Source organism: Pholis gunnellus, assembly GCF_910591455.1.
Source record: "Pholis gunnellus genome assembly, chromosome: 23".
Classification (NCBI taxonomy): Eukaryota; Metazoa; Chordata; class Actinopteri; order Perciformes; family Pholidae; genus Pholis; species Pholis gunnellus.
In genome coordinates, this window is record NC_136550.1 from 8931795 (window position 1) to 9003883 (window position 72089).

Here is a 72089-nt window from a genome sequence, read left to right on the forward strand (position 1 = left end):
GCTATCCGTTTTTTCTTATCCCTGATTGAGCAACTGATCCACCCCAACATCACAGGCAGAACAGTGGAAATCCCTTTCAACAGATCATAATCCTGTAAAAACACACAAAAAAAAGTACTTCTAGCGTTATTCATATAACCCGATTACGAATTTATCAGATTAACTTAAACACTGGCCTGAAATGTTAATGTTGGGGAAGGGGGCCTAGTGAAAAGAGAGTTGAGACAAGAAAAAAGGAAACCTGGTTATTTGCTGTGCTACCAAGACACTGCAGTTGACACTTCCAGAGTGCTTTAACATCCTTGTGTGCAGCAACAGTCAGATAGCGATCAAACGGCTTCACAAGAAAGCCTCACGCAAACGACTTGACAACAGCTGGGTCAGAAAGTTTGGCACAGGAGTGGAGATTGAAAAATACATCTGCTGTTGAAAGTTGCAAGCAGAGTAAAAAAAATCTCCCAACATAATCACACTGCAAAGTAAAGTGTCTCTGACAGCGCACGAGCCGCCTTTCACAGGCATTATTCTGAGCCTAAGGGTTTTATATTCTGCGAGACAAGCTCAACCTTGCATTATGAGATGTAAAAAGCTGTGTGTGCACGAGTGAAGGGGAGCCAGATATAGTGATTGTAGCTATACGCGCACACTCTGGCAGCGGAATCACCTCGACAGCAGGGCAATATAACCATGGAGCCCTAAGGGCATTCAATACCATCAATGGTCTATTTGTGTATACATATCGGAGCAGAATGGGAATGATCTCTCATATTGATCCTTCCTAGTCTAAATATTTTTAGAAAGCCATCGATTATATCGGCCAGTATGTTCTGGGAAGCATTAGCAGAGAGAAATGCGACGGTGGCGGAGTGTTTATGCATTGGTGAAAATATACAATAAATGCCTGTGTATGTAGGGGTGAAGAGTGATGTTTGAGTGAATTAGTTATCGCCCCGTCAGATGCTCTAAAAAAAATGCATTATTATAGTAACCCTGTAATGATCTGCCTCCTCTACGCACATTCTAATCAAATCTCTCAAAACATACGCGTCCCTGTGTAATTTGCACGGTTAAATGGTCACAAGTTCCTCCGATTGGTGCTCAGTGTTTTCTCCCAAGTGCTGTTTGTTTCAATGGAAGCAGCCCACTGGTCCTGCAAGTAGTGTCACAGCAGCAAGCCGAATCAAAAAGCCAGCACACACTGCGTCCATATTTCTACGCACCGCAACAAAACGAGAGAGAAGACACACAGACTAGGTCGAAAACAAATCCTTCTCGCACTGTACACATAAAAGCATGCGGACAAATGTGATAAACACAACAACACCCTCGAGTTTTTCTAAATGCTGCAAATGGATGCTCGGAAATTGATCTCTCTGTGCGGTTAATCTATTGTTGCCTTTTTAATGAAACTATTGCAAATTAGCAGTACCCGACATTAAAATGCATAAGTAATGGATTCACTTCTAGAATCTACCGAAGAGGCAAATGCACAGGTCCTAATTGCACAGATTTAACTGATAGCACAGCATGTGCTGTGTATAATCTTTCTGGAAAATTGCGGGGTGCCGATTTAGCAGATATCCTCGGAGATATGCATTGCCACGGCTAATCGTACTGCAGGCGAGTTTTGAACAAAGTGGTTCTTATTCAATGAGTTTTAAAACATCAAAGTATTTACTTTTAAGAAAAAAAACCCACAAGATAGTTATTTTTAACACAGGGCCTGTGCAACTCTTATATGAAGTGAATGCACCACATGTTAATAAAAAAGGTCTATATCTCCAAATTGAGGATGTATAACTGTCATAACAGCCACAGCTATGCACTTATAAGCTACACGGTAAAACCCAGGCATATAGTATAATGCAATACAGAACAATGGCTCCAACACATAAATATTACATTGTTTTGTCCTGGCTTTAAACTGTTTATGGTGGCAACTGCAATTCATTGTTTGATTATGCCTCGATGACCAGAAGCCATTTGTGTGACAAAATACTATTAATATGCTTATGAAGGGCCAAAAGGGATCAACAAATTTGAATAACACCCCCTAAAACTAATGTATTCAGCATCTTTGAAGTGCACTAGCTACAAAGCTGGTTAGATAAGGTCCAGAACGCAGTATTTCCAATGCCTGCTTTGTTGCTTCTTCTCCCGCGTCTACTTACTTCGTTTATATACCAGAGACAATGCTGCCCTTGCAGTTCTGTCCTTATACATTTAAAAAAAAAAAATGGAGACAGTATAAAAATGGTATGTTTGACAGTACACGCAGACAACTTAGCCTCATCTTAGTGAAACAAGCCCACGGCTTCAGCCTTTCTGGAACAAGAACTGAATGTGAATATGGTGACTTGATGAGGAGACGCATGTTTCCATTGACTATTCACAACAAAAACAAGATTCAATTCAATTCTATTTTGTATAGCCCAAAATCACAAATTAGCCTCAGAGGGCTTCACAATATGTACACATGACATCATCTTGTCCCGGAACCCTCACATCAGAAACCCAAAAAACCCTTTAACGGGGAGAAAAGAGGAAGAGACCTGAAGGAGAGCATCAGACATACTGGTTCTGAACTACCTGTGGGAAGAATGAAGATTTAAGAGTCTGTCCATTCTTGGTTAAAGGCTCTGGTTTCGCGTCAGCTTCTCTCTTTTTGCAGAACACCATGTGAAATAACTTCTCAGGCTCACTTACTATTCTGACTGTCGGGTCTCTCTCTCCGTTTCTCCCGTCTCGCACTCGAGCCGCAATGCTTATTGGACCACACATATTTGATTGGCTGAGTAGCATCAAGTGACGTGATTTACAACGCATGTAATTGGTCGGTGTGTTTCCTGGACCGATGGATGAGTGCCTTAAAGGCTGCGCGGGTTCAAATAGAAGCGCTCCGTCAACATTTTATAATTCTTAATTATCTATCGGTTTTAGTTAGGTCCAGGGTCCATATACTATGGCGTCTGGGTTTGGACCCAGACCATGGTCTGCCTACTAGTAACCCCTGCTCTAAAGTGTAGTATTGTTGAGTATAAGAGACGCACAGGCATTTGGGCCGTAGCCATCTTGGTTTTGGGGATCTAAAAGTGACACGAAAGGGTGGAGCTAAGTACAAGCAAATGCTGAATAAAGTATTTTTAGGCGAACGAAATGTGGGAACATAATTTACTATATAAACATCATGCTGTATTGAAGATTTAAAAGTAGCAATTGAGATTGCAAACATGTTACTGAGATCATAAATAGAGTGAGATGTAGATACTTAAATTTGAATTCATTTTGCAACTAGCCTACTAAAAACTACATTGTCACCGACTATGAACCTTTCAAGTTAAACAAATATATATTAACCATACCATTCAGTATTATATAACCTTGCTCTGTTTAAATTAGAGGTAAAGCTTTCTTCTTCATATCCATTTTGCTACAAGCAAATCCAACCAAAATCAACAGTAGCCACCGCAGGACCCACAAGTAGACACTATCACCAAGCTTCCAGCAACTGATCCTGTTTCACAAGGACGCACGAGTGAAATTGGCTTTGCCATTTGAAGGACCCCTTTGAAAACTAGACGGATAATCTCAAGGGTTTTTTTTCCTTTCTCATAAATGTCCACACTTTCTGGTGGGACCTGGCAAACATATTCCTCTGTCACTCACCACACATTGCACTCTAACAAACACGGATGATGTTATCAAAACATTAATATAAAGTGGTCTGACTCTTTGATTTCATGTCGGTTCAGTCTACAAATAAACCCAACATTCTGAGCCGCACACCTCGGCAGAGATGTGAAAATAAATAGCCGTAAAATCTGGAATCTGAGCACTACGTACAGAGATGCAGCACAAGATACAGCCCAAGCATATGCCGATCACTTTGAATTAGCTCCTACAGCGCCGCCTGGTTATGGCCGCAAACCTCATCTCAGATCTGTGTCGGAGAAATCACTTCGCTACCTTTTCCCGGCACTTGCGTCAGTTCTCCCTCGTTTGTTTGCTGATGGACTGCACCCTCACCATGCCAGGCACGCACACTTGTGCAGACACAGCTACACACACCCACAACAAAATGTCATGCGATGCTCTGATGTGTCACAATTAAGGTGCACAGTCACACCGAACCTCACACACACACACACACACAACTGCAAGACATCTTACATTTCAAGACAATTTGAGTGAGGAGGTAATGATTGCATCACGCCATCGTAGCAGCTCATTGGAATGTCTGTCAGATCCCAATCCATTTGCGGTGATGAACCCCAAAATGCATGCACACAAAAATACACTTTAATGTATCAAGCATATCATTTGTGAGGAGTATCATGTGAGAGGAAGTCTGGCAGCCTGATTCATGGCCAGATATTCATGGGGAATCGTTTTACTAGACATCTATGGGTCTGACCCCCCCCCCCTGACACACCCAACCCTCACACACACACACATCCAAGAGAAGCACAATGTACATCTCTGAGCAGACCATCACTGGTTGTAAAACTGTAGAGTCGTAATGTTCCCCAGCCTTGGGGGCTTATTAGGACGCATAAAAGCTGCATGCTACCTTCATTCATATTCTCCATAAACACCCTGCCACATCACAGCTTTTATATATTTTTATTTTATATATTTTTATTTTCTTTAGCTGTTTTCCCGACTCTGGGCAGTCGGAAAATATAAGTCTCTGCGCCACTACTTTGTGCTGCATGATTGATTTGCAGAATAGGCCTGTACTGGAAATGTATCTGAATAAGGCTAGGATTTGCCTCTGTGTGTAAGTGCAAATTGCAGTGTCAGATCTCCGCGTGGATGTTGTTTGTCAGGCGTAAACTCAGCATGGCAGCAATTTGTATTCCTCTCTTTACACCGATGTCTGTATAATCTGCAGAAATGGGAGCTGCCGCTGATTATAGTCGAGGAGAGAGAAAAGGACTGGGCAAATGACATTCCCAACCCAGAAATTCTGGTGAATAAAAACAACCACAGCGCGCCAGAGATAGTTTACAGTTAGAATAGAATTATGCATCTCCCTACAGCTTGCCAAAGTTCAGCATGGGACAATACCACTGCGGCTCAAGTACAGTCAATTACAGGGACTAGTGTGCTTTTGTGGGAATCTAATTTTAAGAGAGTATTATCTGGGTTTGGAAACATGGCCCAGCCACTGAGATCATACCTCTTATCTCCCGCGTGCGGTGCGGCAGTATTGAAGACCGATTTAAATCAAACGGTTGGTTCAACTTAGAACTAGGTCGCTCGCATTACGTGGCAGGCAGAGGTGAGGAAGAGGAAGTCGGTTTGTGTATGTGGGTGTGTTGTGAGTTTATAATGCGAGCGAGATCCTGGGAAAGAAATCGAGGTAGAAATGGAGGATATTAAACACGGAGTTAAAAATAGGGAGAAGAGTTGGAGAGAAAGTGAGTTTTCTCCCCCCCCCCCCCCCTCCCCCCCCACCCCCACCCGTCTCCCTCCTCGCAGCACAGGAACATCTGGTTTTAAAGCAGCCCAACAAAAAGGCCACTGGGAGACAAGGAGTGAGCGAGAGAAAAGGTGTGAGAGAATGTGTGAAGGATAGATAAGATAGCGCAGAGATGCAGCGATACAGAGGCAGCGGAAAAGACAGTTCGACTGTAAGAGAGTGCTCGGGGGCTGTCATAACTGCCGAACCGGACCCCTTCAAATGACATCCTTCACCAAATCATATTTCACACGTGGCGACAAAGGCCACACCACATTTAGAGCACTCCATCCCCTGCAGGGATGGCAATGGCACTCTGGGTTCTGATTCTCCTTCTTCCCCTCCCCAAAAAAAATGACCACTGGCTTCACCGTGTGTCTACATTTACAGTGTGTAATAAAAGATTGTGACAGCACCGACATGGAAAAGCACTTGTAGCTTGACACTATTTCAAAAAAGAACGGCATTTGCATGTATATAAAAAAGGTGATAGAAACGGTAAGTCAAAAGAGTTTGTGTTATACATACTGTGGGAATGAACCCACTTGAACTTTACCTACTTTTTCCTGTGCAGAACACTGTGCACTTTAGTGTAAATTCATGAAATGCACCACAGTTGACCTGAACATATTTTAGAGTCTTTAAAAAGAAGAATAGATAGCTTTTCTCCAGCATTACACGATGGCACTTGCTCATCAAAATTACAATTTTAAGAGAAATAGTATTCTTGTTTTCTTCACTGCGGTACAACTGTGTGCAAGACCAACACGCCTTGTAAAAAACACGAGTCGATGGTAGTGGCTAGGTTCTGCGGCTGTCAGAGTGACAGGTATTTTTGACAGCTACCCTTCAAGCAGGTGGAGTGTCGCACTCAAGTCACAGTGTGATCACTGTCATTTGCAATGCTGAGCAGGTTTACGCAAGGTTTTGTAGGCAAACTAGGCAGGCTGCTGTCAGGAATTCAAACTGATCCACTGATTCAATCATTTCTCAGAGAAAACAACCAGCACAGAATATAATGATGAGTCCAGATAAGTTTCCAAATAGCAGATAAAAAGACGACTGCAGTAAGTATATGACATCTAGTCAAATTTGTTTCCCCAAATTGCATCATGTGCTCGGAAATCCAACAGGCAGGAAGCAACAGATTCCATTTGCATTGGTGATCTGTGCCTCAGCAATCCCTGCCTCCAAAGTAGGTCAGCACGAATCGGCGCCTCCGAAAATAATAACAAAAGGTGAGCCCCCTCGCTCTCTCAGGGGCGAACGCTCCGCTTTGGTGCGACTCAGATGCTTCCACTGCGAAATGTGCCGTATCAGCACTTTGCAAATCTGTCGGCATTATACCAGGGCATATTAAGGCACAATATTGCATTCAGTATGCGAAGGTGCTGAGCAGCTATTGTAACATTTTAACGAGACAATAGTGGATACACACACACACACATTGTAAATATGCAGAGTTTTGTTAGAAGGCACTGGAGTTGAAATTGTAATGATGTTAGTGTGTGACGGGGGGGGTCTGCCGCGAAGACCGAGTGTGCCGCTATAGCCTCATCCTTTTTCATCAGTGTGGTTTCCCAACCTGAAAAGTGAGTTGGAAAACACAGTCTATTCCTTTGGGGAGGGGGGGGGGGGGGGGCTGTGGCTTTGAGCAAAGTGCACTTCATCTACAAGAATGAGTCAGGGCACTATCACCTCAGCAAATGCATTACACACAAACAACTACACTACAGTATGTCCTCTCTTACTCCCAGATTCACACAGAAATACAAAATGCCCTTCCTCTCTTTGCTTGTGATTCTCTCTCTCTCCCTCTCTCTCACACACATACACACACACACACACACACACACACACACACACACACTCACTCATGCCCTCTGTCAGTATTTCAACAGCACATGCAATGTCCAGAGACCGAGCTTCATGCACAGTTAATGTCTCTGCTGTCCAGATGATTAACGTTACCCGATTCACATTCCCAAACGTTGCCCCGAGTTCCCCTCTCCTCCCGCCTCACCTTCTGCGTTGAGCTCACTCCTGGGCTTCAGGTAAAAATAGCCGCTCCATCCTGTTCCTCTCTGCCGTCACACAACCTGCTGTGCGTCCACTGGGATATCGGACCAGGACGAAATTTATTTTATTGAGAGAAAGGCTTACATTTGTCATAAAATACAATTGCACCAGATCATTTTAGATTTTAGGAACTGTCATATGTTTAGGAATATGTCATAAATATCAATTGTAGTTCAAGTTCAACATAAATATTACATTTCAAATTCAAAACAGCGTTTACGCAGAACAGGACGTGCCTCACTCCAGCTACAAGGCTGTTGCTCTTTTTGCCGACACGAAATTGAGAAAGCAAGTTGCAAATTGTACCCGAGCTTGTTCTCAACCTATTCACAACCCAATTATGTTCCGACCACAAAACACATATTGTAATGGTGGATTTCTACTCTAAATGCACTCATAAATAAATAGCAATAAAACCTCTTGAAATCCTGAGTAAAAGCTAGAGGCTTAATCTTATTTAGATCTATTTTGAGTAAATTCCATCTTGTGTTCAAAGTACATTTTTTGAGCTTCAAGACAATTTAAACACACATTATGTACTTTAATAGATTCATATGGGCCTACACTTCCTCACAGGCAGCCATGCCTGTGAGGCAAGGAGGAAGTGGATCACGTCAAAGAGGGTGTGGATCAATGTGATTGGCTTATAGACATCCAATCAAATATGTTTGTGAATTTGCTCAGAGTCAAATGACAGTAAACAGATCTAGATATCCCAACAACCCCCGTCTCCAAAGTAGGTTCGACAGACAGAAGGTATGTCCACTGGAATGGACAGAGGATCTCAACGGGTTTAAGTTTAGGTTCACATTTTCTCTAATTCAGGCCGACTCATCTTCTGTAGATTGTGTCCTTCATCTCTTAGATTGAAAACACTTTAGGAAGGCATCTCTTCACGTCTATATTGTGAGGAGGTTATCTTACAGCTACCAGTACCTCTTTCAATGTACATATACGCAAGTGAGTATTGTCATAAAAAAAGACATCTTTTAACACAGGCATGTTGTACACAATTCGAAACATCAACCTTGTTCTTATATTCACTAATTCAAAAAACAGACCCCGGTTTTGGCCCACCAACTTTTTTTTGGATGTTGTTGGCAACAACAACACAATCACACCAATGAGCTGAAAGCTTGCAAAGCTGCATTGAGCTGCAGACGGGTGGGTTGACTGTCAGATTGCCAGTGGGTACTGCAGTACAAGCATGCATAATGGATATCAGGAGCTTTAACTTAGAATAGAAACTTTCAAAAGCTTTGACATGTAAAAAAGAACATTCAAGCCATCGTCTTAACATGCTAGCCTGAAGCACCCGATTAGGTGATGTTTTAAAGCTCGTTTCTTTCTGTTTGCGAGTGTTTCTGCCCCCAGTTGTCGCCGACCGCTTAATACAACTTTAAGTAACTCAGTCAGAACTTACCTCTGACAAGTGATGCAACGCAGCTTTTGGAACGCTCCCACAATCCTTGGTTGCCGTGTCAGTGATTGGACGGGATGTGAAGTCATTGCCCGTGGCCAGAATGCACACATTGGGAGTGAGTGGAAGCTCTCCAGCATGGCATCTCTCTTTATGTAATGCAATAGCATCTGCTGAAGGCGTTGACATAATCCCAAAACTGAGCCATGCGGTCGGCATGCCAACAAGTAAGCAGGAAAGGGATCTAAACAACCAGGCAAACTGGGAAAGAGAGAGAGAGACACATGTTGGGTAAAAGGTCTTAGTCCAGATAGAAAGTGTGCAAAAGACCTTTAAATGTTCTTCCATTTGGTCCAGAGCGCTCCAAATACTATCATTAATTATTTTATTATGACATACATCTTGATTATTGTTTACCAGACAGGCTTGAAACCAACACTGCCACACGAATGTTTGTCCTTACTCTTTTTTACTGCTCAGCATCTACAGACTGGTGGGTATAATAATGCAAGAGCAAATACATGGAGGATTAAAAAAAACAATAAAAGGAATCAAAAATTGAACCCCTCGATGAAATCAGGGAAAGCAGTAATTCAGGACCAAACAAACAACAGGGGACTTGAATAACTGACACAGGATTTCCAATTAAGCCACACAAATCTGCAAAACAGTACCTAGCCCTCTGTGAGGCTACCCACTGTGGGAAAATCACATAAATGCACAACTTACTAAAAAGGTCTTGATCATGTAAGGCTTCCTGCCCAGCTCTCAGCTTATGTGTGAGATAAGTCACATCAGGCTTCTTGATATTTGCAAGTTAAATATGAAATTATAAAAGGAAACAGTAGCTATAAGTCCGGAAGAGCTACGTTTGAATATTAACTTCTTGTGTGCAGTTCTGGGTAGTTCTGTTCATCAGCTGTGTTGTGTGCAACGTGGGCCTGTTGCCACTCTCCAATCAGCGTTGATTGAGTCCAGGTGCAAGTTTGTCCTTCCAAGTGTTAGGGAGCTGAATCAATACCAATCCACCAACCAAATGTGTTCACGCTCGCAACAAAACTATTGAATTACAGTATGTCGCCTTCTATACCCAAACCGTGTCAAATTCACAGTGCAGACAGAGTGTGCTGTTCTGTACAGCACACTGTGTGTCCTGTGTTGTCCTTTAGCGGCGAATGTATCCTGTCGTCCTTGTATCGTGTGTCAGCATTCTATACACCGTGTGCCTGGCTACAGCAGTGTCACCCCAGACAAATCCCTGCACACGATTTAGACTTTTTTGGAACAAATGATTCCGATGATTCGCTGTGAAATTGTCCTCAAAGTAAATGTCAGCAAACCTGGAAACTTGTGAAAAAAACCCCAAAAACAACACACTTCTTGAAGTGTGTTGTGTGTGAGCAGAATTGAACAGGCAAAGCTTTCTTTACGTATTCACAAGACAAATGACTCACAGCTATAAGAATATTGCCTATGTATTGCTGCTTTCCACAAACTGACATACATTATGTCCATAGACAGCTCCCATTCTAGTCAGTGTAATACAATTGCTTCTAATCTAACATGGCGAAGCGGCTTGTCACATTTACCAAAAATAAGCATTCACGAAATGTGAAGACTTCCCACAAACTTCCCTTTGTCCTACAACTTATTGCCCTGTCTCTCTTTAACAAGAAGCAGGCGTGCTTGAATGGAAGAACAGTTCTGTCCTTCACACTGTCTGATTTGCTTAGGAAAGGCGCTCACGTCTAATACTAATCTGAACGACAGCAGTGGAAATCTTGGCTCAGTTTCAGAGGCTAGATTGGGCCTGGCCCAATGACCTTCTCTGAGAGAACATGGAAAGTTTGCCGGCTCAATATGACACAGCCAGCATGAGCTTAGAGAGAGAACAAGAAAGGAGTGATTAAATGGGTTGGATCCGTGGCTGGCTTTGGTAGATGTCAGGAGGAGTGCAGCTCGAGTTGTATTCTGTGATTATCGGAAATTGTATCAGGTTGAAACTCTCTCGTCATGGATGCATCGCACTTTACAGTGCAGAGAATCAGAGAGAAAAAGAACAAGAGACTATTTCGAATGTTTTCGTTTTAGAGGTGATTGGGCAATGTTTTCCATATTCAGCTGTGGAGAAGCTCAGTTCATTTAGTATAAGTGCAACAAGTCCAACACATCACCGTCGATCACTAAAGCAAGCCCTACATTATAAAGAATGACAAGGCTATCATTCTATGGGAGCCAAAGTCCCTCCCAGGCGTCCCGCTAATAGAGCGGATCCCATCCACTGGAAATCAGCGTTTCAACGTCATAAACAACGGATAATTCAGAAATTGGACATTTCTTAAGGCATAATTATAGCAACTGAAGTAAGTTTAAAGCAAATTAGCCTCACAGGAAGTTGAAACAAAGTGTTAAAACGGGGTTAATTGAATTGTAAGCCTTGTCACAGAAGATTACCAAGTCCAAGAAACACCACTTTAATTGCGTTATTACCATGTGGATTAAGGCATGGGGTATTTTTGCCCAGTAATTATAGCTCGACTGTCCCTGCATTTTAATGCACTTTAGTCAGGACGATTATGGCTGAAATGTTTGACAGTCCAAACAGAGGAAAGTTCCATTACAGAATGATCAGCACTGCTTTGGGATAACTCGTGGCATTTCAGCTGTAATGGTGCACACAAAATCAGGATTATAACAATGCATGGTGATAATGAGTAACTCATTTGACAGGACATCGCCTTGACTTGATGCTGTTAATGTATCAGAGTAGAGAATCAGAGGGGCCCAAATCAAAGAGACTCAACACACTGTAGTCAGTTTTTCCCCCCATTTCCAGGCTGCAGCCATGGAAACATCGGAAAACAACTATTGGACGGATTGCCATGAAATTGCATATAAATATCCATGGTGCCTAGATGATGAATTCAAACAACTTTGATGATCCTCTACAATGTTCATTCATCTTGTGAAAGGCTTTGGTGATCACCTGATTTGGTTTATCACCAAATACCTGCAAAACTAATGCCATGCCCATCAGCCTCATCTCTACTTTGTGTTTAGTGCTAATTAGCTAACACACTAAACTAAAACGTTGCATATGGTGAACGTTAGACCCGATAAACATCAGCATGTTAAAGGCACAACCTTTCCTATGTGCAGCCTAAACTCTTAGTCTGGCAAAAACATCTCTGTGCCCTATTTTCTGTTGCACTGCAGTTGAACCTTGTGTTGCTGCTGTTGTGACTGCTGATTGTCATTTTTCAGATGGGCTGTTTTCGGAGAAGGTCTTTAAATGGAGAGTTAATGTCACTGAAGGTGCGTCTGAGCTTTGAAACTATAAGGAGCACAGACGGCATCAAACCTTTTTGTTTTTTATCCTTTATTGATCTCATGTTGCTGTCCACTTTTTACTCTCAATACGTTAGTCAGATCACAAAAGCTGGACATTTTGACTGTTGCTCAAGGGCACTACAGGCCAGATGCTACCAGACACTGGAATTTGATCATGGCCCTCCAATTAAGCAGTGGTCTCCCTGCTTTCTCCTACTTCTCACATTCATGATTTCAACAGCCAGGGAACCCAGGACGGTTACAGAATATCATTAGCCTAATGGACGGGAGCGCGGGATGGCAAGAATGAATGATTGCATTACGGTGCCATTTGCCGCAGTCTGTACATTGACATAAATAGTGCAAACAAACAATAACTGTCCATGTGCCCATTCTGCTGTATTGTGATGGCTTGCTGTGTGATACATGGGTTCAAGCAGGGGTCTGAGAGAGAGAGGGAGAGATGCTCTCTTGCGCCCTTGTGTCGGAGTGAGTGGGCTGGGTGGGGGCTAAGTAGCTGGGAACTGGATTTAGACACAACTCCGCGATCCTCCAGGACCACTCTGCGAAAAAAAAAATAATACAAGGAGCAGATAAGAGAGAGAGGGAGAGAGACAGTGAGAGGAGATACATAGAGGGGGAGAGAGCACTCAGCTTTTCTTTTTCCAAGCCATCTTGTCAAGAATGCTCGAATGGAGCCATTATGAAGCCTGAACCAACGAGTATGGGACAGTTTAAACAACACGAAAAAAAATAGATAGCTGGCTAATACTTTCCAAAGACCACCTAACCCACCAGAGTGTCCATGAGCTGAATTTCAGATGTCGCGAAATAATTATTTTCTCACTAATCCTTTGGTTTTCTTTACGTAAACTAGTAACAACCAATTTCAACTGATAATATCATGACATCATCCATCACATCATCTCTCCGTGGTGTGGAAGAGGGCTGTAGCTCCTCGCCCACCCACTTTTTCGCAGTCCAATTAATGAGTATTTGATTTAAATCCCTCTTGTGACTGTGTGCGCTCAAATATTCTGTTTCATTGGGGAATACTCACAGTACAGAAGCTAAACACGCTCTAACTTTTGTTCCACTCTTACTTTGAAGAGGTCACAAGCAAAAAAAAAAAGATGACTGATGATGAACATTAAAAAATTCAGGTCTCGTGCTACTTTTTATTTGCGGTTCTTGAAGTTCTGAATCCAGTCTGTAACAGACTGTAAATGACCTATTTGTGTGAAGGAAATAAGCATATTTGATTTGTCAGTATTTTGAATGGAGTCATTAAGTACTGAAGTCATGGAAATTATGCTAATTGTTATTGATGCTACTCCCGTGATTACCAAATAATAACCGATGATATGCTGCTCACATCGTCACATTTACATGTCGCTCTCCACATTGGCTCGTTAGCGACGCCGCAGCGCCACCCCGGCCTAATGGGATCCACTCTCACCACCTGCACAGTCGGGGAGTCTGGGAGCGAGGGGACGGAGTGTCTGCAGGGTGCCATCACAGCTTTGGTCCGTTGCCGTTGCAGCCTTGTCTCGTCGAGTCAGTCCCGCTCCGTCTCTTTCCCCTCTCTCCGTCTTCCTTTTTTCGGTCAGGTGAAAAAGCCCAGCAGTCTGCATCCGGAGCCCTAACGCTCTCTGTCAGCTGGCTGTCCCTGCGGTCACAGTGGAGATTCATCTTTCTGCTGATGTCCCTTCTGTGTGGCAGGGAGTTGCCAGCCCCAGCATTCTTAAAGGCCTTCTATGGCCTCGAGGCAGAGCAAGCAGGTAAACGTAAGCACGTCGAGGCAACACTGATCTGCCAGTAAATGATCAAAAGGCCAAATCACCAAATGATTGCCTTCCTGTGCTAATCCATCAAGAAAATCTATATGAACACACACACACACACACACACACACACACACACACACACACACATCATTACTGACACTAAAACACTGGAATCTTTTAGGTCTCTGTTTTTTGTTGTTCTAATTAATACGATACGTCTTGGGCACACTTGAGGTAATTAACATTGTTTTTTGCCAGCAACACACAGCAGATGGTGATTGAAAATAGAGGGATGAGTCGCTCAATCAACCACCATTTGTCTGTAGCCATTAATTATCGAGCGAAGAATACATTCAGTCCCCAAAGTTGATAGTTTGGGGGGAAGAAGAATACTGTCCTTCTGTTCCTCATTACTCTTTAACAGCAGAAAGTGCTGAAACTAGAATGCCGGATAGGGAGATTGCGATTTTAATAGCACTGTCATTATCTTCTCCCATAAGGTGGCATATGATAAAAGGCTTTGAAGGAAAAAGAAAAATGGCGCTAACAAAGAAGCGTTTAAATAAATGGAAGCCAAGCAATATCTACTGGTTCTTTCTGTTCGGATTCATCAAAGACCACTTTGAGAGATGATGGGGACAAAATGCAGTTTCATTCAAGATTATGGGTCCAGGCACCGCTGCAGGAAATGTTTATTTATTTTTTTTTTTGATCAAATGAGAGCCAATGGGTCACATGACCACCACACGCCACAGGCCAGCTGACTTAACCAATCAGCCCTAGTTTGTACGTGCAATCTGATTGGAATGGAAATATAACAGCATCTTGCCTGCAGCCGACACAGTCATGATATGAGGATGTTTCATGTTTTCGCTTCTTCCTGCAGTTCTAACAAGTCTTGTTTGGTTTTGCTTCACTTGAGCGCGTAATTCTGCCTGGCAACACATTGATATAAAACACTCACGTTTGTATGAAATCCTACAGGAGGGACGGAGAGAAAGAGACACAAAGCGAAGAGGAGTTTGGGGGATCTAGGAAAGAGAAACCTTGAAGGGACACTAGGGGCAAGAACTCAGCGACACATCCTCGCTTTACTTCTTGAATAAAATCTTGTTTTTATTCTCTCTGCCAGCCTTGTAGTCAGAGATAATCAATGTCACCTAACTGTAATTGTTGCGATAGATCCGGAGATGAATGTTGTTGCTTCAATGGCAGTTGTTCTCTATTGGTACAGGAAGGAAGTTTGTACTCTTGACGAATCTTGTGCTCGGAAAAAAAGAGAGAGTTCTTGATTGTAAATTACTGGTAGGATTGCTCATGTTCCACCCCACAGGCTTTAATTAACTAGTCTCAGGTAGTCTAATCTTATTATCGAAGACTGCTTTTTCCACAGCCTAACCTGCTTACTGAGAGGCAGTAGAAGGGCGATATCCTACATAAAAGAGCTGCCAGACTAGTGCACCGTTTTCATTCTCAAGTTGCTCTCTACTGCTCGGCCACTAAAATACTAACCATTTACACATTCACGTCACATAGCTGGAGACAAAGGCTGAATAGCCGGGTGCCATTTTCAGGATTTCAACAGCATCAGACACAGCAGCCACAGCTAGATGCCAAATAAAATACAGAGCAACACAACTCAGCGGCAACATCTCAGTGTTTGTCCCACAGAGAGCCCAGCCCCATCAAACCCCATTATCTCCAAGGCCACTACTTACTTCCAACTGGAGTAGAGATAGCTGCTTATCTACTGGTTAATAATAAAAAAGACACATAACAGATAAAAAAGCCATCCTATCGTGATGGAAAGAGAGAGGTGGGAGAGAAGAAGCCGACAGGGAGCAGAGAGCTTTCCAGGGACTGTTTCATTCTGTGGAAAGGGCAAGCAGAAGGAGACCTCCCGCTGTAATGCGGCAGCCAAGCCGAAATGAAAGCCAGCCGCTCTCTTCTCCGGGGCTAAACAGCCGCCTTAATAAAAAACACAATCAGACCCCCAACCTTAAAGTTTAATGCACATTCTTCCCATATTTCTCTTTGCGCCAGTAAAGAAAAAAAGAAAAAAAAAGAAGACACGGTGGAAGCTCCCGGTGTGATCCCGGCTCCCAGGCGAAGATTGTGTGTGTGTTAAAGGGGGGGAGGGGGGAAGGGGGGGGGGGGGGTTGTTATAGTCATTTAGAAGCCCCATTGAATATCAAGCACACCATCAACTCACTATAGCTCTCCATCGTGTTAATGAAATTGTTCCCCCCCCCAACTTTTTAATTAACTCGCAGACTCGTGGTGTGGAGTCAAGTTGTGGACACAGACAAAGACTACAGTGCTCTCTCCCAGGTGATATGAATATCAAAGAGGGAAGTTACTCTGAATTAGGCTGAGTTTCTTTATTAGGCGAGAAACTTCAGAGAGAGACAGATGTGCTGAGGTCGGGCTCGTGTCACTTCTCCTTCGTCACTCAGCCGTCATTCAACACTTTGATATATAAGCACAAGGAGGGAGGGATGGAGCATTTAATGTGAATCCACATTTACAGCATGCATTGTTTTCGTAACTTTTAAATCTTCTCCTTTGACTTCCAAGGATGTCTCGTTGATAGTAATCAGAGGGAGCACAAATCATAATCATTCCACGGCGCTGACGGAACAGCGCTTGATGAAGGGACATTCATCACAGGGAAAAGGAGATAATAGGGAAGCCACTAAAAGAAAGAATGGTATTTTTTTTTTCAAACACATTTCCCTTTATTGGCATGGTGAGGCTGATGAGAATTGCACATAAAAAAATGAAATTCACAAGAAAGTCGTACAATAGGTAGAACCACAAAGGCATTGGTAAGGACTTGGCAGAAGGCAACGTGGATAGGACACAAACAGGTAACAACCCATAGCGACCCCCCCCCCCCCCAGCACCCACACACACACACACACACACACACACACTCCCAGAAACACACACATACCTGCCTAAAATCACAGACTCACACACATACATTTGCTCATACACATATTGTCCTTCCAAAGAAAACATGATTACCCAACAAACGTTTAAGCAGTGGCAAAGTCCTCAGTAGGTCACATTATTAAAAAGTCCGCCACATTTGAAATTTGAACCATAAGGTGTTATAATATATTGCTACTCTAGGCAATTTACAAAGCATTTTTTATTACAATGATTAAAGCCACATCTATCAAATGGGACACGACACCATTACCCAAACGCTATACAGACAGCAAAAAAGTAAAACAATGTCTTCAAACACAGGTAAAGTTTTTTTCTTTTTTTTTTAAATCCTTCCTTCGACCAATTTTTGCCTCTTTGCATCATAAAAATTAGCCGTTTCTTGTCTCCACAGTCAAACTCCATGAGAGGAAGCCTGTGATCAGCGAAGCTTTCACACGAAAGATTTCTCCTCCCCGTGATGGAACCTGGTTCTCTCATTACTTGGCTCGAGCTAGGAACGGGATATTAATTGAACCAGAAACCGCAAGGTTACCTTTTATGTCATGTCGACGGCGCTGTGATATCTGGACTGTGAGTGTGGGGGGGGGGGGGTGGTGTGAGGAGGGGGCCCGGGTGGTGATGGAAAGTGGTGTGGCATGCGATACATTGTTGAGTAGTTTTCTCCAGGCTTATAGAATGTCATTTAAAATCTGCCAGTTAAGACAGCTGAGAGGCAGATATCCAAAGTGGTTTATACGGTACCGACTGTCATCCTGTAATAGCCATGCACTACACAACAAACAGTTTCAACTCGACACGTTTTACACACAGGGTGGAGTTAAGAGTCAGTCACGTTTGCACAGATGTCACAAGGTAATGCGTGCATTACAATTACATAGACTCAATTACATCTTAAAGGGAAGAGCGGGAGGTGGGAGCGGGGACATTCAAGTGTTTACCGCACGGTGATGAAATGCCAAGATACTGGAATGGAGTCATCCTAGCTACCAGCGACTGGGTAATGGGTCAAGTCCAAAAATCACACAACAATAGGAGCTAAAATACAACTCTGAAAAATAATTTATTGCTTTTTATATAGTTTTTTCTTTCATTTATATTATTATCAGTTATTATTATTAATCATCTTGTAATTATTGTGAATATTAGTAGTATTTTCTATATATATATGTATATGTATATATACATATATATATATATATATTGTACATCAAATACAAGATCTTAAAAAAATTCAGGAAAAAGAAATTGTAAACTTTTGTTTGGCATTCACATAATCAAGCGTGAGTGGAGCGATGACAACAAGTGTTTACAGTGGTATAACAAAATTCCTGCAAAATCATTTTATTGCTTCATGTTCTGCTTCTGTGTGGAAAGAAAAAAACAGCGACGTGCTGCAGATGTGACTGATAGTGGAGACAGAAATCACTAAAACGATGAGGGTCTGACTGCTGGAGTGATTAGCTGAATGTTTTTGATTGTTTTGGAAAGGCATAGAAGGTAATATTATCCCCACCAAACCATTTATTGTACACCCTGTCTAGTGATTGTAAGTTAAATAACACAAATCATAGGACAACAAAAACAGTAAATACATCTTGTGAGGTACGCCATGTACATGGAGCCCATAAATATTCTTGATTCAAATATTAAAATAAATAGATAAATATGTGTATGCACTGATTTAAAAGATTTGAATGCAGTATTCTCTTTCACTGAAGGTAAAAGGAGAATGATACAAAGCAATGAAATTCAACAGATATATGTATATCTATATATATATCTATATATATATATAGATATATATATATATATATATACATATATATATATTGTTTCAGAAATAATTAATAAAAAATGGGGTACCTTTTTTACAATCATGAAAAACATGTTAAAAATGCATTTTACACGGGTTGTATAAGCAAAAACACTGATTGAGAAACTTTATAAACAGAGAAAACTATACATGGTTGACTGTTTTTTTCCCCAACAAAATAACTTAAAAAAGGACGTTTGTTCACATGCTCCCTCAAAATGAGCAGTCGGACACATCTTTTTTTCTTTTTTACAATCATATCATGTCTTCTAAACATCATGTAGGTGTACAATATGTTTTACAGTATTGTAATTACCACAGATCGACATTCTGAATTAAGAAATTTTCTCCTCATTTTAAAAAAAGGCTGCGTTTTACAGTGCATAGCTGTAACAAATAAAGAACTTTATCCGATATGTACATAAAATAAAAATATTCCTTTTTATAATATTTGTAAATACATGGCTACATTTCTTCTTCAAATGTAGACAACAATGTTACCTTGAGAATTTTACCTCCAAGATACAATTCCCTATACTCTTGTTTGTAACACTATATCCAAACACCAGATTTAAAAATAAAGAAAAATCAACAGCAAAAGAAAACAAATCTGGCTGAACAAGCTGCATGTTTTTACCCTCAAAGAATTGTGGGCCTTGTAGTGCTTGGAGAAAAAAAATCATGAAAGTTTTTTTCTTCTTCCTTCACTGATGGTTGTACAGCAGTAGAGTGCACCAAACACGTGCATCAGGTTCTGAGGGTTCACTGGCTTTCCCAGAATGCAATGTCTCTTCCCAGCTCTTCAGCAGCTATGTTCATGTAAACTTTATTTTTGATATATTCATTTATATTGATATAGGTCTATAGACTTAATCTTAAATACTCTATGACATAGAGTGTAAAACTTCTGGTAGTCTCGTCGTCAAAGGAGCGAGAAACAACAGTGAGGTATCAGAAGTCCCTCTTTGTGACAGACAGCAGGTGCCACTGAACTGGTTACCTTCTCAGGCTGCGCTGGGCCTCCCGCAGCAAGCTGTCAAAATCTATGGAGTCATACTTGCTTTTTGTGGAGGCTGGATCAAAGTCGTCCGAATGAGAGTCTGAAAAGTGGCAAGAAGGATTGTGGTCAGTGCTGAGCAGGAGGGGGGGGGTTCACATTTATGTTCAGAGAAAACTCACAAGAGTATTTTGCCTCATCATCAGTATTGCTCAGTCATGTGGAGGACAGTGTTTATCTCGTAGCTACTTTACTATTGAGTTTGAGAGTTCTGTATCCTCCTGACAAAAAGAAAACTGTTTGGCTACATGAAGTGTGGCGTTGTCAAATTTCCACAAAATCACGAGTAACATGTCAATTTGATTAACTTGAGAAATAAAGGATGATGCACAGCCTAATGTGTGCCCAGACTTAACACACGTAAAGAGGAAACACACTTGTATTTTGGGATCTTTCTCATACGGACTGTCTGAAACGGTCCATTTTAGCATCTGTCTTTTTAAGCCCTCCTGCCAAAAAAAGCCCAGTCTGTTTTGATTGGCTTGTGAGAATGATATGGTGCACCTATGCAAAGGTAGCTCTCAAGCCGTGGATGGAGGATGGGAGGCGGTATATTCTAATGAGCCTACATGTGACAGAGGAAGGGGAGCTAAACCAATATGGCTTGTTAAAGCCCATGTTTTAGGCAGACCACAACAACGGACTGGTTTGTCTTATTTCACAGGTCGTGGGGGTTGGTAGGCACCCCAGATACCCAAATGTATTTATGGGAAACATCTCAAACCACAACTGGATATTTACACAGCAACCTATTAACAACCACCGAAGAATTGATTTCGTGCTGGAAGAAAATAGTGCCTTATTTTACGCAGAGGCAACAGATGTGAAAGCTTATCCTTCTGTCTGTCCATTTCTCACATGTCCTATTTCTCCTGATCAGCCTGATAATACATAAAGAGTAGCTTATCTCTGCCAACAGACAGCTTCAAAAATGGGGGCCCCCAAAGGGCCCAGCAGCACACTCCAAGAGCTTTGAGAAATGGGAAGGACCATGGCAGCTAGAAGGCGCCAGTCGTGATCTAATGCAATGGCCAAGGGCTGGATTATGTCACACTGCGCACCTTGAGGGATGAAAAACACCTCGGTGCTCTACTTAAAACTAATGGACAGTGTCTCAGAACACACAAAAAAAGATGCGAGAGCCGACAAGACGGAGAAGATGGGGAACGGTTTGGATACCACGCTATAATAAGATCCTCCCTTCCTCTCAATCTCTTTATCCTGCGCTATCAGTATGGGGACGACCAAAATAGCCTGTTCCTGACAAAGAGGCGGTCGAATGAAGGCCTTTCCATTTCAGTAGACTGATTAGTCAATCTCGGCATAATGTCTTTCCTCAAGGCTTTCGGATTAGCAACTGTTTCTCTGTGTGTCAATTTCTCATCATGTCCTCTCTTTTAAAAGCTGATAGCTTCAAGCATGTGCTTTGAAACTGTACAGCAACCTCTTCATTTATTGAAGAAAGCGCTCTGTTTCTTTCCAGTGACCCGTTGACCCTCTTGTAGGAGTGCATTATGCATTCTTCACCTCCCTGTTTGCCGGTAAATAAACATCGGGAGGAAAACTGGCTGCAGATGCACGAGTCAATACCTGTCTTGTATGTCATCATCAAATGATCTTGTGTGTGTGTGCAACTCTTGACCTATTGGGGCATCTCTTTACGTTTCAATATGGCTGCTCAATTATCACAACCAATATAGTTGTGCGACAAACAGAAGAGAAGAAAGTACTATTTTCATCATGTGGGGCATGCCAGAAAACCCCCCCCCCCATTGATTTCATCCATTTGAGCACATATTTCCAACTGAGATTTATGCATTAGATCAATACAGATGCTGTGTACATACATCAGCAACATACATGCATGTTTACGCAAAGTAATCACTTAGGTTTGATGAATTCTGCTGTACCGCAGTCTGCCGTGACGCCCCGACTCCCAACAAAGGCAGTAGGTGTGCATAAGTAGGTATGCTCCCACAGTGGCCCCTCCCTCGAGAGTAAATGACCGGCCCCTACCTGCCACATCAAGGCTCTGCCTCCTTTCAGCGCTGCAACAGCTGGCAACAGATGGAAGCTCACTCTAGAGGAGGGAGGGGTTGCTGGGACGGACTTAACCTTGCTCCCACCTTCCTCTTCCTCGCCTCATCTCTTTTCTTTCTCCTAACGCACCTTTCTCCTTGTAATGTCATCTCTACTCCTCCCTCCTGTTTGCCATTCTGTTAAAGTGATTCCCTAACACACACACACACACACACACACACACACACACATACATACATACATATATATATATATATATACATATATATATATATATATATATATATATATATATATATATATGTGTATGTATACACATTGCTTTTAAGTGCTATTTCTCTTGCATTTTATATCAACAAGCATCTCTAGTCCACATGAGTAATGGAGTCTGCCTTGTTTTCTTTATGATACTACAGCTACTAACGGGGACGAAATGGAGCTCTATTCTTGGTATGTTCACAGATTGACCTCTCAACTCTTTTTGCCCTTTGAGCCACGAATGCCTGGTGGACACATTCAGCACTGTCGGAATTGTTAACAGCACAGAGGTGAGTCTCTTAGGATCTGGCAGCATCACTCAAGCCTTTCTTGCTGTCTTATTTTCCTCTTCTCCCCCCCTCTCTCTTTTCTCTGACAGTCCTCCCAGCTACGCAAATATACTGCATGACTGCAGGGGGGCCGAGGGAGAGAACAACAAAGCTGCACTTACCCAAGTCTGTGTAATGTGATTTGCAGAACTGCTTTTGTCCGCCAAAGCACAGCTCGAACTGAGGCTCGCTTGACCTGCGTAAGGTGTGTCCGTTCTCAAGGGCGGCAAAGGCGTCACAAGTGTAGCGGTACGTGATGAAGCCAAAATTGTCCCTGGTCGAGAATAGAAGATGATACGTCAGAGTGGTGCTGTGGGGCAACAATAACTGTCTTAGATGACGATCACGCTATTTATATGCAAAAGAGAATCAATAAAAGTGTATCTTTGGGGCTCCATAGGCTAAGAACTATTTTGGATCAGGAGACGGTGAGAGGCTGCAAAAGCTCCGTCTTTGTCTTACACTTTGCCTTTTAAAGTTAAAAAGTTACAGCAGAATTTGTGTGTTACATGACTTGCAGAGGTGAGGAATAAATGTTCCCTACCCCCCCTACACGAATACCAGACTACAATATAGATGCACACACACACACACACACACACACATGCACAGAACATCCTGGGGCCTTACCCATCGTCCCTCAGGTTCACTGCACATTCTTCAATTTCGCCAAAGACTTCAAAGCGGCGCTTCAACTCTGTCCGGGTGCAGTCGGACCTCAGTCGGCCCACGTACACCACCCGTCTCTCCTCCTGCTCGTTAAGGGGAAAGACAGAGAGGAGGAAGGAGATTAAAAGGGGGAGTCTGTTTTTTCTTTCCCCCTCTCTTTCTTCACTGAGCCCCTAATGAATTGGTCTTGATCACTCCTGTGGATACTGCAGCTGACTTTCGCCCCCCGTTTTTTGTCCCTCTTCTCCGTCTGTCTGTTGTGTTTCCCTGTGATTGGTTCAGCCTGCTTCCTGTTATCTGATAGAGTTGCAGCTTGGAAGCGCCCTCAGTCTGCCTTGGCACTACAATTCCTCTTTCTCTCTGCAACTCATCAACCAGAGGCAGAGTGATTTTTATCAAATGATGCCATGTCGTAAGTTTGGGGCTGCTTCTTCTTTTGCAAAGTCTAAAAATAAAGCGGTGAGGTGACTCAGCTACATATCAGAAAAGCCTCTTTCCATCTTTCCAACTTGGGAGTCAAACTCACGACGCCCAGTGAACTAGGCATGGTCAGTTAATATTGTAAAGATATTCAAATCCAAGTGAGAGGGAGCATTAAGAGCAGCAGCAGTGAGCCACGGGGGAAAAAACATGGATTTCCTTCAACCTCAGAGGACGTAAGGTCATAGCGGAATAATTTAGGAACAAACTGCACAAGGCTGCAATTATGGTGTTTGAGTACTTTAATTGCATATGCTAATCATATAATGCAGCTCAAGCTTGGGGCTATAGTGTTTCACTAGTATTATTTATTTATTCATTCATTTGCCTGCCATTACTGGGGCAAGTCCACTGAGGCCCGTTGAAATTTTGAATGCTGTCTTGAGGGTAGTAGTAGATCCAAGACGTAGTAAATCAGTTGCCTGGTGCTAAACTCAAAGTTGACCTTTGCCCCTGTCCGACTTCTATAAAGTCGCTGAGAAGGATACAAATTAACTACAGATTACTGTTTTCATGCTTTTTTTTTCCACTCCCTTTAAGCCGTACGTACTGTTTGAAACAAAAATAAGTATTTGCTGAATTAGGGGTTTAGCTGCTGACAACTGATAAATAGGCGGCCTTCTCGTGACGGCACCCTGAGGGCTGCCTGTGTGTGTGTGTGTGTGTGAGTGTGGGTGAGTGAGAGAATGAGGCAAAAACAGAGTGAGGGAGAGACAGACAGCAGGAGACGTTTTCACATCCCTGGCCGCCCAAACCTCGCCTGACAGCTTGAGCTGTGCTGTTCGTAATTGTTTGTCTTTCCATCTCTGAAAATGTATGCATGTCAAGCCACGATGCATTACTGCGTCATTTAATCTTCGCTTTATCAACAAGTGGTGGTCGCGCTACTCCGCTGAGTAATTTCACACTGAGACGTGGAGAGCGGAGCTATGGGAGAAATGTGATATTTCCTGCATCAGGCAGAATTTTGATACAGAAGGGAAAGAGCTCAACAGAATCAGTGTCCGTTTCATTCTTTTTTTTGTCCTTTCCTCTGTCCTGCTCTCCTAGTTTCTGTTTTCAACAATTTTAACATTTTACCCCTGTGGTGTGATTAATAAGAGTCGACAGTGTTTCCAGACGATAGAGATGTAAAAATACACAACCCCGAGATAAAAAGGAAGGGCCTGTCGCCTGAATCATTCAGGAAGTTTCAGTAGGGTGGCACATGGAACTGGGCTGGAGGATTTCTCATCCTAAGTAAATGTGTGTGTCTGCGGGAGGTTTCTGTGTGTTTGCAGGAATTTCTGCATGTGCCACAGCAGTGATTGCACGCGGTCTTTTCTCAGCGTCGGCAGCAAAGACTCAAAGTCAAGCAATGGGTGAAATTAGATTAGATGGCGTTCGTGTCAGTTGACTCACTATTGCTTTTTGCTTTTGCCTCTCTCTTTGCTCGGCCCGTTCGAACTCCCGCTTCTCGTAGTCCCGGCGGTACTCCTCCCTCTTCAGCTTCTCGTGCTGGTAGTCCTCGTAGCTGTCATACCTGCTGAGAGAAAGGATACGTATGACATCACTGTCCTAGCTCGTCCTCTAAATTCACCCTTCCTGGTGATGACTGTGGAGAACAATTGCCAGTATTCACCAAGGAGTCGTCCCCTATTTTCTCACCACTGATGGTTGAGAGGGGGATTTCAAAGGAGAGGAAATGGACATGTTAATAAGATGTCTCTTCGCCATCGCTATGATTACGGAGCCCACAGGATAGGCCCGCGGGAGTGCCGGCGAGCAGCGCGGTCGGGGAGCCCGGCAGCTGCAACTGTCAGCACAACTTCACATGTCATTACTTTCTGCTTAGTTAGGGCTTCATCAAGAAGGAAAGTGCAACTTTCTCCACCACCCCAGACTAGCACAAGACGTGTCCGTTAAGTTTTCGACTGATGAGCGACTCTCAGGCTTGTCGGGTGTCATTAGGCCCGTGGGTGCCAAATCAGCTCGGAGCGCTGAGATGGTGTCAGTCTCCCTCTCTCTCTCTCTCTCTTTTCCTGCACTGTGACAGTATTTCTCTGCATATGAAATGGTCCCCTCTGCAGTGGCTCACGGAAAACTACAGAGGCACTAAGTTGAATGGGCGTCATTATACAGCTGGGAGCTTGACTCATGAGTGAAGTATGAATGCGCATCAGTGTGATTTGGGATTCTTTTGTCACTAGTACAATAAAACGTAATCAATTAAACATATTTGCCCCCAATGTTTGTCACGAGGCCCCCGTGTGGACGGGACGAGCTGCAAAAAGCTCCAGTCTCGATGTGTAGAGGGAATCTCAGAGCGGTGACAGGAGAAAGTTACTTTCCCTGCATTTGTCTATCGTGACTGTGATTCAGCCATCCTTCCTTGCATACTCTCTCTTGAATGACAGTTTCTAAGAACAAACATTTGTCCCGACCTGAAGAGCTGCGACTTAAATATACGATCCGTAAAACAAAGGTTACGTATTAAAACTGGGTAAGTAATTCATTTAAAACAATCACCTTGGCCTGCGGCTGAGAGGAGATCGAGACTGAGGGTGGGGGCTTTTGTGAGTCCTGGAACGAAAGGTGCTGGAATCTGTGTTGTGACGAGACCTGTGAGGAAAACAGAAAATGTGAAATGTGAAAATATTATTTCCGACAACACATAGCAATGCTGTTCATCTCACACATTTGAAAAAAAAAACTGTTTAAATGAATCATGCAACATACTGATGACTCGTGAAAACTTCACACCTTGGTTAATTTGTTCTTGGCTTTGGGATCCAAATTAACCTCTTTGATTTCACAAGACCCATTTAGACGTTAGAAACTGGGTTAATTCCAGATAAAAGCATTCTGTATTCCCCTAATCTAGCTCATGGCCACATTAAGTGTGCATGATTTCCTACAGCACTTTTATACACACCCGAGCTAGCACCTCCATACATGCACCTGCTATCTATGTTGTATGAGGAAACGGTCAATACTGGAGGCCTTAGTGACCTGACTGGAGAGCTTGAATCTCTGCAGTCCGTAAGCTTCTGATGCTTAATAATTGAAGTGCTGCTGAAGAAGCAAGAGCTGAATGATGGAGGGGGAGAAGTTTGGGAAGCTCAGTGAAGCAAAAGAGTGCCCGTTTTAAAGGATTGAGAACTACGCTGTGAAACTTGAAACAGAAAGGAGGGATTTTGAGAATTATTTTGCTGAAATTCTATATATCTTTTCTTGCATGAAAATATAACAAGCTTCTTGTTCTGTCACTTTCAAGACTCCAATCCCTACACGGTACTTTCAGAAAGCTTGTCAGTGTCAGATTCTGATCGAATACCTTGAGACTATTACTGTATAATTTGTGAGCGAGCACAAGAACAAGGGCAGAGTAAAGTGATTCTATTGGCTCTCTGGAGTAAACTGACCTTTAAGTAATCAGGCAAACAAACTGAGTCACTGCACTGTGAGGCACTCAATGGACTAGTACTGACAAACTTAATTCACTCACATCCTTTTTCAGTAACTACGGTTTGCCTCTGTTCTTCTACCAAAAAAAACAAAAAACAGACAGAAACCCCCTCAGCTCTGATCAAAGGGAAGCATGGGAAATGTAGTTCTCACACAGAGCTATGATGATAGGAGTCTCTTTTGAGAGGGGGGTTTGAGACTACATTCCCACAGCCTGGATTTGGCTTTCATCTATGGGGATGTAAAAGAGGAGGGTTTGCCACTCAGTAAAAACAACAGCTGCCGCTTAAAACAATAGCCCCGGCATCAAACAAAAAACAGGAGCATGCAAGGGAGCGAGTGAGGGGGGGAGTGTTAGGAAGACATTCAAATAAAACTCCCCGCCTAGAGATTAAAACTCATACTTTTCAGAAGTCCAGAGCTTCTGGCGTGTTTCATGTTCTGTGTTTTCTTTCTTTTTGGTTCATTGTGTGTTTTGGGGAAGTCACACCATTCAACCAATCTTTTTTCCCCCCATTGTCACTTTATAGACATTGAAGTGCCACCTGGTTTAAAGGGCAGAGTTGTATAGCGTTGTAGTATAATAACTGCAGACACTTTGGTGAGAATCCCTTGAACATGGCCCGTTAAATCACTTTGTGTAACACTTGCCAAATCTATTCTACAGTCAGTCCAGACAAGGCAAAGAAGCAGGAGGTCAAGAACCCATGCTGAGAGTCTCCAGGGTCTATCCTGTCTGACACCAGCTCTGATGACTGATCAGGCCTGTTTTACACTCCTAAGCTAGATCCCCTGCCAGCTCCAAGCTCCTGTAAAAAAACTGCATGGGTGGGGAGCAGCCAAGGCTCAGCAAAAAGAAGCGGGAGGTTTGTGTGTGTGTGTGGGTCTGAGAAACGTCTTACCAGGAGGGGCGTCTGTCAGGTGAGCTGGAGAGGGAGCGCCTCCGATGGTGCGAGAAGGAGCTGCGGGAGTCAGACTGGGAACGAGAACGGGATCGGGATCCACTGCTGGTCCAGCAGAAAGGCCTGCTGGGAGAGAGGAGGAGGGAGGAAGGTGGGGAGACGGAGCCTCGTGAAGGGGAGCAGCTGGATGGTGGGGAACTGGAGGGAGAACAGGGGGGGCAGTCTAAGAGAAGGTCCAGAGGGGTGCCCTCCCAGGGATAGAGGAAGCGACTCTCACGGCCCTCACCCAGCTCTAGCTCATCCTGGAAGGGCAGGAACCCTGAGTGCAGGTAGCTGGAGCCAGGCAGCCTCTGGGAGTAGGAGCCTTTCACTGCCTCCTCAAGGGACATAGCGGCTGCAGCCTTACTTGGTTTGCTGCCTGGTTCTCTCTCCTTGGTACCCTGGCTATAAAGGGCTTGTAAGGGGTGACCAAAGTGCTTGTTGAGTTCTTCTCGGATTTCCTGGTCACACAGGAGCTTCCTGCTGATGGCAGAAGAGTAGAGTTGGTCCCAGTCAGTGGTGGCCTCTTGTGAGGGGATCTGGGTGGTTTGCGTAAGGGTCTGCTTCCCTAACTCCTGGACCCGGGCTGCTTCTCCATCCACAGAGGCAACATGTTGCTGCAGAGCCAAACGACCAGATGAAGCTGATAATGGAGAACGAGTAGATGAAGATGATGAAGAGGATGGTGGCATGGCTGAGTCCTTACATTCGACATGCCTGTCCCCAACTTTGCCTGCGGGAGGCATGGGAGCAGCGGTGGCACCTGAGGTGACCGTCATTTCCGCTGCTGCTGGAGTCATGGAAACAGTGGCTGTGCCGCCGTCCTTCTTGGTGCTAGCTGACGCCTGGCAATAGTCATGGTCACTGTAGCCACGGGGCACCGCCCGCTTATTGTTGCTAGTGCTACGATGCTGCTCTAGGTCGCACCTCACAGTGTGTTGGGTGACCGAGTAAGGTAGGGCGGTAGACGCTTTGCTCAGCTGGGCAAAGAGCTCAGTCTGTTCGGGACCCTTCCTGATAGGGCCCCCGCCTGAGGCACCTGGGGCCGGGGCCGGGGCCAGAGCGCCGGGGCCCAATTCGCTCAGCCTGGCTCTTTTGCATGCCAAGGCTGATGAGGAACATGAAGACAACTTGGTTTTGAGCGATGCTTTGAAAGGATTCTCTTGACTGGCTTTGTGTGGTGGCGTGGTTGGTGGTGTCAGACCTGCAAAAGGGAGGGAAAGACAGAGGTTGGTGGAGGGGCGGAGGCAGTAAAAAGGAAAATGGAATCATAATGCAAACCTCCCCACATGTCCCCCTCTCCCTCCTCCCCTCACTCATCTATAAACTCCCAGGTCAGTTTATGGACAGTGGACACAGATACATGCCTGATTAAAATATTCACTTTCACATGGCCTAATCCTGATCTCTATTTTATTGCAATCTTGACAGATTAATGTAATGCTTGGTGTAACTTAATATGGTGGTGCTGTAATACGGATGACTTGCCATCCCCTTCCCTTCCTCTCTGACCTTGGAAAGATCCCTTTTCATGAAAAAAGAAAACATAACACAAAACCCCGCAGAGGACAAACGTAATGCACCCGATGAAAAATATGAATGTACATGTATCATATCTCTGCCTGGCTCACATAAATGTCTGCACTGGACAGCAACCAATTCATCTGAATAAAACCGACATTTTTTAACCTCCTGAAAAAATAATCAGTGACATGACGCCGTGCATGTTTCTAGATTATCCACCGCAATGTCCCCTTCTCTGTGAAACATTGTAGCATGCCTGGTGATGTTGCCATGGCAAGATGTCATAGAAGCACAGGAAGTACTGGCGAATGGGTCGTCGTTCTTCTCAGATGGCATGTCCCTACTACTTGTGCCCCCCCCCCCCCCCCCCCCCCCCAAGTTTCCCAAGCCTCTTACAGATTTACAACCAGACAGATGGCAGTTATATGGGAAGTCCTGAGATGAGCCCACTTTATAGCATTGTTAATGCACTCACACAAACAGCCGCCACCATTACTCTCTCTCTCTTTCCTTTAGTCGTGTATTCTCCCCTTTTTCTCTCTTCCTGTCTGCCATCTTCCCTGGATCAATCTCTATTTCTCCCCTTCCGTCTCTCAGCATCCTATCCTGTTTCTGTCTCACACAGAACAAATGTGCCCACACACACATACACACTTGTCACTAACAGTCTCTCACTGGAGTCAAACTCAGCCACTTTGAAACACCTACGCTCTCCCCTCGTCTTTGCCTTTCTTATAATGCACATCATTCCTCGCTTGCTGGCGGAATTGCACCAGATGAACGCTATTAGTCTCAAATCCAGTGTTAAAGTATGCACTGGGAGTGCGGGAGCCGGATACATAAATATGCACGTTTCTAAAACCACTGTCTGTGTTTGGAATGCCTGATCCAGCGGCTTACCATCCTACTTATTATCTGGAAGTGTCTGTGAGTAGGACTGCAAACCCCACTCGCCTCCTTCTCCGCTTTTCTCCCCTCTTCCCTCAGTTCTGAATGTGATATAGACATATATTTGCACTGCCAATGGAAATGAGCTATGAAAAGAAGAAGCGAGAGAAGGAGGGGGGGGGGGGGCGCTACACAATGCCTGAGGAACTTCTGTTTCACCAATGAAGCGCCATCTGTCCAAAACAATGTGCGCGTGGGATCATAAACATAGGAGGCATTAGCAATGGGGGGGAAATAAATCAGAATTAGATAAATATGTGCCTCTCAGTCAAACTCGCTGGTGATGGATGATCCGCCGACACAAACAACAATCATGTAGCCACCGGAAAGGAAACGATGAAGCAAGTGGAAAAGTCAGAATAGGAAGAGGAGGGGTTTATAATCTTTTTTTTCTCGTCCAGCTGTAAATTGCGAGGAGACCTCGGAGCGAAAAACAACTCCGTGCTTAAAGAGTTGATCCGGCGGTAAGCCATGCAAATAGCAGCACACAGACCACCCCAGTGTCATGAGATACAGTAATTAAAGACAACACGGCAGCGCAGGGTAAATCTATTAGCTTGGCAGAGATTAGGCCAGAACAGTCAGATCCCAGGGGGCCTTATTGCCTGTTGTAACCTTTACTGTACCGAGAAACATGCAGCCAACAGTCCAAAAGTTGACTTTGTTTCGTATTAAAGATAATTTGACTCAGAACACGTTGTACAGGTCCTACTGATAATCAAATTATGAAACCGTAACCACTACTACTACTACTACTACAACGCATCATAAAGGCATAAAATAAGATGTTACTGGCAGCAATTCATGGAAAGTTCCATCAATGAGTTGTCGCCCTGCCTTTAAAGAGCGCACACTTGGCTTACTTCCATCTGGTTATCAGTAACCCCACCATCATTTTTATTGTAGTGGAATATTACTGTAAATGTGCAAAGGACATGTAACGGCGGACCTCAAAGCTCTCGCCTCTGCTTACTGGGATCCATATCCACCCGTCTCCTGCAGCACGAGACTCAAAAGCTAATCCCTAAGTAGGAAAGGGGCTCAGTAACATGGAGTATTCTGGACTAATGATTTTCCTGCTAATATTCAACCCTAAATTTGCTTCGGACGGTAAAGTCAAGTGAAGGGCTTTATTTGACTGTGCTTGTGAGGCGGATGCAGTGGAACAGAACGGACACCCAGACTTGGCCACAGGTCAATAAACTCACCCACGTGCAGTAAAACAGGAAGAAATATTAACCGCGCTTGATTGCCTCACAGCTTACGCAGCTATGCTCTTTCCCTTCTTTAGGTCTCAACAGGCATCCCCCTTTGACCCCGAAAGCTTATCGACACAAAAGGGTTAAATATCCCTTGGACCAAGGTCAGAGGGACAGAGGGAGATCTCTTGCGGTCTGATGTGCCACAATTTCCATCCCCCACGAGAGATAAGTAGAAGGTGCAGGGGGCAGACATGAGGTATGTGCGAGGACAGTTTCCCCTGCTGGTAAATGAATACTCAAAGGGGCCAGTGCGACATCACACAGTGCGAGAGGCTAAAGGGCAGCCATTTTGTTTTTTATTGACCTTAGATGATTAATCTGGGGGGAGAAGGTGGTAATTACTGACATCGTTCACGCAGAGAGAGATAGAGAGATATGACGCCCAATATTGCAGCTTTCGCTGAAATTCTCTTCATTTTTGCCTTGTAATTACCTTTTGCCTATAGCTGTCTTCCGATGTCATTAATTATAACTCAATAACACACAAAGATGATGCTGAAAAACCCTCACACTGACTACAGTTACAAAACAGCATCCTTTGCATACAAGTCCTAACATTGGAAATTGACTCCTCAGTCAGCTGATCTAATTGAAGAATTGTCTGGGGGCCTAAAGACAGGACGGCACGGATCGTACCGGCAAAACCAAATTACACCGCAAAACCAATTAAAACAATAACACTGCCATTTCAATTTTCCTATGATGTGTAGGCTAAGTAAGCTGTCAGTCAGAGAGCATTAGGATCTGATAGAGGAAGAGGAAAAGCATATTAACTCTTCAGTAAAAGGGGAGTGGAGGAGGTGGAGGACGGGAGGGGTTTGCTAATAAACCCTGAAGAGATTGGAAAGCCTAATCAATACTTGAGCACATAAAAATGTACTCCTATGCCTTCACCTTGAACTCTGAACTGTCATGGAACTATCAAGATGTTGGAAAACCCGGTGTTCATATAGCTACAACAGGGAAGTGAGAGGTTCCTTTAACTACTTAAATATAATTACTATGTGCGCTTTAAATAATCAGAAAAGTATGCTTACCTGGGGTTCCAGCAATCTCCACACTTAATGTGCGTTCAATGGTTTTGTTCTCATACGGTGATCCCTTGTGGTCACTGGAAGACAAAAAAAAGTGCAATATTTTACTTCTCAGGTGACAGTAAGACCTCAAAAAGCTGTTGTGATCGCAGAAATGGAAATGAGTCACACAAATGCCTCAGCTTGGATTCTAGTCTGTGTAGTTTTCTTTTGGATTTGTGTTTTTTTTTCTCGGTCGTTTTTTGTTGCTTTTCCTGCCTAGAATAACGTGGAAAAACATCTCACACTTACTTTGGAGACTCTGGGGTCAAAGGAAGTGGCAAGGTGGTTGGTTTGGCTGCAGAACACAAAGGAGCATGTGTAATTATTGATCTGGGTATAACACTCATGGCAGAAGAGAACAGGTCCACATTCTGCAACAATTAATCTCAATTTGGCTCTTTAAATGCAATTATTGTTACAAAAACACCCATACCTGGTTAGAAAGTCTTTCTATAGACACTATTGTGAAAACCACATCTTTTTAGATTGACCCCGTTTTAACAATTTATTGCCTTAAGTTAGACTGTCCACTCTGTGAGGCAAGATGAAGTGATGGTAGGTTTTTTTTTTCACAAGTGTCGAGACACAGACATACCCCGCTCAAGACAACAAACAGATCGAAATGGAATAAAGACATAAAGAGACGATGCCACAAACAAGACACATGACAGTGGGTGAGCCCCTCTCTGGACAAAAAAAAAAAAAAGTCATAATCGCATGCACCAACAGCAGAGGAGGGGAAAAAAAGAAGGAAGAAAGGAGAGTCAAGGAAGCTTGTGCAGTTGCCCGAGGCTCTGGCCGACTTGTGCTCCAGCTAAGGGAACGTGGCATTAGTAGCGCGGCGCTCTAGAGCGGCACCTGGGCTCTGAGTCTAAGCGAACATATTCAGCACACTCGGCTCAATCAGCCGACGATGGTTCAAGGGTCGACTTCATGAGTACAAGACGTACAGTAGCAAGACAAGGCTCGCCCCTTTCCCACCCCCCCTCCTTTTTATTAAATCTCAATCTATTCAAACAAAGAATGCCTCCGGGACTAGCAAAAAAAGAATTGGCTAGCAGGCAGGTTTGTTGTCATTGTTTAAGCCCTCAGAATGACTGTTAGATTCGAATTAGAATAGGGGTTAGTTGTGAAGTCAAACTGGGAAGTGGTTAGAGCAGGAGAGGGGAGAAGATAGAGCAGAGATAAGGCCAGTGGGGGGGATGCAGTCATGATTACCTAACAACAGGAGGCCCAGGTCGTCGGGGTGCTCGCTGAGTGCCTGCCTGTGTGGGTGCCCTTGCCCTTGTATGATGCAGGGAGGGGCGGGTTCTGCAATTCTAGTATCTGGGAAGAGTGGGCTGGGTGGGCCCTGTGAGAGCACCGCAGCGGGGCTGCCCGTGACATGGTCTTCATCATCAACACCATCATCATCATCATGGTCAACATCCTCCCCATAGAACCCCTGGTTTAGCCACCGGGGCTCTAGTCCAAAGCCCATATCTAGCCCTGAGTCTGGCTGGTTAACCCAGCTCTCTAGGTCAAAGGCTAGAGGTGACAACAGGGACCCTGAGTCAGGCTCTTCAAGCTGACTTACTCCCCGGTTTCTACAATCATTGGTCCCTCCCAACTCTTCCTCCTTCACCTTTGAGGGAGCCTGTGCTCGGCTCACAGACCTCTTACCTGCTGATTTGCTCTGAATGGTGGGTGAAGGGGTGATCTGAGGTGGGAGTATGTGGGCTCGATACTGAGCAGGCCTCTGTTTGGAGGTGAGCAGCTGGCTAAGTAAGGGGTGCCCCGGCTTCTCATCCCTTTTCTTAATAGTTACTGTGATGTGCCTATGCGGTGCACGGCTGGCACCTCTATTGATTCTACGGCCTTGCCTGCCAAAGCCCTCACTAGCCTGAGTGGCGCCCTCAGCCTCTCGGCAATGCTCACAGCTGTGACTCACCTCTCGGGGAGGGAGGGAATAAGAATGCATATACCTAATAAACCTAGCGACGGCCAGCCGGCCCACATCGCCTGGCGGCCTTCCTTCTTCACTGGGCGGCCCGTGCTCCAGTTTGGGGCGGGCATGGCCGCAGGTGGAGGTTCTGTGGCCGACAGGGATAGAAGCACCCTCCGACTCCTCAACCCCGTCATCGTGAGCGCAACGCTGCCACTTCCCAGCCCCAACACCAGCCACACTACACTCGCCTGCAGCCCGGCTCTCACCTCGCTGGTGATGCTGCTGTGGCGGCTGTTGCTGTTGCTGTTGCTGTTGCTGCTGTTGTTGTTGTTGTTGTTGTTGTTGTTGTTGTTGTTGTTGTTGTTGAGATGGCACAGCTGACTTCTTCTTGGAGGTGGTGGAGGAAGAGGAAGACGAGTTGGAGGAGAGGGAGGAGAACGAGGAGGTGGATGAAGAGGACGGCGAAGACGAAGAGGAAGAGGCACCAAGACCCAGGCCACTCTTGTCCCTGCTACTGGCACCGCCCCAGGCGCTCTTGGCTTCGCTGGCTTTGGTGTGGAGCAGGATGTCATCGGTGGCTGTTAGGTATTTCAGCAGCTCAGTGCAAGGCCGCCTCACCGGGCGGTTCTGTTGGCTGGAGCCCCCTCTTGCTTTGCCATTCCAGGGGCTCTCCGTCTGCACACAAAGACAGATACAGAGAGAAAGAGAAAATGATTAAGTTTGCTCAGTGTTTGTACAGTGCTGTTGTACAGTTGTGGGAAATGTTAAGTGCTCTATTTGGCACAGAAATCTGGATTTCTGAGGCTGAAAGAGGGACTCAGAGAGCCTGAGCACAGCGGTTAACCAACTGTCTGGGAGGCGATGTTGGGGGGTGCGGGCCGCCCATCATCTTAATTGCGTGGCCCAGCGAACACCACCGCGCCACTCTATACGCGCACCGCGTCCTCCGGGAGTCCTCATTCGCTGTGCTCCAGAAATGGATGACTCAAAGGCACAGTGCGAAAATAGACTATGTGAGGAAGGTTGACGCACTGCATGTGCAAACATTGTTCGCGTAACACACACAAATCTGTTGTGTTTACCACAAAATATGATCACACACAGCTGCTTTTTTACATTCACAGGAAATTAAAGCACGAGGGAAAGCATAAAACCGAGATGTCAGACGACGTTTCCCCAGACAAGACCAAATGCTGTCAGCTGCATATGACACTGAATATACAGCATGTCACATTCCGACATGAAATGCAAACTGAAATCACATACTATATTTAATCACATTCATAAACCTATGATACTTACACTGGATAAAATGTATCTTAATCAACCCCGCCCCTTTAGAAAAAAAACCCTTTTGAGAGCTGTCTAATGAGACCATCAAGTCTGATATTTTGATCTTGTCCGCTCAAGGCATCAATCTCTCCCGCAAGAGCGCCTGTCGCTGTTTTCCTTCTTCTTTTTTTTTTTTTTCAACAGGCACCATACCAAGGCGGATAAGTGGTGGAGCTAATGAGACAACGGTGCCGATGCCTCGCTGGAAAGCCCAACAGCAATCAGCCTGTTTTCATTACGAGATGGCCCCCTGGGATAGTAGACTAGAGCAGTAGTCTAACATCTTCTAAAGGCGGCCACCAAAACAAGAAACGTGTGAGAGGGAGAGAGAGAGAGAGAGAGAGAGAGAGAGAGAGAGAGAAAGCGCAAGAAAACAGACGGAGCAAGAACATGAGAGAGATAAACAAACACTAACAAAAAATGTGAGTTCAGGAGTGAAAAGCAGCAAGGCAGTGTGTGCATTTGTGTGTGTGTGTCCCTACCTTGACGACGGCAGGTGGTGGTCTGATCCGGTGGTTGCTGCTGGCTGCATGGTTCTGTGCCTTGCCACCTGTGTATTGATTATAGCTGAGCTGGGAGTTTGCGGGTGCCAGAAGGAGCTTCTTCAGCTGCGAACGGACCCAAACAGAACAAGAGAAAGTGGTGAAGGAGGGGGAATTGAGCGTGGGTTATGCAAATCACCATTTTCTTTCAATTAGACCGCCTGTGCTTTGTAAATGCACAACCAGGAGACCAAAGCCGCAGTAAGAAAAGATAATATCACTGACATATTTAAAAGATTAGAGAATTGTAAGCAGTTTACAGAATGTGACAGGACAAGTTAAGGTTTTTTTTTTTTTCTTCCTGTGCAGGTGTTTCTGTGTACACAAAGCCAGGTTTTTCTAATGTGATTGAATAAACACACTCAGGCATGTGGCTAAAGGTCATTTGTAAGGGACCGGCACGGAATACAAACTGAACATAACAGAACATTTTAGGTCAAAGCCGTTAAGCACAGATGGTTTGGTCATGTGTAAAAAGCACACAAAGGTAGGCTGGCTAAATCAAGAGACCTGTCTTTTTGCCAAAAAAGATGACTCGGGCCGGGGGAGATTAGTTGGGACCCACTGAGTGTAGACGAGATGGATTACTTTCTCCCCTTACTTTCATTTGTTGCCGGCTTGATTTCAGGGCCCGTGGCACTGTGTCAACCACAGTTGGCCCAACCACAGTGTTCATATCGTTGAATTGGCGCCACAATAGCGCTGTTATGTAATTAGCAGTGAGCAGCGAACACACTGATCCATTCCATTTACTTCCCTCCTCACTGCATCTGCATCTCTGCACGCTTTCACTACACGTACTGTGAATACATTGTGGCAACTGTGGCAGAGTGTGGATTGGGCGCTGACAAATACAGAAGCCTGACAAATGGCCACTTTTGGTGCACAGTCTTGTTGAAGGTTTGACCATGGACAGGCACAAAAGCAACAGGGTGTGCAGGGTCAGAGGTCACGTCGTAGGAATGACTTGTGTTTTAACCCTGGAGTGGTGGTGATGGGAGAACTTGAGGGGGGGTTAAGCAGTTGGTCTTACCAGGGAAGGCTCCTCGGGCTCTGGGGTGCGTGGCGAGCCGTCAGGGGAGGAGGGACAGCTCCGGTCACTGGCATTGGTCACGTCCCCATCTGCCAGGGCCTCAAACGAAGGCAATCCGTCCTCATCCACCGGGATGCTGTCCAGGGTCTCTGTAAGCACTGCCAGCAAGTTGGCCTCATTTTCTTCATCTATCTTCTTGGGGGGGGGGGGGGGGGGGGGAGATAGAGAGACAGGGAAAATAGGACATTTTAGTCAGGAGAAGTTGCATCTCTTTTTTTTTTCTTCCAGGGAAGTAAAGGTGGTGGGTGGCTGCATGCAGGCTTTCATTGTTAGCAGAGTGGGAAGATTTTCTTTCTCATTTTTTTTTTTTTTTGCAGCAACAGAGCTGGCTCTATTTTGGCAGTCTTTTTAAAAAACAAATTCTCTCCCTGTGCAAGTGAGTCAAGCCTGTCACTCATATTTTAAGCATGCAGCTTACTGGACCAAAATAATATCTCCCCCAAGAAACCCATTACCAGGGCTGACAAGTAGCAAGTATCTCGGGAAGACAGGAACGGGTCGGGGTGCGTTGCGGTATGGACGGGTTTGTGGGGGTAAACGAAACAATGAGCGGAAGTTGACTCTACTCTCTCTTCCCGCGCGGAATTGAGAGAGACGATCTGCTCGCCGACAAGATGTTTGCAAGCAATCCTCAGATAAGCCGAATTACCACCCGCTAATGCTAAATAAATGTGATATATTTAAAATGTTGGCATGACAGCTGATGTTCACAATGGGCGGGGAAGTTGCCATCAACATTTCATGAAAAATAAAGCTTGTTCTTGCCACTCAGCTCCTCTTTGATGTACCCGAGGAGTTGTGTGATTGCTGCAGCTGGCTGTTTAATGGTAGAGATTATAACTGTGTGTGAGAAATAAACAGACAGAGAGATGAACATACTGTATGGAGATGGATAGCGAGAGTAAGGGAGAAACGGAGATAGGAGCTGCCGACAATCTACAATGTAGGTTCACCGGGGGTAATAACTATGCATGTATGTCGAAAAATAAACAAGAATAGCGAGAAGAAATATAAAGAGTGAGAGGAACGCAGCTAGTGTTTGTGTGTGCGCACGGCTGTGCCTTTCCACTGTGACAAGTGACAACAGGAACTGTACGTTCCAGGGCCATAAAAGCCCTGGGGACTTTAAGACAGCGGAAAGATAAACATCGTCGTCACCTCGGGATGTTCTGTGGCCAGCCCAAAAAGAACAAATCCCTTTATGCACATGGCGGGATTTTCATCGCTCGGCGACGGCGTGTGGCCATCATTATGCCGAGGGGGCCAAACCACCTCTCAGATACCAGCACTAGACCTCAGAAGGCTCAGATTCCCACATGCACAAAAATTCACCCTCCCACTTGTTTCTGTCTACCCCACTGATTTTACATAATTATACACCCACCACGGATGGCACTTTTGGAGCAGGTTTGGATTTTCCAATGAGATAGCGGCCATTTTAATGCTTTCCCCCCTCCAATTTTCATTTATAGATGACAGAGATAAAGAGGTAAACGTTCAGTTAGCTAACTAACAGCGAGGAAAACGTTAATCTGATGTTCATTGAGTAGATTTTCTCCTAACAACATGAGCACTCAGTCATTATTAAAAAATGATAAAGGGGACATATTTCACAGAGATAACACGACGTAGACTGGGGCCATGTCGCATTGGCAAGAAAATGCCTTGCAGGAAATTGCTCTGTATGAGGTGGCATGCTGTTTAATTACTTGCAAGGAGCTTCAAATCCACTGTGCTGGAACCCTATGCCACTGAAATGTTCCACGTTTCCAGCATCCCAAGTTATTACCTGAGCACTAAGCGGGTAGGTATTAACCGCTGATAAAGACGGAGCCTTTTCTTAGCCCAAATATACATCCTCGCATGAGAAATTGAAAGTAGGATCATTTCAGATTATCACAAATGAGTCTTTAATGAGCCAGCCATCTGTTTAGGTCCAACCTCACCAACTATCCAAGCAATGCTGTATCTGGGTGAGGCTTTATTCACCCCTATAGTGTCAGTTCAAACCTAAACATTCTGGGGATATTGCAGTCTGTGCCACACTGTGACACTCGTAACATTACGAGTTGAGAGGGCTGTGCAAGCTTCATTATGTCATGGTTTGGAGAGGATTGGGGAATTTCTGAGGCTGTGGCAGGCTCAAATGTAGCGATTTCAATCCCGTTTCAAAAACCTCCACCAAATTGGCAAGCTCCCACAGGCACACTGTATCCCCAAAGATAACCCAAAAGGGACTCTCATATTCTGAAAGAGTCACTTGTAAAACCCTGAGTCGTGACGATCATGCTGAAGCCGCTGCTGCGGCTCCAGTGGAGGCACTCTTGGGCCAAGTGGGGATTTGAGGAACTGGGGTGAAGAGCAACCTCAGTGATTGTTTCTACCCTGGAGAGAGCGCGATCTAATACCCCTGTCCAGGAGGGCAAGCTTTTCCATGCCAGCTTACGGACCACACCTTGCAGAGTTTCTGCACCAAAGTCAATCTTCTACCAAATGACTCACTTGCCGCTTGTATATTTATAAACAAAATCTCTGTGTGGGCCGACTTCAGGAGCTATGGCACCCAAAGGGGGTGACGTCGGGATAACCTGGAAACCTCCTGATGGCCATGTCCACTTATATTGATTACTACAGCAGCTGCTGGGAGGAAAAGAGGGCAGGAAGAACAAAGAGAGAAGAGAAAAAGTGTCTCGGTGGGAGCACTTTCTCGCCCATCCCGCTTAATGGACCTCGCCGAATTAAAGAGATCTTAACAATCCTGGGCTAATTGTGGGATCACAATATATTAACCTCGCTCCAATCCTAAAGGGGGCCATTTTGGGACTGTTTTATTCCAAATGCTTCAATTAGCCATAAAACATGTTGGCAAGTGCTGGCAGAGCTCCTCTCTCCCCCCCCTCCTTCACCCCCAGCTTCCCCACGTCAGAGAAGACAAAGCCAACTCCAGTTGTTCATTATTAGGTGAGGCCCTTTTGTTATCAGTCAGACTGTCTTTGAGGTTGTCCTTGCCTTTAACTCTTTTATTGAGTTCCGCGGCACAGCATTGTGTTCCAGGAGATACTATTCACACTGCTGATAACGTGAGGTGAAAGTGCTGTTTTAAACAAACACCCACTTCTGCACACTGGGGCAAATGGCCAAATTAAATCTGCTAATTGCTTCTTGAGGATTCCAAGCTCCTGAGCAAATTTGCCGGAGATCAAATTTTAACGAGCTTTTCGGGGCAATGCATCATTTACATTTTAAAAAGGAACCAAATGTGTTGTGAAAGTGCCAGAATGATAGACCCGATCACTGAATAACACCGAGATGAAGTTTCAACAGACTAAACAGCCCCGCCGTTATCAACAAACGAGAGGCAGAACATGTGACAGCCACTCTGGATGTGGGAAGATAAAATATCTCCCATTAAATGGGTCATCTGGTATTTAAAGTGCTGTTTATTCTCACTGTCTCTTTTTTGCACACTCTTTCCTTCTCTCTTTCTGTAGATATAGGAATAGCATCCGGTTAGTTCAGACAGAAAACATTCTTAATAAATTGGCCCCCAAATTGCGTGGCGGGGTTAAATCTGTGCCTTGACAATTTAATTGCATTGCTTCATCTCAATCTTTTATTCTTTTTTCTTCTCCTCTCTGCTCTGTCAGATTTCAAAAAAACATTCCCTTGGAGGTTAAGCGACTCGCCAGACCTTCTAATCATGGCACAATCTGAAATTGCGGGGTATGTGCGTGCGGCAAGTGGGGGGGGGTATCAAGTCGTCACATCTTGACTCCGCCAAGAAAAGCAGCCTCGGATTTTATAAACAAATAATGCCATTCTGTGTTATTACCCCCAGCCCCCCGATTTCAGAGGAAATAAATCAACGTCAACCTTGCCGTTAAGGCGTTAGTCAGGCCTGACACGTCGGCCGGTGACACAGGCACAACATATGGCAGCAGAGAAGGAGGGAGAGAAGGGAGGCAGGGAGGGTAAGGTACGGCACTATGCACGGCAGAGAGACAAATCATGGCAGCCGCCAGAGACGTCTGGTCATTTAGCATGAGCTTACTGAGATGGAGAGAGGGTGATTATGGCCTATACGGAGCGATGAAGCCATACATAACACTGTTAAGTCCCTCTGTGTGTCTTTGTCTGTGTGTGTGTGTGAGGCGGCGGTGAAACAGTCTGGCAACGTTCCAAATCATAAAACTAAATGTTAAACCTCCATTGTGGGCAGGGCCGTGATTGGCTCTGTAATGCATAGAAGCAAACTGACAGCTCCTGTCGTTTTCCATCCGACTACAGAGTCAATAGGGCCTCTTGTTATTCTGAAAATATTTCCCAGGCGAATGATACGATAGACTAGACTTGGACACAGTGCTGGTGGCCGACCGCATTCCTACGGATCCATCAACAGGATGCATCGCCCCTCTGTCTCTCCTCTATTGTCACCACTCCGGGTTCAGTCTATATTCTGGCTCATCGTGACGGTTTGTGTTGTAAATTGCTAAATCTTGTACCCTCTAAATTCAGACAAGGTTGCCCGGTCTAAGCACCAGACAGCTGATTTTAGGATTCTCCATCCTGCTTAGCAATAATACCACAACTAGTCTTGTGATAATCCCTCCGCCCTGGCAGGCGTTTGCTATTTTGTGCCTCTGCTTAAACAAAAAAGTGCTTTTTGCAGAAGCAGACTGTTTACATGCCAGACGTCTGTCTGAGTTTAGAAGGCTATGCACATCAGTGAGGAAACGGTTCGACCCGTCAATGAGGACCGGTGTGTGTGCATGTGTGTGTGTGTGTGTGTGTGCAGAGATGATGCATCTCCTGGGAACCATTTGAGACTGTTACAGCACTATCTGATGAGCTAATCGGGACAAGAGAAAGGGAAAGAGAAAGTGAGAAGAGGAGATATCTGTGTGTGTGAGAGTGAGCCAAAGAGAGAAAGAGAACTGTTGTTAGACATCCTGACACAGGCTAGATCCGATTTGAGACAGCGACCCAAGGGATGTTAGCGGCGCTGTTCTTTCTAGTTCTCCGTGGAAAAATCCTTTGACCGGTAACCCTGCTGCTGCTGCTGCTTTTGCTAAAACTAACCACCTGAACTCTGTCGCACAACTGCTGTGATCAGCTGAGGCTGTTACATGCCTGCAGACACATCAGGCCCTTTCCGTCTTCACTTTGAGTCAAAAGTCATTTGTGTACCTTTTTCACAAAAGCGCACACAACCTGAAGTATTTGCAATGGACCCCGGGGATCGAACACCTGGAGAGACAACGTAAACCACCAATGAACCATTCCCATCCACACACACACCGCACAAAATGCGCGCACACTTGTGGTCATATAAACTCACAAGCATTCTCACACAGCTATGCAAACAACCAATAGGATCACAGGGGGTTCGGCGTGTCCTGGTGGAGCCTCCCCATCTACAGTCCTGCCCCAAGCTGCTGTTGTTTTCTTTCTACAGCCGTCCAACAGATGGTCCAAGCAACCGTTTGCTAACACCACAGAATCACACACCATGATTATGATTGGACACTCACTCTTTTGTTTTGGCAGCGACTTCCCAATCGGCTTGGCGCTAAAAAAAAAAACACTGATTGCTGTGATTGCTCTGACTTGCTTTGACGGTCATAGCAGGAGGGGAGGGGAGAAAAAAAAACAGAGATTCAGAGCCTCGAATAAAACATATTCAGCTAGATGCAGAGACGGGATGAAGAATGGTGCTTCCCTCTGCTTTTTTCCGCCCTAATAGAATGCAAATAGCTATTTGCTTAAGTCGGCAGCTCTGAATGTGCACCACTAAGCAAAGGGGCCTTTGAACATACTGGTACACTGTTGATAATGTGTTGGAGGAACAGAGGAAGGGGGGGGGGGGTCAGAGCTCATGACAGAAAAAAAGGAGCACAGACTGATTCCAATGTCCATCCTGCTAAATGGACACTGCCACATTTCCTGGCTGGAATGTAAGTCTGCCTTCAGCAGTCAAGCGCAGCTGTCCACAAAACAATTGCACACACGCACACACACACACACACACACAAACACACGGCTGGTCACTTTAGTTTTGACATTTACATAGATTTGCGAGGGGAGCAGAATGGACCAGAACTTGTTTATCCCACCGAGGACTCAATGTTATCATCCACTGCTGACACCACCTTTACACAGAACCACACACACACACACACGCACGCACGTGTACACCTGCACACCTGCACACATATACAGCTTCTGACCTTTCAGGCCCTGCCAAGCCCATCGAGGGTTTGTGGCGTTTCATTTGTCACAGTAATGTCTTCCTCGGAAAGATGCCAGCGCAAGGAGAGTCAGGGTACGGTGGACAAGATAGAGTGGTCCACGGCGCTTCAAACAAAAGGTGTGTTTCTGTGTCATTGTCCTATTCTACATCTTTGCGTGCATGTGTTTGCGCATATGACGGGGGACGCAATATCACAAATTTATGGTAATTGAAATGGCAGAATCTTTTGGGGGGAAATGCAGTCAATTTGATTCTGCGGCAAAAAAAAAGGTCACCCTATTCAATTTGCACTCAATGCCATCCGTAGTGCGACAGGGAAACACCTGAAAGCAAACGATCTTATCATGGCCTCACAGGCTTCGCCACTTACCCACTGCATAAAAGCTATTTGCTGATTACTAAATAAACGCATTATCTTTTACCTTGACTTCTGTGTGAGTGCCTTTTCACTCCTGGATCCAGGTAGGAGGCTGCCACTGCAGTGTGTATTGCCTCTTATCTGTGAGTGACTTTGTGAGCACGCTATCTGAGCAGGTTATTTTTTTTTCCTGTCTTGCGCACTTTCAAGTGCCATATGTGTATGGGCTGCACGTGTAGTACCAGTGGTCAAACACGAAGGACTTCACAAGCCTTTGCATCATGTGTTACTGCCTATGATGTGGGCATGTGTCGATCTTCGCGGGTGAAGAAATGAAAACATCAAAGAAATTGTGCACTTAAGTCGATACAATCCCAACTCGTTGACGTGAGCCAAGGATACTATGAGAAAGGATGGGGGGGGGGGGGGGGGGGGGGGGGGGGGGGGGGGGGGGGGGCATGAAAGCTCTTTCTTTGTAGCATCAACATTGAATATTGAGCTGTATTTCATCTTAATCTAGGATCTATTCTCTGTGGAATACTGATCATGTTGCCTTTAGTTTGGATAGGCTCGCCTTTCACAGCTTACATTTTGCTCAGCATGGCCACTGCACCTGCACACACTACTAGACTGTGAAATGTTTGCCAAAAGCAGAGTAATCAACGGTCACTGACCACTTGATAACAAGCGTACAACACTCTAAATCCCATCCCAAACTGCTCATCAAGTTATTATACAACACAGCCCACAGCCATATGAAATGGGGTCTTGTTGGCCACTGTATGAACTGAAAATGGTTTTCAGGAAAGAGCTGATTAACAAGCAGACAAGTTTAGAGCTATTGACTTGCTGAGGTCAACAGCACTGCGATGGCGGATAAATGCAACCGATTTATAATTAATCGGATATAAAACAGGCCCGCTTTAGCTATCCTTTGCCGGATAATCTTGTCAACTCATTTCTACATCCCTCAGTGACATTGTCATTTCCTTGAGACAGACTTTTCTTTACATTCATACATGCACTTTTTTGTTTTATAAAAAGGTAGAGTGGAAGGAACGTGTTGGATCTTCAACGACCACATGTCTGTAAAAGCTTCTGCTTTCAGTTTAGAGTCAGGAACTACTGATTGGGCAGCAAGTGAGTCATCCAAGCATCCAGTCACTCATGCATCAGCAGAGCCTAAGAGAGCCTCTTGAACTATTTGAGGCCTGTGCAGACTTAAATATTTCAGGGGGGAAATAAGCTGGAGCTATAAGCATGCCGTGCACATCATAAAGCTTAGTTAGAATGGGGAGGGGGGTTTTTTTCTGCATGGACGACAAAACTCTTAAAAATAAACTCTCAACCAGGGAAAACTAGTCCTTCACATGTACAGTACAAGATTGAAGATCAGTGTTGTGTGAGACTACAGTTGCAACCGAGCACACTTCTGACTACACTCGACAACCAAAGAGGCCACACCTTTGACCTGAGAGGGCAGTGAAACACTTCTTTACAGTCTGCTGCCAGCACAGCTCATGACTGCGTTATTATCTTTTCTTTTTCTTGTTTTGAATGAATTCCTTATTAAAGACATCCTTTGTTCTCTAAATTATTAACTATTGTTCAGAATCAACAAAGTTCTCTGAAAGCTGGGACGCAAACACACAGAGATGGACAGAATATGGCAAACTACCAGAGCCGAAGGGCTGGCGAAGGCTACTGCCACTGCTGGGCCTGCTGGCACGGGACAGACACACACACACACACACACACACACACACACCTGGGATCGATTGGCCTTTCCTGGAGAGGGGAAGCAGGCTATCGTCCAAGACTGATAGCACTTCACCGTCACTCACTGATTGAAGGCCTCTCTCCGTCCTCTTCCCCGTCTCTCTTTCTCTGTCAAGGTTTCCCCTTTTGTCTATTATTCATACTGTTTTCTCACAACTGGCTATTGCTTTCCCTTTTTTTTGTAACTCTCTACCTGTCACTCTTCTATCAATTTATTTCATCTATGCAAACACCACCTTGTGCTTCCCCGGTCTCTTTTTGTCGCATAAGGAGAAGAGTATAAAAGCATTCTAGGAATCCGCTGTTTATACATCCCCCCCCTACTCCAAAGTGTGCACTATTAAATAATACAAGGAAGGTTTGTCTTATCGCATGGCATCGTTGCAACGTGTTGCTGTGTGTGTGAGAGTATGAGTGCATGTGTGTGTGTGTGAGGGGGGGGGGGGATTATTGGCTTAGTGTTTTGGCCAGGTTTAAGTGAAACAGCTCTGAAAGGCTCTTAGTGGAGATTACCCCAGGTACTAAAAATAGTCATTCCTGCCCAATACACACACATGAACACAAAACAGAAAGCAATGATAGTGTTGTGTCTAGCCAGAAAAGACCACTATCAGATCTTTGTATAGGGTGTCTCAATTACACAAAAGACACACATGCGCACGAACACATCGGTGGCTCCAGAGTGATGAGAGAGATGGGTATCCACGAGGGGGGGGGGGGGGGGGGGGGGGGATCAGCTGGGGCAGGAACACCAAACCATGCCTCAATCAGCAGCAGCGGCCCACTGGGAATGTGGCGTGAGTGTGTGTGTGTGTGAGAGAGAGAGAGGGGGCGAGAGCTAGACATGCAGCCAAGATGCCACCACCAGACCAAAGGATGTTCCTTGCTTCTTTTTCTAAACATTCCCCGAGAGGACTCTTTTTTCTTTTTGGGCTATCCCCCCCCCCCCTGCTCACTATCCCTTTATTTTTCCCTCCTCGCTCCCTTCCAGCCTTTCTTTCCGCAAGCGATTGTTGGAGGCCAGAAATTATTTGTTTTGCCACTGCAGCTTCAACTTCCCATCAGCCAGGAACAAATGCTTTGCCTTGGGAGCAAAAAAGACAGGGATGGAGGGAGAGAGAGAGAGAGAGAGAGAGAGAGAGAAAGAGAGAGAGAAAGAGAAAGAGGGGCGGGGGATGGCAGAGAGCGGAGCCCACAGTGTTGCAGGGCGGCGGGTTGAGAGCTCTTGTTGTGGAGTGGATCTGACAGACGCTCCAAGATGACACAGGCTTGGACAGCCTAAGTCTGCATCTCTCTACTATACGTCTGCGCCTACTTGTCTGCGCTCCCTCTCATTTGTGTATCTTGAAACGGCATAGCCGCGGGTCTGAAAGCGCGGTTTGCCTTCAGTTCGACAGTGATGGAGGATTTCTTCCATCAGACAGTGCAAACACTGCATCAGCACAGTAAAAAAAACTGGAGGGAACCGGAGATGAGGAAAGTATGGTGTATTCTAATAAGACTCACTTGAGAAAATCATATTATACAGTGGAATATGATAATTCATACACCCTTTGCTGGAGCGGTGAACTGGTGCGGGTGGTGTTCTCTCAAATGTCAGCATAAATTTGCAAAATAAACGCAACCGGCATTCAGCAGGGAGTAAGAACAGGGACAATAAGGGTCTCTGCTGTGTGTGTGTGTGTGTGTGGGCATGACAATTCCTCGCAAAGTTGTACGCACTCCTGTTTCAGCTCACAGGCCCGCCGATCGCCGACAAGTTTGTGAGCTAATCTATGCTTACACGTGTTTGCAAGGAAGGAAGAAAAAAAAAACCCATTTCATCACAACATGTTTCATCAAAGCCTACTAAAGATGACCCAATCAATCTAATCTGCCTTTACTTAAATATAAGCGCCTGAGCATCTGTCCAAAAATGCCTAAACAAGCGAGACAAAGCAGGATGATGCCTTACAGGATGCCAACACACACACCGCGTCCTGTTGGGAGTACAATAAAGAGCTTGCACGGCCCACATATGTGTGCTCACATGCGTTGCAATATCGGAGTAATGCCTTAAGCCCTGGCATCTTATTTTACTACCTGCAAAGCCCACAACCTTTTACTTCCAATCCATGAGCTTTGATTTGGGCTGGCACAGGTCCAAGCTTCTCCTGGTCTCTACATTTGTCTCTTTCACTACCCATCTGTCCCCCTGTCTGTCTGCCTGTCTGTCATGTCATCTGCTGGCCTTTTCTGTCTATCTCTGCGCCTCCCATTGTTTGGCTTTTATCTCTCTGCCCCGGTCCCTTTGTCCCACCTGTCCATCTATCGTCAGTGTATCACACAACAGGACAGGTACAGCGGCGATACAATCTCACAGGGTGAACTCAGTGCCAATTTTCTTGCATAATCACTCAGTGTATGTGCGATGTGGCCACGGCGCATCCCAGTGCGGCCGCCACCGGGACGTCCACGTCGGAATCCGACTGGGCTAAAACAAACGGGACGCGTTTCCATCAATCAAACGGTTGAAGCTTGACATGAAATCTGAGTGGAGTTCTGCGGTTAAAAAGACTTTGGGTCATGCTTCTATGCTATTATCTTTGGCAGTACATTGGGAACTTATTGGAGTAACCACCCCTTAACAACTGCAGCCCGAAATAGACTGTGGACTTTCACGGTCGGCCCGTTTTGAAGAGGTGTCAAACACACTGTGCCAAGAGCGACAGCTATTATGTGCGTGTATGAGTTACAAGGGGGGGTGTATCATTCTCCACATTTCTTGTCAGGGACAGTTGGGACAGTGGCAGGGAATGGAGCCAAAGACCAGCCAGGGGACAGCTTGTGATCTCAGACCGTATGTTGCTTACGGAACAGAACACACACATGAACAGATCGAAACATGGGCTTCTTTTTTACATCAATAAAAACCCTTACACTACTTATACAGGGTACAAACAATGAAACCCACCCCAAATGAGACTTTGTTTGATGTAACAACTATGTTTCAGGTCCCAACTGTCCAACCAAGACACACTCTGCTTACTCATTTGCTACCGCCTGTCACATGGAACCTGAATAAAAGCCCCAGTCCAAAGAACACAGTAGGTGTTTGTCTTTCTTTCTGAGCTGCAAATCATTTCAACAGTTGACTTACTTGAACTAATGAAAGCCGGCTCAAACTTCCAGGGAGCCTGTTGTTTGATGGGGACTCTTAAAAGAGGGGCCTCAGCGTGACAGCTGCACCCAGCTGTTACACATGTAACTCGGAGCAGCCTTGATCACCTGTCACCTTTTTTTTGTTTGTTGTTTTTTTATGACATGCTGATTTGTTAAGTTGATGTGTACGTTCGAGAGGAAGGGACAATGAAAGAAAACAATGAGTACACTCGCAGGCTGTAAATCTGGCCAGTTATTAACATGTTCTCTAATCTTAAACTTTTGATTGGTTGCGTCTCTGCCCTGTGTAGAGGCCAATCAGGGGGGTGCAGGAAGTACAGCTGCAGCCCCAGCTTTGTGATCCTTGCCGAGCAGCAAACTTTCCCCTGTCAGATTAAGTAGGATTAGCTGGGTCCTGCCGTATGATGAACTGAGCACTTCATATGGTGACTAGAAACTTTCCAAAGATGGAGAAAAAAATTCCCCAGTCAGGGAAATGCATTACTTGCTTTGAAGCCCCAGTTTTCACTGCTTGATTCGAAGCCTTTCCGGAACCCCTCAGCATAATACAATAGCTGCTTGCTCGCTCAGTATGTGAAAACATCACTCGCTCACCGCGATGTACAGCATTCGTTTAGATGCAAAAACGTGGGCTGGTGTGCGTGAGCATGTGCCTATGCAGGCACACAAATACAAGCTCTTTCCCAGATTGGGAGTCAAACACGGCATCTTGCTCAGAGCTAGTTCCCTCACCAGGGTCCTCGGTGGGTGCTAAGTTCCATTGTGTTTTAAAATGACACACACACAAGCACATGCATACACTCTCATTGGTATTTTTATCCATCCCCAGAGCCACTCAGTGGCTGCAAGCCATATCACTCTCAGACGACAGAAGAGCCACGGTCAAACCAGCTAGTACTTAAGGCGCCCCTTCCTGTGTGTGTGTGTGTGTGTGTGTGTGTGTGTGTGTGTTGGGGTGGTCCACAGAGGTAGAATGTGTGGTGATATAAAGAGACTGAAAAAGGTGGCAGTAGTAGAGAGGAGGTGAAATGTGGAAAGAATTTAGTCTGATATCAACTGTTGCCTGCTACACCACTGAGGAGTCACGCACACACACATGCACACACACATGCACACACACACACACAACACAAAACCGAGACCCTGAAAACGTGACCACATGACAGGGCCATAGGCACACACGCACTGCCTTCTCAGACAGGGTTTTTCCTCCCGAGGCGAGGCTAAAGCATCCAATCTCAGTCTTTCTTGTCTATCTCTGGCACTGATAAAGGCTTATAATGAACTGGGGACTGGAACTCAGTCCCAAGACCGATGGCTTTATGGCCCTGGCCAGATCATCACCCTCTGTGGACTTCGTTTGTCACCGGGTGAGGACAGAGAGAGAGGGAGTCAGATGGAAAGAGAGGGATAGGAGCCAGAGAGAAAGAAATAGGGAGAGGGAGAGAGAGAGGGGGAAGCAAAGATTAAAGTTTTACACTCCAACCTTTGAGAAGCGTTTTGCAATACAGCCGCCGTGTCCAGAGTTTACTACCGGAGCGCTCTCTCAGATGTGTGCCGCGTTACTGACTCTCAGCTGAAATAAACGCTCAAAGTTTTGATAAGAGGGCTAGGATGCAAACAAGGGGACAAAGGTCCTCCTGGCCTTATCGTTTTACAGGTTATCTCCCATTTTGTACTTCGGAGCAATGTAAAAGCATGTTTGTAAACTGGTGGCGGTTGTACATTTTATTTGGCTCGCGATCAAGATGTGCGCATTGCGTTAGCTCGGCCATGTAATCATTCCAGCTCACTCCTGACCCCTGGGAGAGCACATGAGAAATCACTTACGGATGCAAAGATGTTCCACAGCGCCATGACGCTTAGAAACAGCACGCTGCCATGTTATACATATTGATGAAGGTAATGCATATGAAAATATATAGATGCCGGGATTCAAAAATAAACGTAAGCTGTAAGCTTTACTTACCTCAAAAAGATTGGATGCATCGTTGCCATATGTGGAAATAATCTCCGATTGGTCACTGTACCATTTGAGGCCACCGAGGAAACTGTCGGCATCTAAGTCACTGACATCCAGCTCTGAGAGGTCAAGTTCAGGGAGGTCTGGGCAGAGGGGCTGGTCTTCACCAACCAAGGCAGCACACTGGAGGAAGAACAAACAGAAAACAACAAGGATGGTCAGACAAAACTCACGTCTATTTCATATGCAAATCAGACGACACGTTCTTGATGCCAAGTTTGACAACAATGGGGGAATCCAAATCTGGACATCAGACAAAAGTCTTCTGAACACCTGCTGTTAAGTCCTAAACAAAGGAAATACATACGTTTGTAAAACATTCAAAGTCTAAGCTTCTCATCTCAATGACAGTCAAAGTTTTAAATTGCCTCATTTGAAAATGTGGCATGACTCTGCCACCTTCACCTAATTGCTTTTCTTACTACGCCTCTATTAATTATTATCAGAACAGTTCTGCAGGTCAGCTGATTTTGCACAACACCATGCAAACCCGCAACCTGTTTCCGCTCCGACCTGCAGAACGCCGTGCCCTCCCAACCATCACTCCCCGAGCGCCGCCGCAGGCGCATGCCTGCTAAATGCTGCCTGTTGACATTTTGTTATTCACCAGCCACTTTTGTGTAATCGAGCCCATGTGTGCTGCATGTAGCAGCTGTCCCCGCTTCCTCCACACGCTAATCGTCAGCTGCAAGTGAGGGGCTCTGGACTGGAAATCCATACGTGAAAAGGTGTTTTGGTGGAGGACAAAGAGGTGGCAACAAGTTATGAGGCTTAGCTGATTTTGCAAGATAATCTTAAATTAAATAATCATAATACCTTCAGTACAATAAAACCCCTATTTCTTATTATTGCACAGTGTGAATTGCTTTTGTCCAGAGAATGACAGCCTACTCATCTTGATGAATAATGCACTCATTTTAGTACGAGATCTATAGTCTGATCATAAAAAAAGACAAAAACACAGCAGAGTCGAGGTGTGTTTACACTCTGTGACTGTGCACATGCAAACCCATCCCCAACTGGCTCTCGTCTAATAGGATGCGCACTCTTAATTGTGTAGGCAACACGTCAGCCGATGTATGAACGCTTCAGTTTGGCCTTAAGACAGATAGATATAAGATAGATATCCTCGGGGGAAGCCGGGAGGTATTTGGCCCGCAGACTGACGAGGGATGAGAGACGGGTTCGGCTCAGGGCGAAGCTGGGAGACGGATGCTGTGCCAAGTAGGAAAAACCGGCCAGACACCGCTGTCACAGTTCATCCCGTCGTCGGATTCGCACCAACACGAATGCACGATGACTTCGACTATGATGAGACAAATCCGTTATGTTGCAACCGCGAGAGCGAAGGGGGACCGATGATCCAGTCTGACAGGGCACGGAATGAAAATTTAAAAAAAGACGGTAGCAACGATGTGGGGGATACTCGGAGGCTGGACGTCCGATGCCCTATTATCGTATGGACTTCTTGGTGGACGAATGCAATAGCGCCGCCAGACAGACGTACGGGGCGCACCACAGCGCTCCGCTGATTTACGCACACAGAGCACCTGCTAAGGAAGATTATTAGAGGAAGTGCTGACGTCCTGGATGAGTTCTCTCATTCAAACAAGGTCTTATCATCGAGTCTACATGCAGACATGTCATAGAATGTTTCGAAATGGATACGCGTACATGTCTGGGATTGACACGCGCAGATAACTAAACGGTCGAGAAGACTCTCTCCTGAAGCCTGCGTGGCTGAAGTGACAGCACGTGCATGCCCCCCCCCCGGTGATTAAAGTGCAAAGGGAGCGCATCTGAATAAAACACAATCCCTCAATCGGTTTGGGAATAACACGTCGTTACTTTGATCAAATAAAGGCAGCTTTCTTTCACACATTCTCATCACGCAGCGCAGATAACCACAGATATGCAGCCAGACTGCAGTCACATCGTGTCGTTACAGAGGAAAAACCTCTGAAGCATCACTGATGGTGACTCCGGTGCAGACAAGTACCGAAGTACTGCCAGGTACACTTCCAGGGCGACAAGCTTGCTGGACCCCGTACATTAGGAGGAAGGGGACGATGAAGTATCCCTTTGATGTGCCTTATTATCTGTGTGCACTTGAATCGGAACGGTGGGAAAAGGTAAGAAAGATTAAAAAGACGACGGGAGCGAATGGGAGTTATTACTTGGTAAAAGAGATTTAAAAACATTTTTTTTTTTAAATACGCGGAAGGTAAAAGGAAATTCACATAAACGTGAAATGATCAAGTCTGGCTGGATGCGATGTTGCTCTCCAGCCAGTGCAACACTCCACCGGCCGGGCTGTTCCACGGCCCGGTACCGTTAGTATTATGATGCTCCTGCGCAATGCCAGATAGTCCTCGGCGTGGACAACCTTTGCTCTTGTCTTTTGAAAATAACACGCCTTCTCCCGACACAGCACATCAAAGGGATTGTTATCGTCAGTGGATTTCATGCGTCAGCGAAATACCTGACTTTGAGACATTTCAGTCATTTTGGACATGAAAACCTTCTCGGCACCGGAGCGCGTATGGTCCGCGGCTGGAGGGATATCCGCAAGCTTGCAAACACTCGCTCCGACTGAGCACAGAACATATGAGGAGAGCACTGATCCTGAGCACGCATTACGACAACTACATCTTTAACTGAGGTGGAGAGGGAGATTCCGCACATCCCCTCCACTTGTCATATATTCCCGTGTTGTATATCCCCCGCATCCTCAACTGCGTCCAGACGCGCACTACACCGGCATGCCAACGCCAGCAGCAGCAGAGGAGAAGAGAGCGAAGACTTATAGTGGAAATCACTGTCTCGGATAGTCAGTGTTGTCCAACGTTTCCAGTGCAAAAAAAAAAAAAAAGAAAGTCCAGAGGGCTAGAAAGATGAAAGAAGTGCGCTCACCTCTAATTCTCTCCACACCGAGTCCTGGTTACACCTGTCCCACGCCATCCAGCCACTGAATGACGGCCCGAAAAAAGGAAAAAAGGAAAAAAAAAAGAAAAAAGAAAGAAATCAAGTAAAAAAGAAATCCACACACGCTTCCCACTCGCTCTCACACAGGCAACTGCTGCCCCTCGCCGAGAATGAACCGAGGGCACCTGTCTTACAACTGCTTTCCATCACATGACAAAGCTATTAAAAGTAGGCAGGGGAGTGACTCCGAGTCCACACTACTCGCGCAGTGACGCGCGGTGAGCAGGCGGGGTCTGGCTGCGCACATAGTAAAATCATCTCCGTGCACTGCAAAAAATGTCCATCTGAAAAGCATATCATGCTTTATCAATCTATACACCCAGTGTTATATAAATATGTTCAAACAGCGACGGTTTCTGCGTGTAGATTCACTATTTTTCGGAGATTTCAACAAACAAGTAGTGTGATCTTGAAATGTAGTCCAAATACTTTAGCGCAAATATTTTCTTGCAGAATCTGGATTTGAGTGAGAACTCAAACTCATGATCTCAGCTTTGTTGTGGAATGTTTCACGAAAAGAAAAACATCATTTGCGGCATTTTCTTCCCTTTGTGAACGTCAAATTGTAGCAAATCTGACTAAATGTGTGTCGATATGGTTTTGTAACCATTAAACTAGAAAAATATCAGAGATATGAGGCCTTCGACAATTCAGGACCAATGCTATTTTTGGCGAGGTCCATTTGTCACAGAGCGACTGCCCATCATCAGTCATGTATTCGGTTTGGATCGAGTCAGCAGGGACTGTACAGCACCTCGGAGTTTAGTGAATTGACGCCCCTGACTTTGTGTAGCTTGTCAGTAAGTTACAGTAACATTTACACAACGCTGGTTCTGTCAACATGTCACCGCAACTATCGGGATTCCTGCAAGAATGCGCCATAACCACAAGGAAATGTCACCCGTGCACGCACAAACAGGTCATGCAGCGTAGAAAATAATAAAACACTCTCATCATGTCTTTCCAGGAAAAAGTGGAAATGATCACGAACATAAAAACAGCTTCAGCAAATGAAAATGAAGGGCTGTATTACAGTGGATGTCGACCACACTGAAAGTGTTTTCTCTCCACACTAACGATAGTGTAGGTTATTTGGCATTTTATGTGAACAGTGTTAATCCAATCATCGTTCTTTCCCAAGATAATTCGTTTCCATTGCGCCGTTCTTGAATTAACTCCAGACAAGACAGTAAACTAAAATGCCCATGTTTGGCGTGTAGAGTATCAAAGTGGGTAATTCAGTCTTTTGGAAAGTATTTCTTTGTCCATTCAGAGGCAATAAAAAGGACAGGTGGCAGTATCCACCGTGTATACAGTGTCAACAGGACGTGTATAGGCAACACTACCTCTGCACAAGTAAAAACAAAAGCTTTGTGGACATTTCAAACAAAGTGGAGCATCTGTTGGGTAGACGGACACTCGTCCTGCAGCAGGAATTCTCTTTCAATTGTCTCCCTCTATTCATACATTTACCTGAAAGATTATGTAAATCATCGGCAGTTATTGTCTCAGGGATTTTCTAAGCAAGTTCATGAATAACGTGATTCCAACGCTCCACGTTTGCGTGAGATCTTTAACAACTTAGTTCGTTTTCTGTTTAGACATAAGAATTTCCCTGCATGGAATTTGCTAACCTCAATCCAATTTCTCGTCTTGTAAACCTATTAAGTCCACCTGAGCATGCAAGGAGCAATTGTCTCCCTAAATTAGTGAACCACATACGGTAAGTCTCATTAAACACAAAATAGCACAGAAACCTGTAAAACGGTTGTGGGACTGGATATGTAAATTGTGCAGACTGTGTGTGAGCGTAATGCCCTGTGAGTGCAGTAAGACATTATATATGTGTGTGTGTGTGTGTGTGTGTGTGTGTTATGCTTATGGGTGTCTGAGGGCATTTGTACCACTCAATCTATACATCTGCCTCTCCACGCGTGCCCAGAGATGCTACCCAGAAGCAACAGTGAAACCCGATCTGAGCAGGTGGTGTGTGCAGTGACCTCATAGAGCCCAGATGGACCAGTACCACGGAGACGTAATATAGGGGGAAACATGGGAGTGACATGCGGCTCGGTGGTGGCTGGCTTTGTGACTGCGGCAGATATAAAAACACCCAGACAACAGGGATTTAATGATGAAGTAACCTCTCAGTCTTTATATGGTGTTTATGTGTCCAACAGATGTAGCCAACTGCCGGTACAGTAGCAACTGGTCAGATAGGTTCTTCCCAACTTGAGTCAGAGCACCATAATGAACGCAGACTTGGCAAAAAAAAACAAAAAAAAGAGAGAGAGAAAAAAAAATCTTGGCAGAAGATGTATGCTGGTAAACTATATTCCTCCCTCTCCTGAAGCGGCATGCGAGTCACAGTCAAAAGGCTTATCTGATTGTACTCTTCATGCCAATTAAGACAACGGAAGCTAAATATAGATATTATGTTATGATTTCCTTTCTTGAATGGCCTTTGATTCTTTCTTTTTTTTTCTGCAAACACATTGTTGCTTGAGGCTGGATATTTACGAGTGCAGCGGTAGAGATTTGTAGATATAGGAATCATATCAAAAGGAAAAAAGGGGGGGGGGGGGGGGGTTGTACAGCCCCACTGAAGTACAGGTAATCTTTGAAATGCCGCAGCTTTTGTTTCAGTCGCAGAGAGATGCTAATGAATGAGTAAGTATGGGGAGATTGTCACAGGCTCGTGCAGAATGAGAAATAGGTGATGTTTAGCAGCGCCACATCAGTGGAGATATTTGGGCCGGTGCACTGCCAGCTACGGGGCCGACATCACCGCGCTTTCGATCATTCGGCTACAAAGAATGACCTTGGGTCTTGCTTTCACACTGCTCTTGCATTTATCCGCTCTTATAGATGTCATGTCTCAAGGGGGGCTGAATCTATAGGTCAGAGTGCGAAAAGTTGTTCACACCCATCTGATGCATGGCATGTTGTCATGTGATGGACCTGACCTCTTGAATTTACTTTGAATATTGCAGAGCACAACCTTGGAGACAAATGTACTTCAACAGGAACCATTTAAAAAATGCAAATCAATTAAAAAGTGACTGTTGATTAATTGCTAAATGGCTCACAGCTCAAAAATAATGTAATGTGACAACTTTTTCCGCCACGCCACAGCACCACGCACGGACAATCTACAATCGGGCTTGCTTGAGTCGGGGTTGTGCTGCTGGCATTTCTCAGAAAGCAAAGGGGTCTTAATGATTAAACAATTTCTCCCAAGAGTCAGCTGACAAGTGGAGCTCTCAAAGCCAAAATGGGGCTAATCCACAGATAATTATCTTTGTTTGAATATTCCGACTCATTGTAAAGAGTTCCCATTTGCATTCACAGTCTCCGATTGAATCTGATATTAACATCTCTGTTAAAGAGCTGAACGTGTGATCCTGTGGTAGATATTTTGCCTCCATGTTTGATACCAATGCAGTCTGACAGTGTTTTTTTATTTTTTTTAACAGTGTCGTTTTTGACAGTCCATCTACACTCAAGTGGCTGTGTCTTGTTTTCCTTTTTCCATAAATTGTGTCACCGGCCCTCTGAGACTGAGCTGCTGCACAGTGTGTGTGTGTGTGTTGGAGGGAGGGGGTGTGTGGGGGGGGGGATGATTCATATCACTTTGTTGCATGTCATTGCTCCCAACAGAATCTATCCTAGCATCTGGCCATTTTAATACATGGTGGCTGGATTCATAGGAATTAATTGAAGGCAGAGGTATAACAGAGTGTTACATCTAATCATTTGTTGTCTGAGACTGTTAAAAGACGGCTTATGCTTTGTTCTCCCGCATGTCATTTGATGTGCTTTCCGATCTTTGGTGCTTGGGTGATTTTTTTTTCCCTTGACAAGTCATATTGTTTTCTCCTTATTAGGAGGAAGCGGAGGAAGCGGTCACATTTCACAGGAGTCAAACGCTCTACAATGACATCGGGTGTAATGCCATACAAAGCTGGCAACAGGAAATGTAAGTGGATACACAGTGCAAATGTAAGATCCTGATGTGGTGTCAAATGCTCACACAGGACCGGTTAAAAAGAACTCTTTAAGAAACTAATTTGACCTAATTCAACTGGTTTGCATATTTGAAAATGCTTTATATAACATTTTAAATTGTTTGTCACCTTTTTCTTCTCAGTGCCGCAGAAAGATCTCTCACTCGGTCCATACATTCACTTGGCCTCCATAGGCTCCTAACTCATGGCTGCAAGAAAAACAGTGTGACGCCACAAATGATGCCGCCGCTCGCCCTTTGACATACAGTAAGCTAGTGCATTCTCCTCCTGCGATGATTTCACATCTCCTCTCTTTGTACTGCCCTTCAGAGAACCTGTCGCCTTGCCGCCCTGCGTGCAAGCGTGTAATCCTTTCCATCAATGAACTCCACTGTGTCATTTAGCCACTTTCGGGATGGCGGCTATTTCCCCCGCAGAGAGTCCAGCCCACATTATCAAGGCAAATGGCAAATGGCATGAAGAAGAGGCGAGGGCCAGTTAGCCGCGGCTGAGCCTCGGAACTGAAAATAGCATCAGTCCCATGCAGGGGCAGGTAAACACAAAAAGGAGCCTGGGGCGCAACACAAGACGGTTCCACCCTCCCCTTTCCTTACTCCCATCTCTGTTTTGGAGGAGCCGGGGAAAAGCGGCAGCTTTGCACCCCCCCCCCCCCCCCTCTCCCCTCCCCTCCCCCCCTCGCCAAAGATGAATAATATCACGGTCACATGGTGGTGCGAGTCGGAGTCCCCCGTCGGAGCCGTGTGTTGTGGGGCTGTTATTGGGCTTGTTTAAAATCGCCAGCGAGTCATGCAAGATGCATTTGGGAAGTGGTGGCACAAAGAGGGTGAGTTGTGAGCACGGGCCTGGTTGGTTTGTTATGCCTCTTGGTGGAGAATTGTGTGAAACTAGCGCTCTGGGCAGGGACTTGTTAGGCACTTTGTGTTGTGCTTGGGTATAGCACTCACCAGGAATATTACAATTTATGGACCATGAGGGTTTGGGTTGCAAACACACATACATAAACAAGACTTAAAATGCTACAAATCCACACTTTGAAATTGGGGTAAAATTCCAACAGATGCCACATGTCCAGCAATGTAACGAGAGGAAATGAGACGAGCTTGTGCAGAGGAGGTGCAGTTAAATATGTTTCTACTCAAAGGGCACATGGAAATAGTGCTTGTTGTCATGCTGAATATCCAGTAAGTCATTTTAATATCAAATTCAAACCTATTGAGTCAAACGCCGTGGCCTGTTAAAAGTACTGATATTTGCAGCAGTGTAATCCAACTAATACACAGGCATTCAAATAATAATGATCTCTTTTCTGACTCATGCTTGCTAGATCATGTTTGGATTGTGAACTGCTTGTTTCAAATATCTATAACGAAATTCATGTTTTGACTCAAACAGCAGCAGGAGTCTAAATGAACTCCAGAATGTGAAAAGTACCTTAATGAGATCTCACCACTGGCTACAGGCAAATGTTGGCGCATCTTTCTGCAAACTGCAAAAAAAAAAAAAACGCTCCTGTGCGTCACGAGGAGGGCCCAAAGCACAACAGATGTTGCTTGATTTCTGAAATAATAGACAGACAGGGCTGAATACCTTGACAGTGCAGTCCGTATGTATACTCTTTGCACTGGAGGAGGGCCAGGGAAGAATTAGGTCAGCTGAAGTGCATCGTGCCCCGTGGAACTCCACGTTAAAACAGCATCAGGGGAGAGAGGAGGGGCAGCGGTGGGGGGAGGGGACGGGGGGACGGGGGGGGGGTGACACACAGGTAGAAATTTCTGGAGCAGCACAACCACTTTTTCTTTTTTTTTTCTTTTACCTTTTACTCTTGTATCATGGAAACGTGAGCAGAAACGTTACACCCCTGAGTCCAGACTGCAGTCTAATTATTTTGAGCAATGAAAAGAGAAGGGAAAGGGGAATGAGAGAGAGAGAAAAAAAATGCATGCGAATTGCAATTCTTTCATACAGCCTGCATACGGGGTGTGTAACCACAAGCCTGAAAAAATCCTTACGGCACAATAAAACTGATTGTATCATCACCTTTTTTTCCCCTTACAGGGTGCATTTCTACTACTCTTCACATCACCTCCTAAAAGGAGCATGTACAGTGCTGGAGTACACAGTGATGGGGGGGGGGGGATAAAAGGAAAGCGGAGCTGGGACGAGAGGAAAGAAAAGGCACAGTCAATACCCATTTTTGCCAAGGCATCCTCGTGAAAAAGAGCAAAGAGACAAAAGGAGCAGATGGATGGAGATGGAGCTAATGGTGAAAGAGAGTGTGACAGGGAGTAACAAAAGCAAGAGGGAGTGAGCCGCTGTGAGTGATAGAAAGATTTGGACAAAGACAGGGCATGAATTAGAGGCAAATATGGAAGGAGGGGAAGGAAGATGGAGGCCAAGTACAAGGAGGAGTGATTGGGGACAGGAAGTGTGGACTTTAACAAAGGGTCAGAACGATGGGAGGCTATAGCATCCACCGAAGCTGTTCCATCACTCATCTGAAGATAAACCACCTCCCTGTCCCCACCGCTGGGGCTGACCCCGCTGGCCTCCCTGCGCCGGTCCTACCACGTCCACTATCTCAGTGTTAATCTAATAGCCACCACCTTCCCCTCCCCCGCATATTCCGGTCACGGTCTTAGATCTTCCTGCTTACGATAGGTATCTGGCTCACACGTGCTACGTATTAATATACAGGAAGGCCTAGATTCTCACTGACATACCAACACACGGATTCTGCCCCTGTTGCCCCCTCATGACTGTCACGTTTCGGGAAATAAAATTGTGCGGCAAATGCACTCGCTCCCTTGTTAGCAATATTAAGTGGGAAGAAATAACAAGGTGCAGATGTGTGACGGTGACAGAAAGTAATCGGTTTTTGATGTGTGTAAAAACGGTGATTTCAACCGGACATGATATTCAAATGACTTGGCGGCCATCCATCAACATGAAAGTGTGTGTAAGCAGATTGCAGATTGTGCTGAGCAAAAATGTTGGCGTTTCCTCGTGAGTAGGCAATGTCAGTGTTTTTGGCAACTAAAGCTTTTTTTTTTTTTTTTCAGTCAAATGTTGTTATGCCTCCAGCCATTTGCACTTTCCGGATTTCCATCACTTATTTCTTTTCATGATATCTGATCGTCAGTTGGTAGAAATCAAGAGCAAGATGAATCAGTCAAGCCCGGCCATGGCTTCACTGTCCCTGCAGCCTTTTCTCCAAGTCCCTCTCATAATCCCTTGTTGTGTGTTTTGTGGTGCTCTGTGTCCACCGGGACTGCCATCACCGCCACAATAAACAGGATTAATCAGTGCTGGCATTGGGCACTTTAGTCCAGATGACGCGTGTAATTAAGGAGTAATTGGCATGTCATCTGTACATGAGAAAATATGACATGCGCGAGCCAGATGTACTCCTCGTGCCGCCCGGCAACAAGCGGCGCTTTAACAACTGTGTCCTCAAAGGCTTTTTTTTTTTCTCCAGATAGATAACTTCCTTTGCAGTGCTGACACCCTCGCTTCCTTAACGTCTTTATTCAGCCCGCAAAACTCCCTTGCATTGTAATTCACTCCCTTATTCATTTATTTACATGCTAACACACTTAAACACTAATTTGCTAACTTATTCATTTATTTACATGCTAACCCACTTACTGCCGCCTGCATTCAGCAACTTATTCATTTATCCACATCCAGGATGACACAGTTACTTTCTTGAGTATTCATTTATGCACGTATGGAAGTCACTTGCATTCTCACTTGCTTAATTAAGAGGCCCCTCTCTTTTCACTTGGCACAAAAGGATGGGTTTATGCAGCTCAATATATACTGTGGCCGCACACAATGGGAGATGGCCAAGATGCCCTTTCATGTTTAGGGTCATGCCGGCTGCAACAATAGGTCTGAACTGCCCTTATCTCTCCTTGTAAACGTGAAGCTCCGGGATAAGTCAGAGCGCAATTTCATGGCTCATGTGGGAGATGTTAGGATGAACATAACTGAGGGGAGAGTTTTCTTATTTGCCCTTGCACGTTCTATTTCCTCGGCTGTTAAGGGAAGTCGGTAAGAAAAAAATAAAGACAAAATTCACCACCGGGCTTTAGGACGATGCATTATCTAAGCTCTCATGAAACGTAGACGCATACCTATTTATTATTACTTCATAGTTACTTAAAGAGTATCCGCAGCCATTTGTCAGCGTAAATGCAATTTTGAATTACATTACCTTTAGAAGCAACATTAGGAATGCCAAAGTTGCGCCGCCTTCTCTTTATAAATTCAATTGACTCGGGAATATTAAAGGCGTGCCAAAGAAAATTATTATAATGGATCATTCCTCTCATTTCTGGGAGAATTTGAAACAACATACCAAACAAACTAAAGAAAGCCCAGCATCACTGAAACAGAGTTTGGGCTGCAGCTGGGCACGGAGCTGGTTCCAGGAGGGGTGAGCTTGGCAGGGAGTGAGGTCAGCGATGCACTTGGCTGGTAACCTCAGATAGCTGCTGGCTAATTTGCAGTATGCCCCCAATCGCAACAGAAAGCCTAGAGTCACGCTGAGGGGAGAGAGGGTGGCCATAACGGCAAAGCAAATGGCTCATAGAGATATCCCAGTTGTTTTTCATCACATCAATTTCACGCCTGTGCCGCCAGTTTTTGAAAGAAATGTGACAAGATGGAGACGGGGAGGAAAGAGACAAAGTAGGAAAAAAGTGAGCGAGGGAAGAGGAGGAAAACAACGAGCTCGGAGATACATAAAGCTGGCAACGTTAATCTCAAGACTCCGTTCCTGGTGTGAGCGATTGCTGTCATAGCGGTCTCCTAAATAAACAAATGAGAATATCTCCAAAGCTAATATCTACACTGACAATATTGTTCACCCACTTCTCAACTTATTGATGCAACACAGAAGTTCTTCCGGCAATTCGGTTGACTGTTTCTGGACTGCAGGGCGTCGGTTAAGTCAGTCATTTGTTTTTCGTGCAATAAGGCTTTGGAATGAGCAAATGTTGACCTCACTGATCATTTTATTGCGGCTTCCCACAAGCATGTGCTGCTGTGAATGAGTCAAGCGATACAACTACCGCTGCTTTTACCTTTTTACCTCTGCTGTTAGGTTCATACTGTGTATGTGTCACGCCTCAAAGGAAAAGTACCTGATCCACAACCAAAAGCTTCCACTGAATTGAAAAAAGGTGTTGCAGTCACCAGGTTTTATCTGTGGTTGCATGTCTGTTTATACAAGCGGAGATAGCAGTTATTTAACCTGCCGATTGCTTTATGGTGTCTTGACCAAACACACTTTATAGCAGTTTGCATAATTCCAGTCTTTCATCGGTTAGAAATTGAGATGAGCTATGCAGCATAGTGACTAAACAGTAAGACATCAACTGATACTGCATCATTTGAAATTGAATACATTATTGCAGTTAAAAGTACAGCAGTTGCTTAATGTTGTGAAACTATAAGATAAGTTTGGTTTATATGTATAGACTCATATATTGCGGATAAACAGCAGGAAGTCCAGGCCTGATAAAAACTCTTTAAGATGGAGCACTGGCTCGAGAAGGGAATAGTCAACATGACTCCAACTCATTGGACAATCTTCCATCCAATATAATTAATGACAGTGCATTTTTAATTACCCCTGTGTGGCGGTAGGCGCTACAGCTTTTGTTTATTGAGCCCCACTGATACCCATATTAACCAAGTTAGGTTAATGATAGAGGTATTTAACTTAATAGCATTTTTATTACTCCCGCTAAGAATGAAGCAATTAATTAACAATGGGCAAATTAAGTTCCTCTCCTGTAATGGCCTACCAACACAGGACATCATTACCAATACTCAAAATAATTCATAAAGCGAGGAGTCAGGTGGCAGGACGGCAGTGGGAACAATGAATATTCCCCAGCATACGTTTGATTTTTCCTTTTAGAATGGAATAAATTATGAATACGGTCTGTCAGCGGACGTGTTGGTGGTACTGCATGCAGAGTGAGCCGCAGGATCAAAGATGCAGTACCTTAAGTCGCAGATTTGACATAGGTGGCCATAAAAAAGATTTGAAAAATAGAAAGTTTCCGTGCACAATATGAGCAGGTGAGTGTTATTTGAAAAGATAAAGTGGTGAATTAAAGATGCACAGATAAATGAGAGAGCAACCAAAAGAGAAGGAGAGAAAGAGAGAGGGAGGGAGAGGACTGAATGTTCAAGAAATGACATCGAATAATGGACCTCAAAAGACATATATAAAAGCGCATAATCTTTTAAGCTTGCATTTGAAGGTAATCTTCCATTAAAGAATACTAGCTATTTCTTTGTGGAGGAGAAATGCAAAGACAGCAGAACTGATGGGGACTATTGGTGTGACTTTGAATAGAGGAGTGACTGAAATGGTGCAATTTCTCATAGGCTCCGGACGTCGTCGGTAAATTCTTCCATTCCAAAAAGTACTAAAACAGTGGCGGCGAAGAAATATAATCGCCCACCCCCAAACACCCAACACACACAGACACCCTGAGCCCAAGTACACATGCAACAAAGAGGGAGAGATTAAAGCATTAATTCAGTGAGAGGGAATAGGATCCTGGCATAAATTTAGAGTGAATGTTTGGGGTTATCTTCTCTGCTGACTGCTGTTTCTCTCTGTCCTCCATTGCACTCCACATGCAAATGTTAATCAGGGTCACACCCTGTATCCTGTAACATATCAGGCTGTAAACTCTTGTTTTTCTTTGATAAGCTCTGAATACGTGTGTGTGTGTGTGTGTGTGTGTATGTGTTTGGAGCAACAACAGGTGCACTCTTGTGTGTGAACGTGGAAAAGTACCAAACTGTCCATGTGCACAGTGCTCCGTCTGTATGTGTGTATATGGGTGGGTGTTTCTGTGAATGTGAGTATTTACATCTCAGACAATGCGTCTCAAGCTGCACTGCTGCCTTAGAAAAAAAATCAAAAATCAAAATAATGAACAGAGAGCCTTATTTGTTTGCTTGCTAGGTGGGATGTACTTAAGTAGGCACACCAGCTTCCTCTGGTCTTTACACTGGACACCAGCTGGCGAGCACTGGGGCGTCACAACGCATCGTGCCAGTGTCGCAAACGCACGGGAAAGTGTGCCTCGTCGTATAGAAAAGTAAAGTCTGGCAGCCTCCAGTCCTCATTAAAAATGCACCAACTCTGAATGCTCCCATTAATCTAAGCATGCTGTATTTAGCGAGGGTAGCCTTGTGTACAGTCTATACAACAGAGCAATTAAAGCAGGTACTTTTGGCTTCATCAAGGCCCAGCCGAGCGCAATGGGCCAGAAATGTGAAAAATTCCTCCAGCAGCCAAAGCCCCGTCTGAGCCAGGATGTATTCCATAGCACTAAGATAGATATGGAATTGGAAGATGACATGATTGTATCTTGCTCCTGCCTGATAGTGGAAAGAAAATCTGTTAATGTTCTATCTACAGTGTTGCAGATAGTCATCTTTGAGGTATCAATTCTTATTTCAAGACACCAGTCATCCTAATATAGACTAGAAAATGAGGTATAGGGAAATCATGATACATAATACTAACATTTGGCGGTAATTGCCACCGTGATAATATACACGGAGAAGTAATTCAACATGCGTGACCCCAGCACAATAAAATGGTGCTTATTTGTGCTGTATTATGTGGGTAATGTGCTTGTTGGTGCAGTACAAAGTGGAGGACATTCGATAACGACATCTGTCAGGACATCATTACGGCTGCCGTAGGAGCTTCTAACAGCACGGGGGTTCAAGGAGAAGTGCTAAGATGCAAGCCATCGAAGCATGCTTTTAACTGCAACCCGAGTAGGTTACAACGTGGAGAGATCACATGAGCAGACTCTTTAAGACTTTGATGGTCGCTCAAAGGGACAGACAGAATAGCTTGCATCGTCTCGTCCCATAGCAACAATGTTTTCCCTTCTCAGGTTTAAAGCTGGCACAGACATATGGATGCATATATGAAGATGACGTCAGTGACAAACACCAGGTTCTGTTACTCTGACTCTTTATTGGTATGGCTTCAATGCTGAATGGCATAGTTTTTGGGTCCACACAAGCATATGTTGAGCATATACGACTAAAGGTGGTCGGGATTGCAATTGCCAGAGCATGTAACACTGGTCATATCAAAATTACTTATGAGCACTTATTTTTTTTTTTCATGTCCATGCCAGCCCACGAGGGATAAGAGCATTAGTCACATAAATGGATAATGAGGCCACGCTCATAACGAAAGGATGCATCGTACATAAAGTAGCATTATAATCCAAAGATGAGAAGGAACAGATGCATCAGGGGAAACGGATCACCCAAACAAAATGAAATCGCTCCAGAGGACTCCAGCCCATGCTGGAGTGCCTCCCATATAAACAGGTGAGAGTTACTGTGTCACTGTGCTGTCTTTGCAAGTCGTTCCGCGAGTAAGGCAGGCCGGGCTATGTCAAGCTGTCAACATTTCCATATCCTAATAATAATTACCCTCAATTTACCCTCTGCCCCGCAAGCAGCTGGAGTAAACAGGCCAAGGATATGACTAAAATGTGATTTCTCATCGGGAGGTGGCCACATGGCATGAAAGATAAATCATTTTCTATACGTACAGTATATGAAAACTACCGTGCTGCCAAGTGTAAGATAAGAAGTCCGCTCAGTCCACCGTTGTTTACAAGGCTCCCTTTTTTTTTATGGATTTTATTTATAGTGGATCATGACCTTGAATAAGATTAGCGAGTCAATAACATAAATTCTCTAAGTTGCATTCACTGATAAGAACACAATGCAGGATTGTTTCATACGTCCTGTGGACAATGAAACGAGGACATGGTTATGTTTAACAGTGAAACTTTAAAATCTAAATCCTGTATAATGACGAATAGCAGTGTGATTTGATGGCTGCCCCTGCTGCTGACAGACACTTACACAAATGATTAGTTAGTGCCCTTTCTTTCTGAAATAGAAACGTGTGCCTTCCAATCTGGGAGTGTTGAGCATTATATTATATTGGGATAAGTGAAGTGGCCACCTATCACCAATGTTATAGATTCAACTACATTTCAACTACTGGCTGAGATGTGAACTGACAGCATTTAAGATACATACAAACTGACAACTCCATACAGAGTGTCAACTTGAAACCAAACTTGTAAATGCTTTCAGCAATTGCACTTCCAACAGTCATCTCAGAGCCGTTGACTTTAACACTTCAACTGCTTTCAGTAGCCCCTTTCCACGATACTGCCGCAAAGAAGATCCGCCGTTTCGCCGGCTTTGCTTTTTCACACCGTACGAAACAATAATGCCAGCAGCAAAAGAGGCATGACGCCTTACACAACAGTGTTGGCGTCAAGTGTGACGAATATCGTAAGCGTCGGGCAGCGACTTGCATCCTAAACAATAGATGGCGGGTGAACTGAGTGTTGATGGTCTTGCTCCGGGACCTCGTTGTCTCCCCAATTCGCTGCCATTCTCCGTCGCTGTAGGTTAGCTGCTAACTGCTGCGAGTGTTTTATAAAGCTCTGTGACTACCTCCTCTGCTGGTTCAGTGGTCCGCCCTGGTACCTTTCAATACAGAAAAGCTAAATAATAGATATCCGCACACTTAAATCTATGCAGAGAACACTTCAGTGTTCTGCAACTGGTGTTCTCGACCAATTTGAGCTTTTTGATACTTCCAGCACCTCACTTCAGATAAAACCGGTGAAGCGTTGGTTATCCTGTATTACCCCGACAACTACTGACATTTTGGTTTCTAGTGATGAACTAAATGAGACATTACAGGATTTGATAGTTTGAGTCTAGTTTTCTATGGAGGCAAATGCATCTACACCAGACCAAAGATGCAGTGGGGCCCGGATAAATCGACTAACACCTACTGTATTATAAACTATAGTTGGTTACCCTGAGGACAAACCTTAAATGTTCTTGCATCTCGGGCCAGCTGTGACGTCTGGGTCCAAAATCTTGCAGAAATGAGAAATTATTGTCCACCGTTCTGCTATGTTACAGGTTCTGGCTTTGGGAATTGAGGTCTGGAAGCATTTGTTAGGCAATGAAAAAGATAATACATTTGTCTATGTGTTTTTCACTCTTATGTTCTCCAACACTACATCTCCTCAGGGACTGCCAAGCTCAAACCACAACTGTTCCTCAACCATTTTCACATTCTGTTGGCCTAGACTGGGGCAAGGCAATTTGGCACTCGGACCATCTATACAGTGCCATGTCTGGGAATGGATTTAGTGATTCTGATCTTTTTTTTGTGCCTATGCTCTTTGTCTCCATTGTCAAGACTCAGGGAAAGAGAGAGAGAGAGAGAGAGGGGGAAAAAACAAGTTTGACCGAAGCCCAGTCAATTATCTCCCAGGTGTTTGACTGAAGTGATTGTAAGCGATCGCGGCAGTTCCCACGAGCCCTGGACTGAGACGGGCTGAAATTAGCCAGGAACAAAACCCAATTCAGCAGAAGTGAAGAAACAGCAGTTTTGAATAAAACCAGGCAGAGAATGCAAAAGAAAAGACTCCCTGCAGAAGATAAAGTCGAATCGCGGCTCCTTTTTTTTCCCTCTTCCTCCATTCCCCTGTTCCACACAGCCTATCACATCGCCTCGTCTTTTAAACAAACTGTGGGGCTGGAATTGTGTCTGTGGCGCTTCCAATACCTTATTGTGTGGAGGTTAATTACTGGCAAGGCATGAGAAAATTACATTCTCAAAATAAAGTATTATGATTGGCCCTTCCGCTGGCTATTTTAAGTCGTCTTCATACAAGATAGCCGGGAAGCCAGATTGTTAGACTTGTTCGATATCAAGTAACCTCGTTTCGAGTCATCTATTAAAGCGACTATTCTGACTTGCAAATTACCTTTCTTTCCCAGGCCATTTCCTCACGAAGATTAAGTTATAGCCTGTACTTGAGTGCACACAGTGTTGTAATAACACAGGACACTATTCTATTGATAGGAGTGAATTTCCTTGTGTCTTTTCACATATCTCCCTGGGAGAATTCAGTCATGCTGAAGGGAAGCATTTCTAGATGGGGAGGATATTGTGTAGAGATTGACATTTAGAAACGGAGGGGGAGGAAAGTGATGGATTTCTCAAGCGCGACCTGCGGTGGTGTAAGCTAACATAGGTAGGTCTGGTCCAAAGCTATAGCTGCTGTAGGAGACCGGGCACATTCCTCAAGTCATTTCTTAACCACTAAAGAATGGTTAACCGGGTAAGGACCCTGATTCAGCCTCAATGAAGAGAATAAGCAGGAGCCTGCTTAGGTTTGCATGAATCTCGTGATGGGAGGCCCCAGTTCCCAGGCAATGATTGTGCATTTTCCTCCCTGCTGGAATCTTATTTACTCTCGCCTTCCACATGAGATGGCCACGTCAAGCATGGTTTGCGTCCGCGGCACTTTCGCTCGGCTGCTCGTGCCGCACACGCCAGCTCACACCCATCAGGGCTTATAAACATGACGCTTGAGGAAACTGGCCTCGCCCAGCGCGGCAAGGCTGGAGGTATCTGTGGAATGAGCAACCCGGAGTCAAAGAGCACATCACGTGCAAGTTGCCGCTGCTTTGGACTGTGATGAGCATGTAATCGCAAACGGGGATACGACTCCGGGGGCTAAGAAGCATTGTGCTTCTTCAACATCACCCCAACTACTCCCCCCCACACACACACACACCACCAGCATATACTCGCACGCACATACACCCAAAGCACAATGCACCCGTAACCAGAAAATGTCATCGAGATGGTCTTTTTTTCTGACTTGAAGGAACACATTTTCTTTAATTCATAATAATCCATCTCACTCTTCGCAGTTCACTGATCAAACACGGCTGCATGCTCGAGTGTGTGTGGGTTCAATCATGTGGTGGAACCCAACACGCACAAAACATGCAGCCAGCCGCTCGTGTATGTCTCCGCATTGGGTTTATTAAATTAACGCAACATGGAAAGTACCCCACAACAACAGCTTCCCCAAATGAGATTTCAAGGTGGTCTCACACTGAGCTGTGGAATACCCTCTTAAACAGAGGGAACGAGGGTGATGAAAGGTCCATATGTCCCAGCCAAACGCCTTCACGGGCTGAACGTGGTTCGAGAAGCTCCTGTGAAGAATAAATGCCGAGGCCAATGCGACACCTCAGCTTGTTGATGGAGTGTGACATCCTGCGAGGAATGAATTCTCCTTTTTTTTCCTAATGACCCGCTCATATGCAAACTAGTCTCCATCATGAAGCTCATTTTGTAGCGTCACCTCCTGCCCTCAGTGTTGTGCTCTTCACACTAGATCACATGGCAATCGCACATTAGCGTTTTCGAAAAAAAAGCTCGGTTTTACCCGCCCACGCTAAATGTATGTGCTTTGGAGAGTATATCACTGAAACAAATTTGACTGTAGAAATCAGGTAACACAACAGTTCATGATAATCCATGCCTTCAGTAACACCCCTAGTGATGAGCAGCCAGTGCCACTGTGTTGAGCATGGCATCTGCCGGTGATTACTTTAGAACAGTGTTGCCAGTTCTTTGACATCAATGAACTGACAGCTACTCCCACATCTCAAACAAACAAGCACGAGATGATCTGCTGAGACTTGCGAATCTCCTACAAATGACGGAACAACAGACTTTCATTTGATGCCAATGAATGAGCATGTTGACCCACGGTATACACCAACACCATATAAATAGACCAGACATGATTGTAACTGTGCAGTTACAGTGTTTCTGCAGATTCAATGCAACTGCAGCAAATATATAACGGATAGTGTAAGACTGCTTCTGGTTAGTACTTACCGTATTATAATGCGAATAAAGCTATCTTTAAACAAAGATTAACAAATGCGCTGTTATTGTAATCATCTGTGACACATGAAAATTGGTTCTCTAACTGTTAAACCCCAGTGAAGTCATTCATGTGAAATGACTATGATGATCACACCAGTGGCTTCGAAATGCATAGCCATATCTGCATTGTTAATTGCCTGTACAAGGGCCGTGTTCAGACTGATATTGTACTGCATGAAAGAAAGCTATCTTCCCATTCATTTCAATGAGGGTCTACAAATAAACTCTGTCTCACTCTGTAAAGTGCAATACACATTATAAATTAGTATTATTATTTGAATTAACAGAGTGATAAAGGTGGTGTTTGAAGTCAGCAGAGACGGATCAAATTCAGTAACGACCTATAGGTGAAAATGAAATTCTTACAGTGATTGTTTTTTTTTGTGCTTGCCGCCGTGTCTATCCACCTCTATCATGGCAAACACCTTCGCACAGGTGCTACTAAAAACAGACAATATTGACGTCTAGTCGACTGCAACAAATGGACAGTCTGATAGAACCCAAATGAATTTGGAATTGCAGCAGTCGCGCTGGGACTTGTCTCTGAAAATGTAGCCCAGTTACAAGGCGCGAGTGTGTACCAGAGACAAAAACAGATAAAAACAGAACCATTAAATAAAAACTGTCTGTACTTTAATACACAGTGGAAGAAACAGAAGCCGGGGCGTGTCAGCCTGCGAGACAGATTGACAAAGTCATCACTGGCTGAGGCTCAGGGCTTTCATAGCCATACCCAAAACCTGTTTGTAACATCTTATTTCCAGCATGTGCCCAGGGGCCACTTCCGTGTGTCTCAGAAAGCTGTGCTTTGCAGCCACACTAGCGTGAACCCCCTGATGGCTGGCAGAGCCCTCTGATCTGGC

General features: G+C 44.8%; 1 protein-coding gene across 2 annotated transcripts; it reads right to left on the bottom strand.

Annotated features, from left to right (window-relative positions):
• Positions 1-17003: 17003 nt before the first annotated feature.
• ppargc1a (peroxisome proliferator-activated receptor gamma, coactivator 1 alpha) lies at positions 17004-54429 on the bottom strand. 2 transcript variants are annotated; one of them, XM_079185124.1, is made up of 13 exons: positions 54262-54429; positions 51295-51471; positions 37717-37911; positions 36624-36749; positions 34101-35484; positions 33132-33177; positions 32844-32917; positions 28034-29276; positions 26193-26285; positions 25086-25206; positions 23166-23287; positions 22658-22809; positions 17004-19951 (listed from the first exon to the last, which is right to left on the bottom strand). In XM_079185124.1, exons 1-13 carry the CDS (start codon positions 54307-54309, stop codon positions 19848-19850), a joined length of 3885 nt encoding a protein of 1294 aa, XP_079041250.1. In that variant the 5' UTR covers positions 54310-54429; the 3' UTR covers positions 17004-19847. The 2 variants fall into 2 exon arrangements, with proteins under 2 accessions (XP_079041250.1, XP_079041249.1); XM_079185123.1 differs by having other exon boundaries at positions 22658-22845.
• Between the last annotated feature and the right edge of the window lie 17660 nt (positions 54430-72089).

Bases quoted from the DNA above. Each gene is read 5' to 3' on its own strand.
- ppargc1a (XM_079185123.1), bottom strand. From the start codon at position 54,309: ATGGCGTGGGACAGGTGTAACCAGGACTCGGTGTGGAGAGAATTAGAG. The intron at 26,286-28,033 runs GTAAGACGTTTC...TTTTCCTCACAG, and splicing joins CCTGACAGACGCCCCTCCTG to GTCTCGTCACAACACAGATT. The intron at 19,952-22,657 runs GTAAGTGCAGCT...GCCACTTTTCAG, and splicing joins ATCACATTACACAGACTTGG to ACTCTCATTCGGACGACTTT.